The 72089-nt window shown below is 36.9% G+C and overlaps 1 protein-coding gene across 1 annotated transcript; it reads left to right on the forward strand.

The window, feature by feature from the left end:
* The first annotated feature begins 32555 nt into the window (after positions 1-32555).
* ZSWIM2 (zinc finger SWIM-type containing 2) lies at positions 32556-54826 on the forward strand. Its single transcript, XM_010370300.2, has 9 exons — positions 32556-32776; positions 33949-34025; positions 37278-37318; positions 43616-43826; positions 45016-45264; positions 48854-48938; positions 49981-50093; positions 52779-52932; positions 53864-54826. The coding sequence occupies exons 1-9, from the start codon at positions 32612-32614 to the stop codon at positions 54668-54670; spliced, it is 1902 nt and encodes a 633-aa protein (XP_010368602.1). The 5' UTR covers positions 32556-32611; the 3' UTR covers positions 54671-54826.
* The last annotated feature ends 17263 nt before the right edge of the window (positions 54827-72089 follow it).

Raw genomic sequence — 72089 nt, forward strand, 5'->3', positions numbered from 1 at the left:
GAAATTTTAAACAAGTAGAAGAAAGATCATGAAGCATTTATTTGAAGAATTGTATTGGGAGACAAAACACGGCTTTACCAGTATTATCCTGAAGACAAAGCACAATCACAGCAATGGCTACCAAAAGATGGAAGTGTTCCAGTCAAAGCACAAGGGGAATGGTCAAGAGCAAAGATCATAGCAACAGTTTTAGAGATGCTTAAGGCATTTTCCTTGTTGACTTCCTGAAAGGCCACAAAATGATAACATCTGCTTATTACGAGAGGGTTTCGAGAAAGTTAGCCATACTTTAACCAAAGAATGCCCAGGTGATCTTCACCAGAGAGTCCTTCTCTACCATAACAATGTTCCTGCTCATTCCACTCATTCGTTATTCACCTTACAGTGTTGATTTGGCTTTTTTGGCTTTTTTTTCCCCTAGTCTTAAAAAAATCTTTAAACTACACTCATTTTTCATCAGTTAATGTAAAAAAAGACTGCATTGATACAGTTAAATTCCCAGGACTCTCAGTTCTGATGGGATGGACTAAATGGCTGGTATCATTGCTACAAAAGTGTCTTAAACTTGATAGAACTTATATTGAGAAATAAAGTTTTTTTTTATTTTTATCTTTTGATTTCATTCTTCACAAACTCTTTGAAGTCCCCTCATATTGTATTCTTAAAATTTGTAAAGTGATTAGATTTTAAGTGTTCTCACCACAAAAACAAGGATACGAGGTAATGCATATATCGATTAGCTCAATTTAGCCATTCCACAATATATACCTATTTCAGAACATGTTTCACGTGATAATATGTGTAATTTTTATTTCTCAATTAAAAATATATAAATTTATTAAAATATGGTTTATATATATATACAATGAAATATTTTTCAGCCATTTAAAAAAGGAAAATCTGTCAGATGCAACATGGATGAAACTTGAGGACATTATGCCAAGGGAAATAAGCCAGTCACAGAAGGACAAATATTGCAAGATACTCCACTTCTATGAGGTAAGTAAAGTAGTCAAACTCATAAGAGCAGAAAGTAGAATGATGTTTTTCAGGAACTTGGAGGAGAGGAAAATGGAGAAATGCTTTTTAATGGGCATAAAGCTTCAGTTATGCAATATGAAAATTTCTAGAGATCTACTCTACAGCAATGTGCTTATAGTTAACTATTACTATACTGTGTACTTAATAGTTTAGATAGTTAAAAAAGAGTACTATAGTTTCATAGCACACAAATCACTTTGCTTGATGATATAATTGCAACTCAATGATGAAATTCAAAGAGTCCAGGTATGGTGGATCATGTCTGTAATTCCAGCACTTTTGGAGACTGAGGTGGGCAAACCACGAGGTCAGGAGATCGAGACCATCCTGGCTAACATGGTGAAACCCCCATCTCTACTAAAAATACAAAAAAATTAGCCAGGCGTGGTGGTGGGGGCCTGTAGTCCCAGCTACTCCGGAGGCTTAGGCAGAAGGATGGCGTGAACCTGGGAGGTGGAGCTTGCAGTGAGCTGAGATTGCGCCACTGCACTCCAGTCTGGGCGACAGAATGAGACTCTGTCTCAAAAAAAAAAAAAAAAAAAAAAAAAAAAAAAAAAAAAGAATTCAAAGAATAGTCATTGGGACAACATTTGTATCAACTTGTCCATTTTTCCTCAAATGAAACTACTCAGGTAAATTACAAATCTAGTTCATGGAATGTGCAACACTCAACATATTTTGACCATCTTACAAGCGTTAAATAACAGCGCAGATTTTTTTGGAAACCTTCTAAAACTGACATTTCACTCCACTCCTAGCTCTTGAGACTCTAGAACAGTGTTAAAATTCGGAGTCTAAATTTGGCACATAGAAATTCTCAGAATTTCTAGGATTTCAATATAATCATTACTTGTAAATCCCACTGTCTCCATCTTTGCATTATTTCTGTAATCCATATCTCTTACATCCAGTTGGAGATGTCTTTGCTAAAATGCTACCCTGTCTGGTATTTCATACACCATAAATACCTCCAGTAGCTTGTTTCTGCAGTTTTCTACTCTCAGCACCTAATTTCCCAACATTTAACACAGGCTCTTTTTGTTTAAGGAACAAACTTAGCTCATATAAAAATGTGAAAAGATAGTATAGGGTAAATCTCAAAGAACACAAAAAATGAAGAAAACATAGCCTTTAAGAAAACCAGACCTGAAAACTGAAAAGTTTTTAGTATCAGGCTGCTCATCACATCTCAGCTTCTCTCACTGCCCAAGAATATGGGTATTGAGTTAGACTACCTGAGTCCAAAATCTTGTTCTACTGTTTACTAACTATATGACTTTAGATAAACTATTTAATAGTTTAAATAAGTTTTATTTTCCTCATCTGAAAAATGGGGATCAAAATAGAAGCTTCCTAATAAAGCTGTTGGGACATTAGAGATGTAAAGTGCTTAAAATGATGCTTATAGTATGTAGTAAGTGTTCCATATATGACTATCTCTTCTTATTTATGTGTCTATACTGAATCGTTTTCACTCATTGGGTCTGCCACCTTAAACTCTCTAAACTCTACAACCACCTGATCTTTCTCTCTGATTGGCTCATCATCCTATTTGAGTCATGCAGCACAAACAATTATATGGTTAATATTGATTAACACTCCTCCAATGACTAAAATAATGTTGGCTGCAGTCAGGATTCTGAGAGAGAAGATGTGACCATGGCAAATTCATACAGGGAATGGGACGTTTGTTGGACACAGTGTCCCAAATCTATAAATTACATACATTTGGTAAGTCATTGGTCATAGTTACAGTCATTTTTCTACTGCCATGTCAAGCAAGTTAATGGCACATATAGGAACAGGTCCAAAGTGTACTTATTTCTACTTGAGGATATTTTTTCCTAGGTCTCTGAATAGCTTTTTTATATTAAGCAGGTTATTTATTTCACCTCTCTGACCACTAGTTTTCTCAAATATATAGTGTAATTTAAGTAGATCTGTTGTTTCTCAAACTCTATCTCCATGTACCCATGGCAGATGGTGGCTCTCAAGTGCAACACTCTCCCGTGGACTGTAGCACAGATGAAATACGGCAATAGATTATGGGCAATTGTAGCTACTTTCTCTGTAACTTCACCTCTTTTCCTCCAACTCGGAAAAAAAAAAGTATGCACATCATTGGGTAAATCAGAGTCCTTGAAACAACAAAAATAGATGTCTCTAAGGACCTTTTTGATTCTGAATTATAAATCAAGACAAGCTCAAGACAAATTCAAAGATCCTTTAGATAATCTACTTTCTTATTCTTAACACTATTTCAAGAAATATTTCATAATATGTCTTAAATATAGAAGATTATTTTTTTAAAATATCTTTCTAGTTTATTTTTGGATTAAAAAACTAGTTGCATATGGGCACTTGCTTTAGTCAATGACACTGGCCCTCCTTGAAAAAGAGTTTGATATAAAACAGACTTAAACCTGAAATTATCTTCTTTCCTCTAAATTATTAGCATAAATGTATTTCATTTAAAAAATCTTACAGTTTTTTATAGTTTTATATTATCTTATTCCAATATTTCTGTAGGGTCAATTACTCTCTCAGGCTATTCCCAATAGGCACATCCCTACATTAATGCCAAAGAGAACAATTCTTTAAGCACAGGATTTCCTGTTCAGTTGCTGAAAAATTACAAGGACCTTGGTTGGAATAACTTGGAGCCAAGTACTTAATAGTAAGTAATAATAGCATATATTGGATGGACTCCAAATAAAAATGTGGGTCTACCTAAAGAAATTATTTTTATTCACTTTCTATTTTGTTTTAAAGGTATTAACATGTTTCCCCAGTTCCACAAAGTAAAGGATATATCCTGTTATTTAAGGTTATATATTATACCTAACTTAACGTAAGAAAATGTATTATTTGAGTAACTGTCTATGAACTATTGGGAGACTCTAACGATAGCATTGCTAACACATTGTGATCTAGACTCCTTAAATTTTCTAGTTAATTCTCTCCTCTTTTCTAGATAATAGTATAAAAATCATGCTAAATTTGACTACAGAAGATAACTGCAATATCTTAATCAGTGAATAATATAGTTTTCAGAGATCTAAAACCAGTACAGAAAATATTGGAGCAAGTACAGTAAGTGAATACCAAGACAAATCCCAAAGAGGTAGAACTGCAGTCATTCAAGTGGATGAGTAGGTTGGAAATTCTCAGGAAAATGATTAGGTTCTAACTCATTTCAAGTACAATATGAAGTTACTGTAGAAAGTGGTGGCATAGGTTTTCTAACTATGGTAATAAAAATTCTGTAATTGTGTGCTGCAATTGCAACTCGAACTGGCTTCTAGACTGAATGGCAATTTTCTCAGCAAGGAAAGCCATTTACTGCAAATAACATAATAAAGTGACCAAAATAATAAACACTTTCAGTTATCTCATATAATCAATAATCTGAAGGTGAGCAGTTTCAAGGTTTGTTGCTGAGCTAATGATGACAAAGTTCTGGGGCTTTCTACAGTTCTCCTGGCCTTTCCTTTAGACTTGCAAGATATAATTTGTCTAGAAGCGGGAATCTGGAAGGGGGAGGGAGAAACCAGTGGGATTGGAGTATGACAAGTTTGTGTTTGGTCCTTCTTTTTATATGAGAGAGAGAGATCTTTCCAAAATGTTCTGCAGCAGATTTCCCCTTACTTCTCCTTTGTCTGAACAGTCACATGGTGATTCCTAGGTGAAAAGAATTTTGAGAAATGGACTCCTTGACTAAGGAAAATAGGATTGCCATGATTGGCTAAGACCACTTCTTTTTGTTTTGTTTTGTTGAGACAGAGTCTCGCTTTGTCGCCATGCTGGAGTGCAGTGGCGCCATCTCGGCTCACTGCAACCTCCGCCTCCCGGGTTCAAGCGATTCTCCTGCCTCAGCCTCCTGAGTAGCTGGGATTACAGACTCTTGCCACCACGCCCGGCTAACTTTTTGTATTTTTAGTAGAGACGGGGTTTCTCCGTGTTTGCCAGGATGGCCTCGATATCTCCTGACCTCATGATCCGCCCGCCACAGCCTCCCAAAGTGCTGGGATTACAGGCGTGAGCCACCGCGACCAGCCGACTCAGACTGCTTCTAAGTTTGCCCAAACGCATCTTCCATTCCCTTAGCATTCAGATGGGGTGGGTCTCCAGAAAAGAAGAAAGAACAAACAAGCGGGGGGCTGGGGGGGAGGCGGCGGGGAGGAGAAGGAGGAGGAGGAGGAAGAAAGAAGACAGAAGAGAAACTAGTGATACACATAATAACATGGATGAATCTCAGAAGCATCATGCTAAGTGAAAGAAGCCAGGCTCAAAAGCTACACACTATGTGATTCAATCGATGACATTCTTTAAAAAGTCAGAACTAGAGGGATAGAAATAAGATCAGTGGTTTTCAGAGACTCCGGATTGGGGAAGTGGATTGATGACAGAAGCATGAAGGAGATTGTTCCAATAATAGAAAAGTTCTGTATCTTGATTGTGATAATAGTTATACAACTGTAAAAATTTCCCAAAATTCATAGAACTGTACATCCAAAAGGGGTTACTTTTACTACATGTATATTATATTTAAATTTAAAAAAATAGTTGGGCGATTTATCTGGCAAAGGCAACTACTAGTGTATATTACAACTTCCTACATTAATATTTCTCCTCAAGACCCTCAATATAGTCTGAAACTCCATCTGGGGAACTAGAATTAAATTGTGTTTTAAAGACCCTATCCCTAAAGTAGCCTAAGCCTAGAAAATCATTTCGGTAGAGACTAATTAAAAAAAAAAAAAAAATCCAGGTGTTCCAGAAAGTTCCTGAAATATTCTTAGCATTTGTTTTTACCAAAATCTGTTTCCCATGGTCAGTGGCAACGTGTGGAGCCAGATTTAGCCGGTAAATGTTCTTCTGGCTGTGTTCTCTGTATACATCATTCAGAATCTCATGTGCCTTTAGAAGGTGGCTAATTAATACAAATTGATTATATAAAACACATCATAGCAGTCATTTCAATTTAAAAATTTTTCAGAAAATGTTAATCTTACAAAATTTCTTTGTGTAGAAATTATTTACATAGAAAACCTTATTTTAATGTTAAGGCATTAGCCTCTTTATACTGCTTCAACTATATCATTAATATTCTGGTTCAAAAAAGTAAAATATAAATTAGTAAGTATTTTCTTACAATAGTTATGCTCTAGTGTTTAATTTTGTTAAAAGAAACATTTTAGCCTCTCATTTTGGGTTAGATGATGCCTCTGAATTAACACCTAAGGCCATATTGAAAAAAATTTTAGACATATTTCTTAAATGAGTATCAGCCATTGGCCTAATGCTTAAATGGAAGCAGTGTTGGCACAATGAGAATGAACAGAACAATCACTAAAACTACTCAACAGGCCAAAAAGGCTTATAAATTTCTTTCCCTATGACATTATTTCTTTTGATTTAGTTCACATGGTTGTTTTTTATAATACAAAGAACAGTTACTAATCAGTTACATCAATGACTAATGTACTAAGTATATACAATAACAAGTTTAAATAAAATTAAAAATTCAATTATTTCTGATTTTAAACATCTAGATGTTTTTAATCATATAGACCAAACATTCAAATATTTAACAATTCTTCCCTCCACCTAGATGTTTTGTAATTTTAGAGAAATGCTAAAGGTGAAAAATAAAGGGACCAAAATGAACTAAGTAGAATTTTTACTTTGAATACGTTTTGAGAAATAGTTACTAGACATTGGAATAATATCTTTGCCTTTTGAAACAATGGAGAATCTCCAGTATCAATTCTGAAACTTGAATTGTGATTTGCTACTACCTTGCATCCATTCTCTGATCTTGAAAAGTCATTTCGAGATGAAGCATACCCTATCAGTTTAACTTTATATTTAAAATGTGCAGCATCTCCCACCAACTTTCCCAGGCTTCCCCAGTTGAAGATTCAAACACAATACCTTTACAAACACAGCAGTTTTGCTGAGTAACCAAACTTAACCTCCCAAAACAAAGCATTCTATTAAAATAACTTGTTTGGCACATCATTAGGATTGTGCTATTATTAGTCCCAGGCAAACAGATGTCTTCCTGGATAAAATCCAAGCCAGGCATCTTTTATTTTTTTGGCAAGCGAGTAACATACTAAATTATACTTTTTCCAGTTCAGTAACTTTTTAGCATTAGAAAGAGATAAAATCTTGCAATTCTAGTAGACCTGAATTTTTAGTCCACCCTTTTACAGTAGAACGATTTGGTTCTTTGTAAAATCAAGATAGTTAATTTTGTTTTCTAAAAATATTGATATACTAGCCAATGACATTAAAAGTACAAAACCAAAATATTTATAATTATTTTGAGAGTATCAATATCCGTTCTTTCAAAAGTAAAAATATATGTTAATATTCTTTCTGAAATGCACATAATTATGTCAAAAATTAAAGCATCTCTCAATTGTACAGCCATATGTGAAGGACTTTAAAATATACTAACCATTTACACTGCAACTGATTCTTTTAATATGGAACAGAAATTTCATTTTCCATTTTCCCATATTAAGACACATTTTTAGCTATGTCCTCCTCTTTGAATGTTTGTATATCTGAAAGTTAAAAGACGTAAATGGTATAGAGACAACTACTTGTCCTATTATACATCCTGACCTTCCTCCTTTTAGTAACAGAACTCTATTTTTCCTGGCTTCTTCTGCCATCAGGCATGGTTATATGATATGAAAAGAACTAATGTGAACAACTTCCAGATCATTTCCTTAAATAGAAGTTACCTTCCTCTTTTTCTTTCCTCTACTTCCTCCTTCCCCTTTCTTATGGGCTGGTGCCAATGAGATAGCTTCAGCATTAAGGAACAGAGAAACAACAAAATGGAAGAAACTTCAAATCCCGATTGATCTTAAGGAGAAGAGCTACTTACATTCCCTGAACTGCTTACCTTCCTTTGGAATTCTTCTACAGAGACAATCTATTTGGGGGAGGTGGGCGGGAGTGGGATTTTTAATCCAAGTGGTTCAGATAGGGATGCCTCCATCACCAACTCCTATGGCTTGAATGATGGTGTCCCCTCCAAAATTCATGTTGAAACTTAATCCCCAATGCAACAGTATTAAGAGGTGTGTCCTCTGGGAGGTGATTAAGTCATGAAGGCTCTGGCTTCAAGAATGAGCTTAGCACCCTTATAAAAGGGTTTAAGGTTTAAGGTTAAAGGGGGCACTTTCTTGCCTTTCCCTCCTTTGTGCCATGTGAGGACAGCATTCCTCAACTCTAAAGGATGGAGCAACAAGCCACCACCTTGGAAGCAGAGAGAGTAGCCCTCACCATACACCAAACCTGCTGGAACCTTGATCTTTGACTTCCTGGCTTCCAGAAACAAGAGAAACAAATCTCTATTGTTTATCAGTTACCCAGTCTGTGGTATTTTGTTTTAGCAGCACCAACAGGTGAAGACACCAACCTTTTCCCCAGGGACACAAAGAGACCAGTTCTGGTCACACAGAGGACTACATTGTACTGACCCCCATAAATCTTTCATGCTAGATATATGGCCCACACCAAGCCCACAGAAGCCCTCCCAGCTGTTTTGGTTAAAATTATCAGGAAAAAATGTGTTTTCCCTCAGAGTTTCAGGTACCATACAAGCTTGGACTCTTGAGGCTCTTGTAGTAGGGAAAGTCTACCTAGAAATAAATGCAACACAAAAGAAAACAAGACCAAGAAAAAAAGAAAGAGGATTGTCTTAATGATACCATTTAACCCCCTGCATCCAGCTGTGCTAAAGCTAGGTGTACCCTGGGCTTCCTGGATGCAGTTTTTGGGGGCCAATAAATCCCCGCTTTTGGTTAAACTAATTAAAATAGGATTTCTATACATTACAACTAAACAATTCTTGACGACAACAGCTGTCAATTATAGCCATTTTAATTGGCAGAAAATATCATTAAGACTGTTATTCTAAAAACCGTTTTTAACTTCAAAATCATTCCCATGTTTCCAGGAATGTCAGTTTAAGATTGTTGCTTGTTTAATTTTACATGATCGTTCTGGCCTATTAAAAACTAAGTCTCTGACAACATCACCTCATGACTCATGTCACCAAGTTTAAGTGACACTTTTAGCCTTTTTTTGTCTGCTGTCACCCACTTTTTTTATGTATATTGCCATAGCAAATAATTTAATGCTAGTATATATAATTTATTTTAATTAATAAATTACAATTTGAGTTATGATTTATTTTCTTTGGGGGGATTACATGTAACACTTCTCTTATTTCAGCTAATGAAAGACATGTGAGACTTATTTGAAAGAGAACTTTCAAACTGAATTATATGAACATAAATATGTATTTCGGCCTATTTTTGTTCCTTTCTATATAGCGTGAACACATAATGTATAAATGCAAATAGGCTCTGTTAAAAGGCCACTCTAGTTCCACTAAGTGAAGACTCAGGAGTCTTAGCTGTTGCCAGTCATTGCTAATTCATTTAACAGAAAATATCTGAGTGCCCTGTGCCAGGCAGAGTTCTAAGCTTTGAAAATACTTTATTGAAGAAAGCAGTCAAGCTCTTACTCCTCAAGAGATGAGTTTTCTCAGATACATTGAATCTCCTCCCACCATCTGATGAGAGTGTTCTCTTCAGGATTCATCCCATCACAGTCATTGTCCTGAGTGCCTTTCTAAAATCATGAATCCTGAGGGAAAACTAGAGTCACAGATAGTTGGCCTCGTTGGACATCACCTGAGACTTCAGTTCACCTCTACTGGGAACTCTCAAACCTAGAATCATTGATTCCATTACGTCCCTGTCTACCCAGCCCAGCACAGAATTCAAGCCCCTTACTGACCTTACCTCTCGTATGTTCTCATTCCCATTCTATTCAATCCTCCTTCAGTTCTGAGTACCAATGCTCTTCTCTTTCCCACCAATTTTCTTTGTACCCTGTGAGATTATTTTTCTTTTTTTGTTTCATTTCTAATTAGTTTATGTGCAATGACTAAATATTACTTATGATGAAGGACAGTGTTCAGCATAAACTTAATTCCTAATTTTGTTGTTTTTATAAATATGAGAAAAATTTTTCGTGTAACAACGCGGGATAGGACAGATGGAAATGGAAGTTTTGGTATTAGCAATGTAAATCAATGATTGAAATCTTTTCATGTTATATGTATATAAAAGTCACACAGGGATGTATTATCAAAAATTATATTTTAATGACATATCAGTTCCTTCCATTGTTTTGAAAGCAAAGAATTAGAAACTCCCTGACGTTCAAAAAAATTTTGTTTCTGAATCATTGAGGAAATTCACTTTCTTATCATCAATACAAATTTTTCTTTTGTTTGAGGTCTCCATGATTTTATACCTTGGGATGATCAACATCAGATTAGATAATATGTGATTTTGTTTGACAAAGCAAGAGAAGTGTAGTTGCAAAAGGAAACTAGGAAAAGAAAACAAGTGTGATATTTTAACTAAAGCTCTAAGGCCAATTAATATTAGCAAAGAGTGTATGTAGAAGTGGAGGATCCAGACATTAATCTCTAAATTATTTCAAGCCGATGTACTTGGTTAAGTCTTTGTGGATCTCAAAAAGTTTACATATCTCAGTTTGAAGACTGCTGATTAAGTATTCCATAAAATCTCAACCTCGAGGCAGCTGGTGTTAGCAAACCTTGAACTGCCAAGTTCTTTATTCTCTTTCTTTGAATAGTCATATTCCATTGAAATAGAGTCTACAGTCTGTATTCACTATCTTCACTCTTTCATGTCCTATGTCATCCTCAATCATACTGTAAATAGTAATCTCTTCTCATAACTCCACAGAACCAGCTCATGTCAGAATCACTAACAATTTCCTAATTCATAAATACGTGGCTTTTACTGCTTATATAGCTGGACTACTTTGCAGCATTTGACCCTGGTAACCATTCTATTTTTCTTGAAATTCACTAATTTGTTGTTGTTGTTGTTTGGGTTTTGTTTTGTGTGTGTGTGTGTTTTGTTTGTTTGTTTTTTGAGACGGAGTCTCGCTCTGTCGCCAGGCTGGAGTGCAGTGGCGTAGTCTCGGTTCACTGCAACCTCTGCATCCTGGGTTCGAGTGATTCTCCTGCCTCAGCCTCCCCAGTAGCTGGGACTACAGGCATGTGCCAACACACTCAGCTAATTTTTTAATTTTTAGTAGAGACGGGGTCAATCTCTTGACCTCATGATCTGCCTGCCTCAGCCTCCCAAAGTGCTGGGATTACAGGCATGAGCCACTGCACCCAGCCAAAATTCACTACTTTGTATGCTTAATACTTTATTCTTTCCTTTCCAGCTTGTTTTTCAGGATTCCCTTTCATTGTACAATACTCCTAAAATGTTATTCTGCAAGGTTTCTGCCCTTGGCCTTTTTCTCTCCTCATTGAACAAACCCTGCCTAAGTAAACTTATCTACTCTCTGACCCATTCTACATCATGATAATTATTGTATCTCCAGCTCAAATATTTTTACAAAATGTATGTGCTTTATAGCCAATGCCTATCAGAGAGCTTCAGTTTGCTGTCCACTCCAGTGCCTCAAAATGGCAGAATCTGAACTCATTATCTATTTGCTGAACTTACAACTCTTCCTGGAGTCCCACATAGTTGTGAATGCCACCACCAAGACTTCTAAATTAGAAACCCCAAGGGATTTTCTCTTTTCCTAATTATCTGCATCCATAAGTGACCAAGTCTTAATAATTAAATCTCTTACACATGTATATTATCGAATTGTGTCTTTAAATAATTCATTTGTCTAACAAATATTTATTGCATACCTATGTTTCAGCCACTTTTCTAATTATAATAAACAGAGGATAGACACGCTCCTTGTATTTGTAGATGTTTATATGTGTGTGTATGTGAGTTTATATGTGCGTATATATATAAATCCACGTATATACATAAAGGTATATGTGTAGCTGATGTTGAGATGAGTCAAGGTCAAGTCAACACAAAGCCAAAGCCAATGATGCTACAGTGATTAGTCAGAGGGGGAATAAAAAGGTTAAAAATATCTAACAATAAATACCCAGCACGCCCTCTTAACAAGAACACTTATCAGTCGCCATGGCACTAAACTAGTCAATTATTGCTCATATCCTTTAAAGCATATTTATAAACTAGATAACAGATGGTGGAAATGTTATACTTTTGATCTTCCCAGTCAGTCAAACGTCTCTCTTAACATACTAAAAAAAAAGAAAAAGAAAAAGAAAACACTGACTGAAAACCCAAAGTTCAGATGCAGGAAACACATTCGTTGCTGTCATTTCTGTCAGCAATTGTTTTCTTTTTCTATTCCCTTGATGTAGATTAGCACCAAAGGTTAACTAATTTAAGCAGCTCATACTAATCTGAATAGGTATGGGAAAAAGGAACATTTGAGTAGAGAATAATGATTACAATGCAAAAGATGATTACATTATTAAATCTAAGTTCCACATCATCATTTTTGAAATGATAAATAAAAACATGTTTATGAACAGGCAATGATTTAATGATTGCTAACCCAACAGCATTCAGGTTCATGGTACTATGCTGACACCTAGTGGAATGAAAATAGGATCCCAATGCTTCCAAGAAATCTATTTTTAAGCTTTTCACCCTTAAGCTGTAGAATAAATAACACACAAATACACACAGACTCAGATGATACACATATCATAAATATGCCAAAAGGCAAGATGGCCTAGGTGCCAATTTAGTGAAAAATTACCTGAAATGATTGAAAGCAGATGCTGTTGGTTTTCAAATAATATCTCACCAAATTTTGTAAAAATTTGGTTTTTAAAAGTAATCAGCAGCTTTTTCTTCATTTTTATTTCAATCAAAGTTGGTTTTTTAAATGTAGCTAAAATAATCAGTGTTTGTTGAGACAAAAATGGTCCCCTCTTCTCTACATCCCATTTCCTCTTCCCCAAACTTACCATTATGCAGATAAGAAACATTTTCAGAACATGTAAGATTTTATTTTATTATGCTCTTGCTTTTTTAAAACCTTTATTTTAGTTTCAAGGGTACATATACATGTTTGTTATATAGGTAAACTGCATGTCATGAGGGTTTGGTGTACAGATAATTTTGTTACCTAGGTAATAAGTATAGTACTTGGCTAGGTATAGAACTCTAAGAAATTACTTTACCTTAGAATTTTGAAGGCATTACTCTTTATCTTATGGTTTCATTGCTGTTGATGAGAAGTAAAAGTCAATTCTGATTCTAGATCCTTTAGTTTCTTTCTCTTTCTCCCCTTCCCTTCCTCACTCCCTCCCTCTCCTTCCCTCCTCTCTCTCTCCCCCTCCCGCTTCTTTCATCTTTCTCATTCTCTCCCTCTCTCCCTATCTTCCTTTCTCTCTCTCTCTCTCTCTCTCTCTCTCTCTCTCTCTCTCTCTCTCTCACACACACACACACACACACCCCACACACAGTGTAGGATCTTCTGTCATTTCCCAGAATTATGAAATTTCATATCCATTGGTCTTGGTACTGAGGACACAGAGCCACCACTTGCAGGTGTGAACCTCATGACTTCACTTATGCATACAGACTGCTTCCTTGGAGTCGTTCCATGCCCAACCTATACATCTGCACTCAGCAAACGTGTTATACTTAAGGAGCCCTCGAATCAATTCCAGGAATTGTAAAATTATTTTTAACATTTTCTTCCCATTTCTTTTATCTGGTCTCTTTCTGGAATTTCTGTTAATTGGGTAGTGAAACTGTTGTGCTCTCTTCCAATATTTCCTCACTTGAATTCTTATTCTGTTTTTTGTTGTTGATGGTGATGGTGATGGTGAATTAGTTTTTGTTGTCTTTTTGCTGTTGTTGTTGTTTGATTATTTGGGGGTGAATTTTCTCAGCTCTTACAATCATCTTGAGTTTTCTTTGTAATAACTTAAATTACTAAAATCTCTTTTTTATTATCTTAATATATCTTTATTGTAGCATTCTGTTCGTTTGTTTCTATAGACATTTCTCTAAAAAGATTATTCAAATTTTATGATTTTCTCTCTGCAGAATCTCTGTTTCTTCCTATAGTTTTTTACTTTTAGCTGTTTGATCTGCATCTTTCATGTTAAAGGTCACCCTTAGATTTCTAAGCCTTGATTGTCAGCTCATATTTTAGAGTGGGCGATGAAAAACCCCAGTTTGAAACACTGAGTGGGCAGGTGGGGCTTTCTGACTGTAAACATTACTGCAGGTAATCTGGCCGGACCAAGGAATCAGGGAGCCCCTCTAATTAATATTTACATTTTTCGTCAGATCCTCTAGAGAAGACTCTTACTATTTTCGTCTTGGAAGGCAAATTTCTGATAACCAGTAATCTAGTTATAGGGTAGAATATGGAGGGGCTAGGATTCAGCCTCCAGTATGCATGTTAACTTAATACCACTTTTTTGGTAAGATATCACTAATTATGCTTGATATCCCTCAATGCCCTTTTGTTTGACCTCCTCCAGAGAACAAATCTCTGCTGAGTTACTTGGATGGAGGCAACTACCTAAAATTTTCAGACTGAGAAAGGAGAACTGGGAATGTAACTCCTTCCTAAGCAGCTTTCAATCAGTTTTCCTTTTTATAAAATACATCCCACTGGACCCTCCAACTGCCAGAGGTAGCTAATCACATAAATCCTTGGCTCTTTTAAAATTCTTCAAAGTAAACTGAACTGGTTCTTACCTTTTGCAACATAAGTTTAGTATAGCGCTTTCACAAGTTTGCTACAATGCCTACCACTTATCCACTATTTCATTTTCCAAAATTACGTTGCTGTTGTCTCCACGCTGATTATTTTGACTTGTGGGTTCACGTCTTTCACAATATTCCTTTACTATAGCTTCAGTGGGGTTTTGGAAAATAGATTATTTAGATTCATATGTTTAATTTACCAAGAAGCAACCTTATGTGTTTATTTAGCTAATAGATCTTTTTGCCACTTGGGTCACTGAGAAGAAAGCCAAAATACACTAAAGATACCGGATTATAAGCGTTCCAATGCAATAGAACCAAAGATGATATTTAGAGACTAGCTGTGCACTTCCACACCTAAATTACCTTAGAGACATCATAAATTCATGACTAATTCTTCAAAATTTGTGCCTCCAAAACCAGGTTATTTTAAAGGAATGAAACATCATTAATAGCATGATGTTATATTAGTTTGATGCAGTGTATGTCAATTTACCAGTTAAACCTTCAATTGTCAAAATCTTTAATTATAACTAATTGAATATAAGATTTTTATATCAACTAAACCTTCTTTCCTGGAAAAGAAAAGAGTAGTGCATGAAGCTGAGTCCACACTTACATATCCAACTTTTTAATATGCATCTCCATTAAAAAATCTCACAGTTGGCCGGGCACAGTGACTCATGCCTATAATCCCAGCACTTTGGGAGGCCAAGGTGGACTGATCACAAGGTCAGGAGATTGAGACCATCCTGGCCAACATGTTGAAACCCCGTCTCTACTAAAATACAAAAAATATTAGCCAGTCATGGTGGTGCGAGCCAGTAGTCCCAGCTATGCCAGAAGCTGAGGTAGGGGAATCACTTGAGCCTGGGAGGCGGAGGTTGCAGTGAGCCGAGATCACGCCACTGCACTCCAGCCTGGAGACAGAGCAAGACCCTGTCTCAAAAAAGAAACAAAAACAAAAACAAAAAAACTCACAGGCACCACAATCTTAACATGTCTAACCTGGACCTCAATATGTTTCTTCCAATCCCTGTTCTGTCTTCTGTGTTATCTATTGGCAAGGGTTTGGGAGTCATCTCTGACTCTTCCTTATCCCTATCATCCATATCTTATGGATTTCTAAGGCATTTTGATTCTACACCTTAAACCCATTCTTTCTTTTACATCTCTGCAACCATTAAGTTAATGCAGAGACTCATTTTCGTTACTCATTTGATCACAAAAAACAGAGACTCACTTAAACTAGTTCAAACAAGCAGGTTAATTGTAGTAAATAACTGAGAAATCACATAATAATCTGGGAGGAGGGACTATAATAGAAATAAACTTCAGTGAGATTAGGACTAGAGAGTGTTATACATTCATGGTAGCTCTGGTGACTTCAGCAGCAGGAGTCCAAAAAGCTTTACTTTATTGCTTTTTCATTAGTGTGACCATGCAGCACTTCACATGCTGCTTGTTACTATACTCTCATGACAACACTCCCCACCAGAAAAGAAAACAACCCTTCTCAAATCTTAGTTCCATTTCTAACAAAGGAAGCCTAGATCATCTTCATGAGCTAGGACACTGAAGTCAGACTAGTCTGTGAACTCTCATTAAATATAGGGTCCACTCTTGTCCAAGTAGCTGTAAATAGAAGTAAAATGATGCATACTACCTCCTATGCACCAGAGATTCTAGAACGAAAGAGTTACTGAGAGATGCATAGGTGTGCAGTTGAATCCTCTTTCTTTTTTTTTTTTTTTTTTCTTACTTATGCCAACATTGCACAGACCAATGTAGAACCACATCATTGGAGCTCAGGAAATAACTTTTGGAAATCAAAAGATGGGATAATATTCACATGGATATTTGCTCTGGGGCATCATGTCTCTTTAAGATTTCTCCCAAGGAGACTTCTCAAAGAACTAAAAACAAAACTACCATTTGACCCAGCAATCCCATTACTGGGTATATATGCAAAGAAAAATAAACTATTCTACAAAAAAGACACATGCATTTATATGTTCATTGCAGCACTATTCACAATAGGAAATACACGAAATCAACCTAGGTGCCCATCAATGGTGGATTGGACAAAGAAAATATAGTATATATACACAGTGGAATACCATGCAGACATGAAAAAGAATCAAATTATATCCTTTGCAGCAACATAGATGCACCTTGAGGCCATCACCCTAAGCAAATTAGCACAGGAACAGAAAACCAAACACCACATGTTCTCACTTATTAGTGGAAGCTGAACCTTAGGTACTTATAGATATTTAAAGATGAGAACAATAGAAACTGGAGAATACTAGAGGGAGGAGACAGAGTAAGTGGGGAGGGCTGAAAACCTACCTATTAAGTACTACTGCTATCTGCCTGGATGACAGAATTATTTCTACTCCAAACCTTAGTGTCATGCAATATACCCATATAATAAACTTGCATATGTCCCACCAGCATCCAAATTAGAAGTTGAACTTAGTTTTTCAAAAAAAAACCACATTTCTCCCATGTCAAAGTACAATGTATTCTTGCTGACTCTGAACACACACACACACACACAGTTTCTATGGCAAGTAAACAATGAGCGGTAACTAGTTTAAGCTTTAAAACAACATTTAAAGCTTTGTCATATAATTTAAAACAAAATAATCATAGACTCTTAAAGCTGAAATGTCTTTTAGATAGGATATTATAGGACACTTTACCATCTGGGCAAGAAAACCTTCCACAGTATACCTGAATATGGGCATTCAGAATGCCATGAAATGTTTTCTGTGATAGGAATCGCCAAGCAGTGTAAGAGAGCCAGTTCATTTGTGGAAAGCTGAAATTGTTCGAAAGTTCCTTTTCATAATGAGCCAAAGTCTGTGTCTCCAAAACATCAAGCCCTCTTGAATGACATAGATCAAAACTGTATTCTTTCATATGTGTGCCTTTTTAAAAAGCATGCCCTTTTAAGTGTTCTAAGAACCCCTCATAAAATGTAGTGCCCAAGCCAGGTGCTGTGGCTCATGCCTGTAATCCCAGCACTTTGGGAGGTCAAGGTTGGGAGGTCATTTTGAGCTCAGGAGTTCCAGACTAGCCTGGGTAACATGGCAAAATCCCATCTCCACCTAAGAAATACAAAATATTAGCCAGGTGTGGTGATGTGGGCCTGTGGTCCCAGCTACTCAGGAGGCTATGGTGGGAGGATCTCTTGAGTCCAAGAGTCAGGGTTGCTGTGAGCCAAGATGGTGCCACTGCACTCTAGCCTGGGTGACAGAGTGAGACCCCTGTCTCAATTTAAAAAAAACAAAAAACAGGGGGCGGAGCAAGATGGCCGAATAGGAACAGCTCCAGTCTCCAACTCCCAGCGCGAGCGACACAGAAGACCGGTGATTTCTGCATTTTCAACTGAGGTACTGGGGTCATCTCACTAGGGAGTGCCGGACAATCGGTGCTGGTCAGCTGCTGCAGCCTGACCAGCGAGAGCTGAAGCAGGGCGAGGCATCGCCTCACCTGGGAAGTGCAAGGGGGAAGGGAATCCCTTTTCCTAGCCAGGGGAACTGAGACACACAACACCTGGAAAATCAGGTAACTCCCACTCCAATACCGCGCTTTAAGCAAACGGGCACACCAGAAGAATATATCCCTCACCTGGCCGGGAGGGTCCCACACCCACGGAGCCTCCCTCATTGCTAACACAGCAGTCTGCGGCGATCTAACCGCAAGGCAGCAGCGAGGCTGGGGGAGGGGCGACCACCATTCCTGAGGCTTAAGTAGGTAAACAAAGCCGCTGGGAAGCTCGAACTGGGTGGAGCTCACAGCAGCTCAAGGAAACCTGCCTGTCTCTATAGACTCCACCTCTGGGGTCAGCTAAAAAAACAACAGGGGAAGCAGCAGAGGCCTGAGCAGACGCGAACGACTCTGTCTGACAGCTTTGAAGAGAGCAGTGGATCTCCCAACACGGAGGTTGAGATCTGAGAATGGACAGACTGCCTGCTCAAGTGGGTCACTGACCACTGAGTAGCCTCACTGGGAGACATCCCCCACTAGGGGCAGTCTGACACCCCACACCTCACAGGGTGGAGTACACCCTTGAGAGGAAGCTTCCAAAGTAAGAATCAGACAGATACACTCGCTGTTCAGCAATATTCTATCTTCTGCAACCTCTGCTGCTGATACCCAGGCAAACAGAGTCTGGAGTGGACCTCAAGCAATCTCCAACAGACCTATAGCTGAGGGTCCTGACTGTCAGAAGGAAAACTATCAAACAGGAAGGACACCTATACCAAAACCCCATCAGTACGTCACCATCATCAAAGACCAGAGACAGATAAAACCACAAAGATGGGGAAAAAGCAGGGCAGAAAAGCTGGAAATTCAAAAAATAAGAGCGCATCTCCCCCTGGAAAGGAGTGCAGCCCATCGCCAGCAACAGATCGAAGCTGGTCAGAGAATGACTTTGACGAGATGAGAGAAGAAGGCTTCAGTCCATCAAACTTCTCAGAGCTAAAGGAGGAATTACGTACCCAGCACAAAGAAACTAAAAATCTTGAAAAAAGAGTGGAAGAATTGACAGCTAGACTAATTAATGCAGAGAAGGTCATAAACGAAATGACAGAGATGAAAACCATGACACGAGAAATACGTGACAAATGCACAAGCTTCAGTAACCGACTCGATCAACTGGAAGAAAGAGTATCAGCGATTGAGGATCAAATGAATGAAATGAAGCGAGAAGAGAAACCTAAAGAAAAAAGAAGAAAAAGAAATGAACAAAGCCTGCAAGAAGTATGGGATTATGTAAAAAGACCAAATCTACGTCTGATTGGGGTGCCTGAAAGTGAGGGGGAAAATGGAACCAAGTTGGAAAACACTCTTCAGGATATCATCCAGGAGAACTTCCCCAACCTAGTAGGGCAGGCCAACATTCAAATTCAGGAAATACAGAGAACACCACAAAGATACTCCTCCAGAAGAGCAACTCCAAGACACATAATTGCCAGATTCACCAAAGTTGAAATGAAGGAAAAAATCTTAAGGGCAGCCAGAGAGAAAGGTCGGGTTACCCACAAAGGGAAGCCCATCAGACTAACAGCAGATCTCTCGGCAGAAACTCTACAAGCCAGAAGAGAGTGGGGGCCAATATTCAACATTCTTAAAGAAAAGAATTTTAAACCCAGAATTTCATATCCAGCCAAACTAAGTTTCATAAGTGAAGGAGAAATAAAATCCTTTACAGATAAGCAAATGCTTAGAGATTTTGTCACCACCAGGCCTGCCTTACAAGAGACCCTGAAGGAAGCCCCAAACATGGAAAGGAACAACCAGTACCAGCCATTGCAAAAACATGCCAAAAAGTAAAGACCATCAAGGCTAGGAAGAAACTGCATCAACTAACGAGCAAAATAACCAGTTAATATCATAATGGCAGGATCAAGTTCACACATAACAATATTAACCTTAAATGTTAATGGACTAAATGCTCCAATTAAAAGACACAGACTGGCAAACTGGATAAAGAGTCAAGACCCATCAGTCTGCTGTATTCAGGAGACCCATCTCACATGCAGAGACATACATAGGCTCAAAATAAAGGGATGAAGCTCTACCAAGCAAATGGAGAACAAAAAAAGCAGGGGTTGCAATCCTAGTCTCTGATAAAACAGACTTTAAACCAACAAAGATCAAAAGAGACAAAGAAGGCCATTACATAATGGTAAAGGGATCAATTCAACAGGAAGAGCTAACTATCCTAAATATATATGCACCCAATACAGGAGCACCCACATTCATAAAGCAAGTCCTTAGAGACTTACAAAGAGACTTAGACTCCCATACAATAATAATGGGAGACTTCAACACTCCACTGTCAACATTAGACAGATCAACGAGACAGAAAGTTAACAAGGATATCCAGGAATTGAACTCATCTCTGCACCAAGCGGACCGAATAGACATCTATAGAACTCTCCACCCCAAATCAACAGAATATACATTCTTCTCAGCACCACATCGCACTTATTCCAAAATTGACCACATAATTGGAAGTAAAGCACTCCTCAGCAAATGTAAAAGAACAGAAATTATAACAAACTGTCTCTCAGACCACAGTGCAATCAAACTAGAACTCAGGACTAAGAAACTCAATCAAAACTGCTCAACTACATGGAAACTAAATAACCTGCTCCTGAATGACTACAGGGGACATAATGAAATGAAGGCAGAAATAAAGATGTTCTTTGAAACCAATGAGAACAAAGATACAACATACCAGAATCTCTGGGACACATTTAAAGAAGTGTATAGAGGGAAATGTATAGCACTAAATGCCCACAAGAGAAAGCAGGAAAGATCTAAAATTGACACCCTAACATCACAATTAAAAGAACTAGAGAGGCAAGAGCAAACACATTCAAAAGCTAGCAGAAGGCAAGAAATAACTAAGATCAGAGCAGAACTGAAGGAGATAGAGACACAAAAAACCCTCCAAAAAATCAATGAATCCAGGAGTTGGTTTTTTGAAAAGATCAACAAAATTGACAGACCGCTAGCAAGACTAATAAAGAAGAAAAGAGAGAAGAATCAAATAGATGCAATAAAAAATGATAAAGGGGATATCACCACCGACCCCACAGAAATACAAACTACCATCAGAGAATACTATAAACACCCCTACGCAAAACAACTAGAAAATCTAGAAGAAATGGATAATTTCCTGGACACTTACACTCTCCCAAGACTAAACCAGGAAGTTGAATCCCTGAGTAGACCAATAGCAGGCTCTGAAATTGAGACAATAATTAATAGCCTACCCACCAAAAAAAGTCCTGGACCAGATGGATTCACAGCTGAATTCTACCAGAGGTACAAGCAGGAGCTGGTACCATTCCTTCTGAAACTATTCCAATCAATAGAAAAAGAGGGAATCCTCCCTAACTCATTTTATGAGGCCAACATCATCCTGATACCAAAGCCTGACAGAGACACAACAAAAAAAGAGAATTTTAGACCAATATCCCTGATGAACATCGACGCCAAAATCCTCAATAAAATACTGACAAACCGGATTCAGCAGCACATCAAAAAGCTTATCCACCATGATCAAGTGGGCTTCATCCCTGGGATGCAAGGCTGGTTCAACATTCGCAAATCAATAAACGTAATCCAGCATATAAACAGAACCAAAGTCAAGAACCACATGATTATCTCAATAGATGCAGAAAAGGCTTTTGACAAAATTCAACAGCCCTTCATGCTAAAAACGCTCAATAAATTCGGTATTGATGGAACGTACCTCAAAATAATAAGAGCTATTTATGACAAACCCACAGCCAATATCATACTGAATGGGCAAAAACTGGAAAAATTCCCTTTGAAAACTGGCACAAGACAGGGATGCCCTCTCTCACCACTCCTATTCAACATAGTGTTGGAAGTTCTGGCTAGGGCAATCAGGCAAGAGAAAGAAATCAAGGGTATTCAGTTAGGAAAAGAAGAAGTCAAATTGTCCCTGTTTGCAGATGACATGATTGTATATTTAGAAAACCCCATTGTCTCAGCCCAAAAGCTCCTTAAGCTGATAAGCAACTTCAGCAAAGTCTCAGGATACAAAATTAATGTGCAAAAATCACAAGCATTATTATACACCAGTAACAGACAAACAGAGAGCCAAATCAGGAATGAACTTCCATTCACAATTGCTTCAAAGAGAAGAAAATACCTAGGAATCCAACTTACAAGGGATGTAAAGGACCTCTTCAAGGAGAACTACAAACCACTGCTCAGTGAAATCAAAGAGGACACTAACAAATGGAAGAACATACCATGCTCATGGATAGGAAGAATCAATATCGTGAAAATGGCCATACTGCCCAAGGTTATTTATAGATTCAATGCCATCCCCATCAAGCTACCAATGAGTTTCTTCACAGAATTGGAAAAAACTGCTTTAAAGTTCATATGGAACCAAAAAAGAGCCCGCATTGCCAAGACAATCCTAAGTCAAAAGGACAAAGCTGGAGGCGTCACGCTACCTGACTTCAAACTATACTACAAGGCTACAGTAACCAAAACAGCATGGAACTGGTACCAAAACAGAGCTATAGACCAATGGAACAGAACAGAGTCCTCAGAAATAATACCACACATCTACAGTCATCTGATCTTTGACAAACCTGAGAGAAACAAGAAATGGGGAAAGGATTCCCTATTTAATAAATGGTGCTGGGAAAATTGGCTAGCCATAAGTAGAAAGCTAAAACTGGATCCTTTCCTTACTCCTTATACAAAGATTAATTCAAGATGGATTAGAGACTTAAATGTTAGACCTAATACCATAAAAACTCTAGAAGAAAACCTAGGTGGTACCATTCAGGACATAGGCATGGGCAAGAACTTCATGTCTAAAACACCAAAAGCAACGGCAGCAAAAGCCAAAACTGACAAATGGGATCTAATTAAACTAAAGAGCTTCTGCACAGCAAAAGAAACTACCATCAGAGTGAACAGGCAACCTACAGAATGGGAGAAAATTTTTGCAATCTACTCATCTGACAAAGGGCTAATATCCAGAATCTACAAAGAACTCAAACAAATATACAAGAAAAAAACAACCCCATCAAAAAGTGGGGAAAGGATATGAACAGACATTTCTCAAAAGAAGACATTCATACAGCCAACAGACACATGAAAAAATGCTCATCAACACTCGCCATCAGAGAAATGCAAATCAAAACCACAATGAGATACCATCTCACACCAGTTAGAATGGCAATCATTAAAAAATCAGGAAACAACAGTTGTTGGAGAGGATGTGGAGAAATAGGAACACTTTTACACTGTTGGTGGGATTGTAAACCAGTTCAACCATTATGGAAAACAGTATGGCAATTCCTCAAGGATCTAGAACTAGATGTACCATATGACCCAGCCATCCCACTACTGGGTATATACCCAAAGGATTATAAATTATTCTACTACAAAGACACATGCACACGTATGTTTATTGCAGCACTATTCACAATAGCAAAGACTTGGAATCAACCCAAATGTCCATCTGTGACAGACTGGATTAAGAAAATGTGGCACATATACACCATGGAATACTATGCAGCCATAAAAAGGATGAGTTTGCGTCCTTTGTAGGGACATGGATGCAGCTGGAAACCATCATTCTTAGCAAACTGTCACAAGAAGAGAAAACCAAACACCGCATGTTCTCACTCATAGGTGGGAACTGAACAATGACATCACTTGGACTCGGGAAGGGGAACATCACACACTGGGGCCTATCATGGGGAGGGGGAAGGGGGGAGGGATTGCATTGGGGAGTTATACATGATATAAATGATGAATTGATGGGTGCTGACGAGTTAATGGGTGCAGCACACCAACATGGCACAAATATACATATGTAACAAACCTGCACGTTATGCACATGTACCCTAGAACTTAAAGTATAATAATAAAAAAAAAAAAGTGGTTCCCAGAATCCAGTTGGCACCTAAAACCAAACCATCTGACCCTACTTGACTTCCTTATGACATAAAGGTGAACTATATGCAAAGTATAGAAGAAAACCTGGAACACTGATCTACATTATTTATTATTTCAAGAGAATTGTGCAAGAGGAACCAGGAAGATACACCATCCAAGCTTGTCCAACCCATGGCCTATGGGCCACATGCAGCCCAGGTGGGCTTTGAATGAGACCCAACACAAATTCATAAACTTTCTTAAAACATCAGGTTTTATTGCAATATTTTTAGCTCATCAGCTATCATTAGTGTTAGTGTATTTCATGCGTGGCCCAAGACAATGCTTCTTCTTCAAATATGGCCCAGGAAAGCCAAAGGATTGGACACCCCTAATGGAGACTTTGTAGTAATCAAGGAGCTTGTCTACAAAAAACAATGACTTGAACACTGACTATTTGAAATGTAGTAGCAACAGGGACAGCAAGGTGAATTTAAGAACCTAAAGATCAAGAAAGCCACACAAAATAAAATACTAGTGTCATCAGTAAGGAGTTTTGCCCTTTAACTTCAGACCTCTTTTTGATGCTGTGGGCAACAGATTTAGAAAGGAGCTTGGACCACAGTCGGTAAAGCCACTGAAAAAATTGTTTCACAAAACACAGGAAGAAACCTCACAGAGACAAGTTCCCCAAGTGGTACTGACCACAGCCCTAGCTTCTTCCTATTCCCAGATCACTGAACTATGAACAATTCTACATGTCTAAAATGCTACAAGAGGATTCTAATAATCCCAAGTAGAAACTGAGGCAAAACAAGAAGACTCCATCTGTCCTCTTTTAGGGGAAAATACCAAACTCAGAAGGAATTAACCCTATTAAAAATGAATAAAAAGAAAAATGCAACTAGGAAAAATTCTGTAACAATAACAAAGAGGCATACCACTTAAGAGGTAGAGAAAGCATGTGCTTTTAAAAAAGATGTTATTAATAATTAATAACATCTCTGTTTTATATGATTAGTAAAATTAGCTAAAACAAAGCCTCTATAAAAAAGTTAAAAAGGTTATGTAATAACTATCTGCAGTTAAACAAGCAGCTGAGATTTTTTTAAACTGCATGAGCGGCAGGCAAAGATAGCAAAAGAACAATAATTTTTAAAGTATTCTAAAATAAATATGCCAATGACATAATTTTCAATGCATCAGGATAAAGAAGAAAAACATGAAAAGCTCTCCCAGAGTGCAGAAGATTGAGAAAAAAAAATGAGGAAGAATAAAATAATAGACAAGACTAACTAAAAACAAGCAAATAAAATAGGAACAAAGTACAGATAATTTGGGTTCCTTAAAAAGAATCTGCAGCAGTAGAACAGAAGCAATAATCAATAACATCATAGACTAAAACATTCGGTTGATGACATATCAGAAAAAATCAGTGAAAGACAGCTTATGAAATTATCTTGGTTGAAGTCTTAAAAATGAAGAATTAAAAATCTTCCAGGAAAAAACATGCTATCAATACATAAAGGTTAAAAAATTTGGCCGGTGTCAGATTTATACCCTATATATTATGGTTCACTTGTAAAAATATAGCAATATCTTTACAGTTGTAGGAGAAAGATTTTAATCCAAGTATTGCATAACCAGCCAAATTCTCATTTATATGTGAAAGCAATTTTAAGACATTTTAGGTTATTCAAGACAAAAAGTATACTACTCATGCTTTCTCTGCAAAAAATTATTCAAGAAGTCATTCAAATCAACCAAGAAATGAATCTGCTAAATAAAGAGAATGGAGAAGCTCTGATATAAAAAGGAGAGCTGGTGATAATAAGAACCATTTAAACATAAAATTATACATTCCTGGTTTTTCTCACATATATCCCTGTGCTTTATTCATTATTCATGAATGGGGGATAAGCTTTCCGAATCTTACACGTCTGAAAATGACTTGATCTTGTCCTTACATTTGTTTGATAACATAGCTAGACATAAAATTCTAGTGTCAGTATCATTTTCCCTCAGAACTTTTCCAAGTCATTTAGGATCCCTGATGCAAATAAAAACTCTAATTCTTATCTTGTTCTTGCCCATTTGTATCTTTTTTTCATTTTGTAAATGGCTAGGTTTTTCTCTTTATTTTCAACGTTTCAAAATTTCTCAGCCACATATCTAGGTATGAATCATTATTCATTTGTACTGCTCAGCATTTGATAAGCCTTTTATATTTGAAGATATAGTTCTCCCAATTATCCTAGGAATTTTTTTCTGTTGTCATCTTTCATAATTTCCTTCCCTTCACTCTGCCTTTTGAAAATCATAATGGTCTAAATTTGTACATTTTAGCTTAGCCCTCTTTCTTTCTTTTAATATTTTTCAACTTTTTTTCTTTTTGCTCTACATCTGGATAATTGGCTTTATCTTTCAAAATCTCTGTTGAATTTCTTTATTGAAAAATCATTTCTAGAACAACAACAACAAAAAAAACCTTCTTATTCTGATTGTCTTTTTAATATCTTGGTCTTTTGGCTTGTCAAATTGTTTTAATTCTCCTGCCCCCTTACCCATTTTGGTAACTCTCCAATTTTTTTCTACCACCTTTCCATATTCCACAGATTTTTATTTTTATTTATTTATTTATTTATTTATTTATTTATTTATTTATTCATTTTGAGACAGAGTCTCACTCTGTCGCCCAGGCTGGAGTGCAGTGGCGCAATCTTGGTTCACTGCAAGCTCCGCCTCCTGGGTTCACACCATTCTCCTGCCTCAGCCTCCCGAATGACTGGGACTACAGGCACCCACCACCATGCCCGGCTAATTTTTTTTGTATTTTTAGTAGAGACGGGATTTCACCGTGTTAGCCAGGATGGTCTCGATCTCCTGACCTCGTGATCTGCCCGCCTCAGCCTCCCAAAGTGCTGGGATTACAGGCGTGAGCCACAGCGCCCAACCCAGATTTTTTTTTTAGCTTTTAGATTGTAAATACCTGACTGTATTCTGCCAGGACTTAAAAGGCAATAATAAAGTTCTTGAGACCACACAGCCCAACTAGCAATCACAGTTATGAAGTCCTTTGTTTTCACTGCAACAATGAAAATAAAGGTATAATGTTTAGTCCCTAGCTTTTTTAATGACTCAGAGGAATGTCCACTGGCAAAATCTCATGGTATAATTGTACAAGTTTCCCGAATGCCTCACTTTAGGGTGGAATTAAAGCTTGATTCTGGGTCCTTCTAGTCAGCCTATAGCCTAACATATATCCTATAGTAAATTCCTTTGTAAGTAAAACTAGCTAAAGTGATTCTATTGTCCAACCCAGTGCTGGCAGATGAGATGCAAACTGTTCCATGTTTTTGCCATCAATTACTCCCCATTTCATCAGTTAGCATTCTTCCATCCATATTTGTTCTTCTAGTAGGTTGTTGAAATTATTGATTTGCCAATGACCCCATATTCTTTTTCTATTGCTGCAAAAGAAATTATCACAAATTTAGTGACTTAAAACAATATCCATTTACCAGTTTACAGATATATAGGTCAGAAGTACAGGCAGTCTCAGCTAGGCTCTCTGCTCACTGTCTCACGAGGTTGAAATCAATGTGTTATCCAGACTGTGCTCTTCTCTGGAAGCTCTGTAGAAGAATCTACTTTCAAGCCCGTTCAAGTTGCTGCCAAGAATCCAGTCCTTTGCTGCTCAAGGTCTAAGGACCCCCGTTCCTTACTGGTGGTCAGCCAGAGGCCACTTTCTTCTTCCATCTTTTTTTCTTCTTTTCTTCTTATAATTTTTTTTCTTCTTATAATTTTTTTCTTCTTTTCTTCTTTTCTTCTTCCATCTTCTTTTCTTCTTATAATTCCTTGTCATATGGCCCCCTCCATCTTCAAAGCTAGCCCCCAAAAATGTGCTTCTATTCTGACTTCTCCTTCTGTCACCAGCCAGAGAAAACTGCTTTTAAAGAGTTCATAAGATCAGATTAGACCAACCAAATGTATCTCCCTTTTAATTAACTCAAAGTCAACTGATTACTAACCACAATTACATCTGCAAAATCTCTTTTGCCACATAACACTACATATTCACAGAGGAAGAAATTATACAAGGGTAAGTGTTGTTGGGGTCACTGGGGTGATTCTGAAAATTCTGCCTACCTCACCCCTCTTCAGTTCTCTTCATTATCAGAGGTTGAAACCTGATTTTTTTTTAGGCTAGTTAATGGGGGAGAAACTAACATTATCTACTTAGTCTGGCATCTTAAAGTCCCAATCACACTCATAGTGGGTTATATATTTATTCATATTACACTTATAGGTGCAAAAAGTTTAAAAATATTTTCTCTATAAATGTTCCAGTCACTTTTGATAGACTTCACTCTCTTTGTTCACAAGAAAAAAACTTAGCAAAATATAATTTAGCCTGATTTAATTACCAAATAGTCTTTTAGAGGAATGGTGTTCACTGTCAAAGAAAAACTGCACTGGATGGAGTTAAACAGGTAAGGAAGACTTTATTAAAGTCTACTGCAATATGGGAGTGAGATTAAACATGACTACTGAAACAAAAGGTGGCAGTTTTATTATTATTATTATTATTATACTTTAAGTTCTGGGGCACATATGCAGAACGTGCAGTTTTGTTACATAGGTGTACACGTGCCATGGTGGTTTGCTGCACCCAGAGGTAAACTAGTGGAAAAGTACTGGAGGACTTTAGGGTGAAGGTTAGCCAATGTGATTAGGCCACCTGTATTTACTAATTGGCACTTATCTAAATTAGGCTTCTATGCTGCTGCAAAGACTAGGATACAACAACACTATTTTTATTGATGATTCTATTTCAAAGAATGCCTCCCAGGTCCTTGAGAAAGACATGACTGGTTGTCGTATCTGCAAGAGGCTGCAAGAATATTTACATCTTAAAGGGGTAGAGAAATAATTTATAATTCCAAGTTTTCTGAAGTAAATACTCTAAGAAAAGGGAGGTCAAGAATCTACACTCAGGAAAAAATCTGTCTAAAGTTTAGTCAAGCTAAGTAGAATGTTAGGACCATCATTAACACTATTAAGGATAAAATGCCTAGATTTTTAGATTTCCACTCATTCCCTATTTCATCTCAAAAAGATATATGAGTGTATGAGGAAATAAAAGCTCTGTAAATGCATGTCTGATAACAAAAGATGACGATCTTAACTTCACGCAGTGTCCCCTAGACTCTTGCTGGTCACTTCTGCAGTATGGGCAGTCGGAATTGTTCCACTAGTGAACACTGAGTTGCGAGTTTTTACTTTTTTTAAGGTGGTTGTGCTGGTGCCTCCCTCTGGAATCCTTAGTTCTATTTGCTTCCAGTCTTGAAGTCAATTAAATCTGTATCTTCTTTGTCAGATACCAGTATTCTGCCTTTCTTTTGTGCCTAATCTCTAGAAATAAACACAAACTCTTGTATCCATTTCATGTTTGTAATCCTTGAGAACCAGATCATTTACCCGTCTTCCACAGCACCTCTGAATATTGCTTGCCATGTGTTAGACATAGCAAAAAGCTGAAGTTTCCTAGTACCTTAAATTCTCTAACACCATTACAGAAGTATGCTATACACACACACTTGCCCCAGGTATTCAGTCATCCTAAACTCATCTCAATGTTTCAATCCGTTACTCCATATATTCTACCCTCAACCCAACACACACATGCCCATTTGGAGACGGGCAAGCTGACTTCTACTGCTTTCTGTCACTCTTCTTCCTACCTCATAGAGCATTCTTGTCCATATAATTCCAAGGTCTAATACTCTAGGTTCAGCTTTTTCTGTCTTAACAGGAGCCATTATAACTTTTTAATACCTGCCTTTCATGACAATTGTATTGCTAAAGAGGCTAAAATTTAATCCAAGAAACTCAGGTTTATCAATCCATGAAACTCAAGCATCATTTTTTTTTTTTTTTTTTTTTTTTTTTTTTTTTTTTTTTTTTTTTTTTTTTTTTTGAGACAGGGTCTTACTCTGTCACCCAGGCTGGAGTTCAGTGGCACAATCTCTGCTCACTGCAACCTCCACCTCTCAGGCTCAAGGGATCTGCATACCTCAGCCTCCCAAGTAGCTGGGACTACAGCCATACATCACTAAGTCCAGCTAATTTTTGTATTTTTTGTAGAGACAGGGTTTTGCCATATTGCCCAGACGGGTCTCAAACTCCTGAGCTCAAGCGATTCCCCAGCCTTGACCTCCCAAAGTGCTGAGATTACAGGTGTGAGTCACCACGCCTGGCCCACTGCTTTGTTTTTTGCAGTAACCACCTCCCTCTCACCTGGGGCAATATGCCACAAAATACACCTTAAGGAGGATATTTAATTCTCCATTTTAATATTTTCAAAATACTACACCTATCACACACTCTTAAGAGATGAAGCAAACATATGGGATAGTCACCTGACTATAAAAATGTTTTTAAAGTCATAACTGACAGATGTCAAAACAAGTGTCTTACAAATAGACTGAAGTACTGTCTAGCAATCTGCTTTCACTTTTTAACTTCTATGAAAGCATAAACACTGTTATTTTTACCATCTCCCAAAGTGGAATTTATGAACCTATATTCCATTGATATAATGACTATTGTGTCTTAAACATATGACCCTTAGAAAATGTTTATCACTTATACACGGAGCAAGTAAACAAGTATCACCATCTTGCTATAACTAAAACACAACAGCTTTAACAATTTTTGCTGTTTGTTTTTAAAAATTCTATAATAACTTTATTTTATAAGTATACACACATATATAAGGAGAGAGAAAAAAATTGATGGTTGAATAAAATGTCTTCACTCTGAAGCCCAACTCATCATATTATATAGCAAATATAGATTGTCATTAATTTATTGAGTTTTTAAAATTATACATATCAATATGTAAAATAATTTAATCCAATTTATAATTTCTTTTGCTCTTGATATGTGAGTTTTTTTCTAATGTTATATAATGTATTTAACATCTAGTACCATTAAATTGATTCTAAAGTTGGGAGTATGGTAGTATGAATGTGAGTTGTTATTAGTCAGAATAAGAGATTAAAAATAAAATTTAGTAAATTAAAACCTTAGACTTCAGACCTAAGATTTTAAGGGTTGGATGATGTTTAGCTGTTGTCTCACATGTGAAAGCTGCCATTACCATCATCTTCTTTCATCTTTTGCCTTTGCCATTTTCTGAGAACTTTCCTGCTGTTTACATAATCTAGTTATGATTTCTGCCCATGATAAAATAGGACAAAAATCCTCTATCTTTGGCCACCAAGGCAAAGGTTACTGGGCCTCCAAGTAGTGCTATCTCCCGCTTTTAATTTCCTATAGAGATTCTAGTAATATGGCTTCATTTTTCAGTAATTATGACTCAAAATGTTGACCCATACTTTATTACAGTTTTCCCCCTAAAACGTGGTAAACAAAGCTCAGAGACAATTTAAATTATTAGAGGTACAAATACTGCATACCTTGAAACTCTTATTCCTTAGTATACAGATTTGTAAGTTTCATGTACCCATAGTCAACGGATTCTGTGCCACCATTCAGGATGTACCACCATCCACCATTCTGGCTGTACCATCCCCAACACCCACCCCTACCCAAATATGCAATTTAAAAATGTTCCCTCACTTGGAAGACCATTTCCCCTCCAACACACACACACACCCAGAGAGAGAGAAAGAGAGAGAGAGAGAAGGCAGAGAGAGAGAGAAGGGGAGAGAGAGAGAGAGAGACAGAGAGACAGAGAGAGAGAGAAATGGCTTAAGGATCTAGCTTCCTCCCAGGTAGTTGGGACTACAGCCGGCCCACTACGGATGATGCACTTCCTAGGGTTTAGAACTCCTGTCTTCTACATCTACCCCCAGAGACTCGGTCAATCTATGCACATAGTGAGCAATCAGAAAACGTTTGTGGGATATTGTTGACCGTCAAAAATCACTCTGGGCTCCGTAACCTTGGCTTTTTGTTAAAGATGATGAATCATCACAGGATAATTTTAGCATCCAGAGCCCAGACTGCAATTGGGTTAGAAACTGTCCTAACACATAGATTTTACCATCTCTGCCCCGAGGAAGCAGAAGGAACCCAAGAAAACGGACAACTATGCCTTCGGCTGCCAGCTTCCAAATCGGCCAGATGATTATTAAAGACACGCCTCAGTCAAGGGCGTCGCTTCAAAATGCAGGGGAGCCTGGGGCGAGTTGCGAAATCCACGCCATCCCGCACCTTTGTCGCCCGCTTTTCTTCTGCGCAAGGCACGCCGGGACAGCGCGGAGCCCAACCACCGTCACCAAGGCAACCAGCGCGCACGCCGTTGTCTTGGAGACCGGCTGGCACCTTAGTGAGCCCAGCAGAGGGGCCGCCTCCGCCTGCACCTAGCCAGGATGCTTCGTCGAGGCTATAAGGCCTCTGAAAGGCGAAGACACTTGAGCGAGAGGCTCAGCTGGCACCAAGACCAGGCACTGAGTAGCAGCATATACCTCCTACGAGAGATGGGTCCCACTGGCTTCCTGCTGAGGGAGGAAGAGCCGGAATACATGGATTTCCGAGTAACTACCGCCTCTACCGCCCCTACTTCGCCACCATCCCCGCCCACCGTGTTCCCCTCCTGGCATACCCAATGTGCATAGCCACCATCACAATCCCTGCTGATACTTGCTGCCTCACCCCCGAAAGCGTCTCCCCGCGAGTGTTCCAGACCCTAAAAGACGTGCAAATTACAGAAGGAAATAGTATTTATTGGAAGTTTCTTTTTTGGAGGTTAAGCCTTCAAACTGCAACTCTTGTAAAAGATGATGGCTCTTGATCTTTAGGCTTGAAAATGTCAGAGGCTTTATATGAATATCTGGTTTGCATTACATGTGTTCTTGGATCCGTTGTTAGTGGTCTTTAGTCATGTAAATCAAACGAAATGAAAATTCTACAATCTGCTAGCATACTGGAAATATTTTCTAAATAAATAAATAGGTTTCCCTTTACTCTTTGCTCACTCTGAAATCATATGAAGGCTCTATTAAAGGATGGTTTAAATGGCAATACCTTGGAAAGGTATTAATGAATAAAAATTCAAGTTTGCTGAAAGACCACAGATGTTTCATATTTGCATATTCCACCCTTAACCACTCAAAAATCAGCCACTGCACTACCTCCTAGGAGTTGACTTATAAAATTTTAAGTTAATGTCATGCAGTTTAAGAGTTGAATGCAATTTACTAGTCTGTGCTTATTTAAAGCATATTTTTTACTTTGTTGCTTCAATACTTACTGTATTTGATTGTTTTAGCCACACTAGTCTTGGTGAATAAATTTTGTCCTCTTGAATAAATAAATTCACCGACTCAAATGCACCGAACAAAAATCCAAAATGAGCTGCCTTACAAAAGTGCTTAGCTCCACCCCAAAGGACAATTTTTTTACAGTAAGGAATTTATGGGTTGATTTTTGCTTTTTTTCCTCTTTTGACTTTGGAAATTAGATTTATTTTCACCTGCTTAATGGCAGGTCACTTTAAAACCATCTTAATTTGTTAATTTGCTAACAAAGACAAATAATGAAATGAAAAATCAGCCTAGAGCCTGGTATCAAGAGTTAAGATTCTCCCATAGAATCTATTCAACCTTTTTGAATCACCTAAACTAAATTACCTCTTCAAATCTCTTTTATTAACTCAGTTTTGCTCTCTCAAATTTTACTGATCTTTTTATGCATTTTTCTTTTAAAGGTTTTTCTAGGAAATCCTCATGTTTGTAACTGTTCCACATTTCTGAAAGGAGGGGAACTTTGTAAGCATATCTGCTGGTAAGTGATTTTTCAATGAAGATCTTCCACAAAAGAGCATATTGGTGTGTTACATATTTTGCCTTTTTCATGGTTTGAATAACAACAAAATTAAAGAAATTTGGTGCTTGGGGAATATAAAGTTAAAATGGTCATAGCTTACCAATAAAATTTTCAGTATTTCATTTTATTCTGAAAACTGAATAACGTTTAAATTGGGAAACATTTTATAATGTTAATACTTTTAAATAGAAAAAATCAATTTTAGATTCTCATGTACGAACGTGAAATCTAACTATAAAACAGGGGGGAAAATCCTGATCTTATCACTGATGATAATTATGTGGTTCATTTGAGATATTGCTGTGCTTCAACAAATTGTGTTTCCAAAATCACATTTTCTTGAATAGCAAATGTTCCATTTTCTACATGTATACATAGGTTGAAAGTATTCACCTTTTCCGTATTGGCCTATGGCAGTCAAGTTGCAAAATATTTTCCTTTTCAATTAACATTTGACTATGAAGCACTTTTAAATTTTTCATTTATTTTTATATATTTAGGGGGTACAAGTTCAGGTTTCTTACATGGATATATTGCATAATGGTGAAGTCTGGACTTTTAGTGTACTAATCACCCCAATACTGAACATTGTACCTATTAAGTGATTTTTCAGCCTCTACTCCCTTCCCACCCTCCCAGTTTTTATAGTCTCTGATGTCTTATTTCACTCTATATGTCCATATGACCCATTGTTTAGCTTTCACTTACAACTGAGAACATACAGTATTTGACTTTCTATTTCTGAATTGTTTAACTTAGGATAATGGCCTCTAGTCCCATCCATGCAGCTACAAAAGACATGATTTCATTAATTTTTATGGCTGAGTTGTATTATATTTATATACATACACACACACACACATTTTATTAATGTGGTATATTTATATACCACGTTTTATGTATCCAGCCCACTATTATGGATACTTATGTTGACTCCACATCTTTGCTGTTGTGAATAGTGCTGTGATAAACATATGAGTTCAGGTATCTTTTCAATATAATTATTTCTTGCCCTGTAGACGTATACCCAGGAATAGGATTGCTGAGTCATGGTAGTTCTATTTTTAGTTTTTTGAGGAATCTCCATACTGTTTTTCGTAAAGGTTGAACTAATTTACATTCCTAGCAACAGTATATAAGCATTCCCCTTTCTCCAGGTCCTTATCGACATTTGTTGTTTTTGGATTTTTTAATAATAGTCATTATGACATGTATAAGATGCTATCTCATTGTGGTTATAATTTCCATTTCTCTGATGATTAGTGATGTTGAGCATTTTATTATATGTTTGTTGGCCACTTGTATATCTTCTTTTGAAAAATGTCTATTCATGTCCTTTGCCCACTTTTTAATGAGGTTATTAGGTTTTATCTTGTTGAGTTATTTCAGTTCTTATAAATTCAGGATGTTAGCCTTTTGTCAAATACATAGTTTGTAAATGTTTCTTACCATTCTTTAGGTTGTCTGTTTACTCTGTTGATTGTTTCATTTGCTGTGCAGAAGCTTTATAGTTTAAGTCCATCAAACTATTTTTCTTTTTGTTGTGTTTGCTTATGAAGACTTGATCATAAATTCTTTGCCCAGGCCAATGTCTGGAAGAGTTTCCTAGTTTTTCTTCAATTTTCCAAGTTTTTTTGTAGTTTACAGTCTCACATTTAGGTCTTTAATCCATCTTGAGTTAATTTTTGTATATGGTGAAAGCTATGAGTCCACTTTCCTTCTTCTGCATATGGCTAGCCAATTTTCCCAGCACCATTTATTGAATAGGATGTCATTTCGCTAGTGTCTAATTTCGTTGACTTTAACTATAAATCTTTGAAGATAGAAGTAGAACTCCATTGAAGATTATGTCTATTAAATCTGAAATTTTTCCTCTAGTGTCAGAATCTATTTGTAGGGTAATTAACCTCTAGAAAAGAAAAAAAAAACTTTAATTTAAATACAAATCAACTCCTTTTGTTTTGCCTACCTATACTCATACTAATAAATTATTAATATTATTTTAATTTATTTGATAGTTAACATGAAAAAATAAGAAATTAAGAAAAGATTATGACTTTCACATTTCTAGCGCTTGTCTTTACAAGTAAAAAACGTTATATAATTATTTCTAATGTTTTGACTTATTTTGCTCTTTTATTTTGATCAGTTTTTATTAAGCATCTAGTAACACAAGTTATTTACTCTAGTTGACATAAAGATAAAATATGGCCGGGCGCGGTGGCTCAAGCCTGTAATCCCAGCACTTTGGGAGGCCGAGACGGGCGGATCACGAGGTCAGGAGATCGAGACCATCCTGGCTAACACGGTGAAACCCCGTCTCTACTAAAAAAATACAAAAAACCAGCCGGGCGACGAGGCGGGCGCCTGTAGTCCCAGCTACTCAGGAGGCTGAGACAGGAGAACGGCGTCAACCCGGGAGGCGGAGCTTGCAGTGAGCTGAGATCCGGCCACTGCACTCCAGCCTGGGCGGCAGAGCAAGACTCCGTCTCAAAAAAAAAAAAAAAAAAAAAAAAAAGATAAAATATGGTCCTTTCACAACTTACAATTTGGTATCATGATTATATTTAAAATAGGGTTTTTTTCCATTTTCATTTTATGTCAGGGGAAGGGTATTCTCTTTTATTATATAACTCATGTTGTACAATATTGTAACCATCAAGTAAATGGAAATACAATCAGTGTTTCACATACTAAAGTATATATAGTATCATTGAATAATAATTTAATAGGTATTTCCCACTTTTTAAAAAAAGTTGCATTCCATTTTAATTGGTAAAATTTTTAAATATTTTTTTCTATCATGTGTTAAAGAGGTGTATGTAGGAAAACAGCCATTTGGTACACTATCCAGAAAATTATTCCATTTCCAGAGAAATTTAAGGCAGTATCATAAATACCTAAATCCCCTCTTTATCCTTTCCCTGTGAATAACTGTATGTCATAAGAAATAAGTGGACTCTGTCTGACAAATCTCTTGACACCAACTGTCATTTGTTTTCACTAATCATACTTTTTTCACATATGCTTATTTTAAAATATAAGCTTAGCAACTATTATAAGAGAAAATTGATGAGTTTTAAGTTTATTCATAACACTTCCCATAATATAAATCTTATAATTCAGTTTCTATTCTAAATATTTTTAAATGTCTTTTGAGTTTATGTCAAAAATAAATGTCTCAATTTTTTTTCTACTTGTGAATGTTAGGGTCTTGTTGAAAAAATTCAGGCTTCCAAGGAACCATGAATGTAAGTTTTGGGGTTTGGGTTTTTTGTTTTTATTTTACTAATTTAAAGTTAAAAAATATAAGAATTTTTTTATTTAACATTTTCTAAATTTAGGTGGTTATTCTTCTAGGGAATCTGGTAACTATCAGTAGCTCAGCTTCTTAAACTTAAGACACTTGGAACATTTTTCATCTTAAAAAAATGTAACTTTACATGTCATTTTCAAACTCATAGGCACTTAATAAAAACAAGTATGAAACAATGGCCAGTTATTAAGTTGAAAAACATTTATGTATTCTAAGAAAAGGTTACAGTGGTTTCTGTGTCTAAAATTATTTTAATTGTGAGAAAAACAGCGAATGTGATTTTTTAAGATCCCAGAAATAGACTGTTGGTATGGCACATTGTTTTATTCAAAAATGTTTGCTGAATGAAATTTTTTTGGAAAACAAAAGCAGAGTAAAATGTAGTTTTTAAGTGAGTTCTTAAATTGAGTTTAGAGTCAGTTATATATTTATATAAGTTTAAATTACAGAGTTCTCAAAAATAAGAGAGAAAGAAAAATAATTGCAATACAGGTTACTTAAATTTGTACATTTTATAATAAAGATACTGTCATTGTGAAAGGGTTAACTGCAGTTAAGGAATTGTTTGACCTATACTAGACCCATCTGAGAACTGCATTTCTAAAAGTATTAATAAATTTTCTGATATTAATGAATAATTAAAGTGATAATTAGTTTTTTATTTTTTTTTCTATTCAAAAAGGATTTGTTTTATTTAGGCAAGTTTATTTTCCCCTAGCTATTATAGAATTACAATCACAGTAGACATATTTTTAAAATTATCCCAGATAATAAATTACCATTAGTGTTTCACAGGGATTTTTCTCTTTTCACTCTACATATTTTTTTAGAAATGTCCCCCATTTTCCATGCCTCCAACTGTTAACTCTGTACGGTGATTCCCAATCTTACCAGCAGACCAATATTTCCAGTTGCCTTCTGGGGCAGCTGAATTTGGAGGTCCCATGGGCATCTTAAATACTGACTTCTCCATCTGTGCTCCGCTCTTAGATTCCCTACCTCACATAGTGGCTTTCCTTGTTGTTTTCTCTTCAAAGCTATAAACCTTGATATTCTCTCTGATTTTTTCTCTCTCATTCTCTTCTGCCATATATCTACCCATACCACAAATCCTGCTTGTTTTACATCCTACATATTTCTCAAGTGTTTCTATTTCTCCATACTCATTCTTACCTTTGTTCCACTTTCCTCAGCCCTTAGTACCATTCTAAGTAGCCTCCTTGTTTCCAATGCCTGCACTTTGCACTTTGTCTTTCACCCTCCAGATAAACAGATTCTTTCTAAAATGTCAGCCTCTTCTTAATCCTCTCTCTCAGTCCCTTCATGCATGATGACTAGGTTGTATGATTTTATATATATTGTTTTCTTTTTGACTTCTCCATTGTATTTACTGAAGTTAAATGTTGACCTTTCTCCAAAGTCTTATTCTCTACACTATTCTTCCATATCATTTTCACAAACTCCGATACTGAGGCTGTCCAATAGAAATATAACATACATATGTAATTTTCTTTTTCTTTTCTTTCTTTTTTTTTTTTTTGAGACGGGGTCTCGCTCTGTCGCCCAGGCTGGAGTGCAGTGGCCGGATCTCAGCTCACTGCAAGCTCCGCCTCCCAGGTTTACGCCATTCTCCTGCCTCAGTCTCCCGAGTAGCTGGGACTACAGGCGCCCGCCACCTCGCCCGGCTAGCTTTTTTTTTTTTTTTTTTTTTTTTTTTTTTTTGTATTTTTTAGTAGAGACGGGGTTTCACTGTGTCAGCCAGGGTGGTCTCGATCTCCTGACCTCGTGATCCGCCCGTCTCGGCCTCCCAAAGTGCTGGGATTACAGGCTTGAGCCACCGCGCCCGGCCCCATATGTAATTTTCTAGTAGCCATATTAAAAGAAGTAAAAAGAAACAGGGAAGTAATTTTAATATGTATTTTAACTTAACCCAGTACATCAAAATATTATTGTATCAACATGTAATCAATATAAAAGTTATCAGCTATTTTACTTTTTTTATATTAAGTCTTCAAAATCTAGCGTGTTTGTTATACTTACAGTAGATCTCAACTCTGACACTATATTTTCAATGGAAATATTTGATCTGTATATAGACTTCATCAAACTTTTCAGTTGAAAAATAGATTCACATATCCAAATTGTTACATACTTATACATTTTTCTTTAACTATAGATTATCAGCTTTAAGTTAAAAACTAAATTTTTAATTTAACAAAATTTAAAATTTGTCAGTCACACTCGTCAAATTTCAAGTACACAATAGCTACCTATGGCTAATGGCTACAATATTCAACAGTGTAGTTCTACCCAATTAAATTCAACAAATATTTATTGTACCACATATTAGCCAGGAGCTCTGCTGGATGCTTTTTATAAATTGAAAAATATGTATTGCTAGTATATGAATGTCTTTCATCTGCAAACACAGCAATTTTGTATTGATCAATTTAATATTTTACATTGTATTATTATTCTTTGCACTTATTGAAGACAGCAACCATTCAGTCTACAGTAGGGAATTTTTTAATGTTTAAAATTAATCCTATATAATTTGAGAATTTATACTTCCTTCTGAAATAAAGATTTTTTATATCTTTTGTATTTAAAACAAATTTTAATTAGTAAACATTGAGAAAATCCCATGTGTACAAAATAATACTAGAGAGTGTAATAATATTCAAAGAAAGGAAGTCTTAGTGATCTTAGAATTTATCATTTAAATTAAAGCTAGAATAAACATATATGAAAAATAAAGAAAACTATAAATAACTACTCCTTAGGATTATGTGTAGTATTTAAATAAGTGTGGAGGGAATGTTACTTGTAATGGAAGAGGAATGTTTTGAACATCGTTCAGAGATTCTTTTCTAAAAGGAATCTGGAAGCAATTATCTACATTCCAGTGTTGCATATAAGAAACCTGAGACTCTCTTTTCTTTTCAAAGGCCGACAAAAAATGATTATGTGGGAATTTTATTATGAAAAATGTTAATTTTTGAATGCTGAACATTCTTTTTTTCACAAACATTTTCCCAACAAAAGCTAGATATACCACCTGATAGTTCCTTTTAAATATAATAACTAGTGAATACTATCTGTTCTTTTTGGAATTAAATATTTATGAATAAAATTAAAACTTCATTAAAGGAAATCTTTCTAAATTCTCACCAGAAAGATGTAAACTTTTTATTTTCTATTTTCCGTTTATGATTTTATATATATCATAAAACAGCCTAATATTCTGTCAGAATGATGTTTTCTGCTTTTATCAGACATTGTTACTTTATTTATTTATTTTTTATGTTTTATTTTTTTTTTGAGATGGAGTCTCGCTCTGTCGCCCAGGCTGGAGTGCAGTGGCAAGATCTTGGCTCACTTCAAGCTCCGCCTCCCGGGTTCATGCCATTCTCCTACCTCAGCCTTCTGAGTAGCTGGGACTACAGGCGCCTGCCACCACACCTGGCTAATTTTTTTGTATTTTTTTTTTTTTCTTAGTAGAAACGGGGTTTCACCGTGTTAGCCAGGATGGTCTCAATCTCCTGACGACCTCGTAATCCGCCCTCCTCGGCCTCCCAAAGTGCTGGGGTTACAGGCGTGAGCCACCGCGCCCGGCTACTTTGTATTTTCAATGCTATATAATCTCTGCTATATAATGACTTTCATTAAAAGTCATCAAAGGCTAGCTAATATTTCACTAAATATGGTATATTATAAGCAATTTAACTTTCTTCCACTATTAAGCATTTATTTCTAACTACTTGTTATATTCTTTGTATATGAAGCTTTTTGTTCTTTTCAACTATTTCCTTAGCCTAAAATCTTATTGTGTTTTGGAGTAGAAGTGTTAATATTTTTATGTCTTCTCCTCATATGTACTGCCAAATATGTTGTCAGAATACTTTTGCTGATTTACAGTGATTTCAGCAATATGTCAATTTCTTTAAGTTTTATTTGTTTTTTGGATTCCTGTTTTTGGCACATTTTAACTGTAGTACTTAAGCATACAAAGAAAGATATTAACAGCATATTTAAGAAATATGAAAATAGAGACACATAGAAATATTTTTCCATGTTAGTAATATTTCTATAATTTTGGAAAGAAAGACAGCCACACAAAGGAGGAAAATACCAGATACAAGGTTCATAGTAATCTATCCATGCCTGGTAAATGAAATAAGAAAAGAGTTTCTATTCTCTGGTATATTTATTTATACCAGAGGATAAATAAATTTTAGGAAGATCTAAAATGTCTTCAAATACCTTTTTTTATTATACTTTAAGTTCTAGGGTAAGAAATAACATAAGACAAACAAATCACAACATTTATGATAGTGTTTATTCAGTCAGTTTTATTTAGTGTCTGTGCTTTATTCTTATTTCAACTCATTTGCCTTTGATGCAAATGAAATTGAACATCTTCCACTGCCTTGTTTACTATTTGTGTTTTATGTGAATTGTATTTTGGCTATTTATTAGGATAAAACTGCAAACATTTCTTAATTATTATAAGCATTACTTTTTTCAAATGTTTTTCTAATCTGCTATAAATTTTTCTCTATGACTTTATTCAATTTTGTTACACATATGAATTTTTGTGTTATTAAATCAGATCATCTGTTCTTTTCATGTTTATTGTTTTGACCCTTTAAAAATTGTCTTTCTTCCATAGTATCAATAGTTCTTTGGAGTTTTTTTTTTTTCTGCTCTTTTTTATCATTTTTGTTCTTCATTATATAATAGCATCAGTGTGCAGTTGTTTTGGTATAAGTTGGAGGTTGGTATTTGGTTTGAGTTAATTTTCTCCATATTGCCACCCAGTTATCTCAGTAACAGTTATTAGATAATACTTCTTTTGCTCTTTGTTTAACAATGTTTATTATTTAGAGCATCTCATATATTATTACATTTATTACTTGTACAACACATTGTGATGTCAGTTTAGATTAGCTGCCTTGCTCTTCTCTTTCAAAATATTCCGTATAATCTTATGCATTAATTTTTCCAAATTCACTTTAGAAGAGTTTGTTTCTTCCTTTTATTTTCTAGTTCACATTTTACCGCGCAGAACAGTTTGTTGCCAGCTTCTTTTATGAAATTTTATTCTTCAGTATTTCTGGTGACCCTGTGCATCTTTATTCCCCAAAGCACAATATTTTGTTATTTATTTTTCTCTCCTTTTTTAGGGAGCAGATGTTGCTGTGTCTCTGTGACAAATAGCCCTTCTTCCCCAAAGTAATGGTTAATCAATGTATGATGCCCTTCCACAGTCCACTTGCCATTCCACCTCAGACAGGGAGCCGCGATTTCTGTATTGAAATGTAACTGTGATGTTTTCAGTGTTTTTAGTGTTTAGTTGGGGAGTCTTTCCAGAAAAACAGAGCATTTTATTATCTTGGAAATAATTTTTAATTCATATATAGTAAAAAGATACATAAAATGAATAGAAAGCAGGGGACCGATAACAACTAGCATTTAAATTATGACATGTTCAGGAGTAGGAGAGGGAAGGGGGAAGCAGCAAAGAGATGGGCCAAGGAATAAAGAATCTAGGATTCCCTGATCAAAACTATAGGCACTTAGAATATCATTCCCTTAAGGATTGCAGAATGGAGAAAATTCAGAATTCAAAACGTGCACATGCTAATGGTGCAGGCAATATAGTAACTAATAGATTGTCCTGAGAACCGCTGACCAAATCTGTTGAGGACGAGGCTGAGACACTCTTTTGTAGGTATGCAAAACAGAAACAGAAAATATTTACAATTAGTTAAGTCTTGCTCTTCCATTATTTTTTAATTCACTTATTCATCCAACAAATAATTACAGTAGCTACTCAGATATCAGTTTCCTCCTTATGTATTCATGTCCCATTTATTTTAATATTCTTATATGTTCATAAAATATTTGTTTATGGACAAGTGAACAGCTCAAAGTATAAGACATGATTGTAACACCAATCCAAGGATGAACACTATCATATTCAAGTGCACTGTTTGCATTGACTCTTTTTTAGTAACAGGAAAAAAATTTTTATATTTTTTCATATGACTCTCTTGTGACATTTTGGCTGTGAAAAAAATGTAAAGAAGTGGTCAATGTCAGTGTGATAATTCAGTCAAAACTGTCTCTCTGATATTTGAAAGAAAATTCTAACTTTCAGCATAAGTTGTTACCTCTCTGTAGCTCCAATTTTGTGACTGAATTTTAATACTTTGGAATTTTTCACTAGCTGCTTTACAATTGGGTCTTGGAGAAAGAGAGATAAGTGACTTGCTTCAGGGGATACATCGAGTTCAAACTCCCCAACCAGGAACAAATGACCACAATGAACATGTTGAAGAAGATGGGTACATTAAACAGAAGGAAATTGATTCCGAGGATATCTGCTCTATTTGTCAAGAGCTACTTTTAGAGAAAAAGCTTCCTGTCACCTTTTGCAGGTGATGTAATTTTTCTTTGGATTCTTAAAACTAATTAAAAATTATAAAACATATTTGTAATTTATTACCTTAGAAAACTTGATAGTGAAAAAATAGACAACTTTACCTACCGCTAATTTATACTTAATTAAATTCCTTTGTTTCCTAACACACACACACATATATTATATATTTTTATATATAGTATATATATTTACATATAATACATATTATATATGTTAGGAAACAATATATATATGTGTGTATATATGTTGTGAGCTAAATATATGCTCTTACTCTAAATCTTTCTGAGCTACACTACGAGGGTAAAAATTGAAGCATAATTCCACAATTATTCCTCCTCCTACCTTAAGTAACAAGAGTAGAGTAATTTCTGTGTTTTTATTTTATACACATGAATAAATGTTATGGCTTATTATAGTTATAAAGACTTCTCTGGAAGTAAAGATTATTTTATTTTGAAATTACAAAAATTATTTTCAGTTTTTCAAAATTCTATCTTCAAACCTAAATAATTCAATTTTCACATGTCCACAAATGTTTACTGAGAGTCTAATGTTCATACTTTTCTTCACAGCACTATAAGGTTGGACTTGAAAAATTTGGACAGCCATTTGCCATTGCTATCTTTTTCTCCTGATCATTCTTTTTTCTTCTGATAATTTAACAAAACTTTTGTACACACTGTAGTTGTTCATGTCTGCTTCTATTGCATATTGTAAAATTATTAACTACTTTCCAAAATAGTATTTCTCTCAGCAGCTATTTCTTTGGTACCACCATGTACTATGTGACTTCTGGAAAAGTATGGTGGCACCCCTGCTCTCAGTGAACCATTTTATTAAAATAATAATTATTATTTTCCTTTGTGTTAAGCCTATATTCATTCTCACTTTACAAATGAAAATATTTTAATGTTGCAAAATCTTTCACCATTTCATTGCAATGAAGGAAAATTTAAGTTTGGAATTCTGATGTATTAAAGATGATAGATTACTAGAGTGAGTGAGTGTGTGTGTGTATGTAATCAAGCTATAGCTGAAAATCAGTTCAGAATTTATTTTTATGTGGAATAAAGATGGTAGCACAGGAAATTTTACTTATATAAATATATATGTAAAATATATATACAATGGATATATAAAACTGCTCTATACAAATGATAAACTTGAATTTTTATCTCTCATAGGTTTGGCTGTGGCAATAGTATTCATATAAAATGCATGAAAATCTTAGCTAATTATCAGAGTACATCAAACACTTCCATGTTGAAATGTCCTCTGTGCAGGAAAGAGTTTGCACCATTAAAACTTATTTTGGAGGAGTTCAAAAACTCTAGCAAACTTGTAACTGCAGCAGAGAAAGAGAGACTGGACAAACACCTTGGAATTCCCTGTAATAACTGCAAACAATTTCCAATTGAGGGGAAGTGTTATAAGTAAGTGTTCTCTGTAAACTATAAGCATGTGTTCTTTTTATTTTTTTACATCAGGAAACTTTGAGCATTAGAGCACCCATTCTATAGCCTCTCTCTTGCTGCATATACTGTTTGACTTGTGTGACAACTGCTTATTTAGGACTTACAGACTGACCTCTATCTCAGTCCAGTATCTCAGGAACTCCAATCATTTTATTTTCTTCTGTGCAAGGGTATTGTTTTGCGCTCTGGTCTAGATCGGGTCTGAAGTAGCACCCCATCCCAGAAGCTCTGGACACACGATAGGTGGCTTTAGCCTAGATGAGTTTCCAAGCTCAGAGCCTTGCTGGATCTCTCACCGTCTGTAACTTTATTTGAACTACCTTTGAGGTCAGTTCCAAAAATTCCAAAGATTGGGCCAGAGGGACATTGACTAGATTGACTGAATATTTAATCCAGTCCTCCCTACTCCAAATTGCAATGAGTACAGGTTTTACTTTCTTTCATATCTTATACTTAAACAACAACTACAAAAACATAGTAATTATTAGAGAAAACAATTTTCACTGTGAGTAACCCTCAAACTTTCCCACAATTCTCACGATAAAACATAAATTAATTGCTATGCCTAGGAAATTGTGTTTTCTTAATTAAAATTTTAAGTTAACAGTACATTAATAAGAAAACATTATTTCAATCTTTGTTACATTTTTTTGAAATGCATCAGTTTATTTTTCAGCCTTCTTGAATTACATTATGATGAGCCCAATTTAAATTATATATATATTAAAACTCATAAAGCCATAAAACATTATCACATCCAACAGCAAATTATACCTATCTCCTTTGAATTTAGTTTTGTTTTCTGTATGTGTTACACAGAAGAAAGTTAATTATTCACAAAGTGTTTGCTGGAAAATGGCTGGCCTCAGAAGGTTCCTAGGGAGGACTCTAACTTGGGGAGGAAGTACAGAATGTTTACAAACTTTTAGCAAGAGGTATTTAGCTAGGTTCAGGAATGTTGTTTAAAGAGGATTCCAGGAAAAGGAAGGACTTGATCTTTGGTATTAGCAGCCGTCATATGGGCAATTTAAATTTTCTCAAGAGGGGTGGATAGCACCAGTGAGGGAGGGGCTAATGTCACATGTGAAAGAGGGGGCTGGGACATGTGGGGGAACAAGGACATGTGAGGGCCACAGTATAAAATTCTCAGTGCTTACAATCAATATTCCCCAAATGGTTTACATACAACTTTAGTATAAATCTTGCTTTTAGGTATGTTGTTGATGACAGTACACTCCTGTCACTCAGAGCTTTCTGACTGCTTTTTCTGTCCTTGGGCATTATTCTTCCTACTAAGTAAACACATGACCCACTATCCTGCTGCCTGCCCACTAGTGACCCTACACTCTCCTTTGAGAATCTTTTCTTGTCTCATAACTTCTCCTCTAGGGATCTTGCTAACAATTACTCATCTCTGTCTCCATTCTCTTTTACAAATTAAAGAATGCATTTTCAATGTTTGTGACTCCATCCATTTTTCATTCCCTCGAGTACTGACATTTCAGTCATCAGTCTGAAAAAGTATTTCCATTTTTTTAGGAACACGTTGAGTAGGAGACAAGATTAACTAGAAAGTTTCTTCATTCCTTCTTCATTAGAATTTCAGAATTTAACTACTTCATCTTTTAAGAGGTTAATTCCAAGGCCGGGCGCGGTGGCTCAAGCCTGTAATCCCAGCACTTTGGGAGGCCGAGACGGGCGGATCACGAGGTCAGGAGATCGAGACCATCCTGGCTAACATGGTGAAACCCCGTCTCTACTAAAAATACAAAAAACTAGCCGGGCGACCTGGCGGGCGCCTGTAGTCCCAGCTACTCGGGAGGCTGAGGCAGGAGAATGGCGTCAACCCGGGAGGCGGAGCTTGCAGTGAGCTGAGATCCGGCCACTGCACTCCAGCCTGGGCAGCAGAGCGAGACTCCGTCTCAAAAAAAAAAAAAAAAAAAAAAAAAAAAAAAAAAAAGAGGTTAATTCCAAAATTACTAGATATATGTTAAAATACAGAGATGCTTAACTTTTTTTAGCCCAACATATTTTGATGTATTGAATAAATGGCACCATTTCTTCAACCCATTGCTGTTAATTATTAAAATCTTCCCTGTATGTACAAAGAGTAATAATGAATAAATTAGCATTTGCTTCTTTTAAGATGTCTGAGGAACATATTTTCTTAAATTTCTCATGGCGATAATCTTCTAAATATTTGATAACTTGAATAATAAGTTTACTTGATTACTGCTCAGAATATTTTCAGTTTGGTAAATTATGCTGCAAGTAATTTAAAATCCTCTGCTTGTGACAAAATTTTTATAAACAATATAACTTTTAGATTGGGCTTTTATGGAAAGTGGTTTTTTTTTTGACTTGTCAATAGTTTTCACTGAGATCTTTTATGTTTACCTTTTTCTATTCTGTGGGAAAGAAAGAATATAATTTTTATTTTCAAGAAGTATGCTGCCAACTCTAACTCTGGCACTCATGAAACAACTGGAAAGCAGCACTGGATAATCAAATGACAGAGTATCTAATAGACTGTAGATCCTATAAGAATGTAGAGAAAGAGGTAAATGAAAGCTAAGGTAGTCTGAGAAGGCATCATGGAAGGCGCATGTGGTGGACAAAATAGTAGACTTCCTAAAATGTCCACATCCTTATGCCCAGAACTTATATGTCATAGAGGAATTAAGGTTACAGAGGAAATTAAGGTTCCTAATCACTGACCTTGAAATAAAGAGGTTATCCTGGATTGCTTGAATAAGCCTTGTGTAATCATATAGGTTCTTAAAAGTAGAAGAGGGAGGCAAGAAAGTCAGAGGGAAATGTGATTGTGGAAGAAAGGCAGAGAGATGCTACTTTCTTTGTTTTGAAATGGTCACGAGCTAATAAATGTAGGCAGCTTCTAGAACAGCAGTCCTCAAACATTTTGGCACCAGCGACCAGTTTTGTGGAAGACAATTTTTCTACAGGGGTTATTGGGGGATGGTTTCAGGATGAGACTGTTCCACCTCAGACCATCAGGTACTAGATTTTCATAAGGAGCACGCAACCTAGATCTCTCATGTGCGCAGTTCACAATAGGGTTCACACTCCTATGAGAATCTGATGCCACCGCTGATCTGACAGAAGGTGGAGATTTGCTCTCCCACAATTCACCTCCTGCTGTATGTCCCGGTTCCAAACAGGTCACAGACCAGGTCAGCGCCTGGGGTTGGGGACCCCTGCTCTAGAAGATGGAAAGAGCAAGGAAATAGATTCTCCCCTAGAGCCCCCTAAAAGTAACACAGCCCTGCCAACCCGTCGGTTTTAGCACACAGAAACTCATCTCAGACTTCTATCCTATGGAAGAGTAAGATAATACATTTGTGCAGTTTAAGCTAAGTTTGTAGCAAATTTTTATAGCAGCGACAGGAAACTAATACACAGTGTGACTTGAGATGATCCTTGTCATGTTTGAATTGTTCCCAGGAAGTTTTGGTCTGAATTTTTCACCCAAAACCATCACAATAATAGGATGTTTTATCTTGCATGTTTTGATGTTTTGTATTTTTAGGTGTACCGAGTGCATAGAATATCACTTATGCCAGGAATGTTTTGATAGCTGCTGCCATCTTTCCCACACGCTTACATTTCGTGAGGTACAGTATCCATCTTGAATCTAAAACAGTGTTTCTATTTGTCCTGTTGTAGAGCTAAGTCAGTCTAAGAGTAAGAAGAATAACAACACTGTGGAACAGAGCTGATTGGTTTTTAATACAAACCTAAAGCTATATTTTTAGGAGAACTGTTTTTCATAAGGATGCACAAAGCAACCAGTTCTTACACTGGTAATTTATAAAATCTGACATGATAAGAAACATCTGATGACATTATGAATAAATTTTTGGAACAGAAAATATAGCCATCAAACTTGAATATTAGTTTTTAAAAAGCTGTCAACATTACAAATTGTCTTATAATGAAAAGTCAAAACATTTATGATTTTCTCTTAAATTTTCTTACATAAACAATAACGAAACATGGAATTTTACTGGGATAATTTAAATCGTACACTTTAAAAGTATCTCCTGATGTTGAATAATACTACTACTTTCTGCTTACCAGACAAGATAAAATAAAACATACACAATTATTGTTATTTTTTACCTTAACAAGTAATGCCATTAGAGTAGCTGTGCAATAGCATGAGACTCACTAACAATTTGTAAATAACGTGTTGAAAAATAATATATATGCTTTAAAATATTGTGTATTGGCCGGGCGCAGTGGCTCACACCTGTAATCCCAGCACCTTGGGAGGCCGAGGTGGGCGGATCATGAGGTCAGGAGATAGAGACCATCCTGGCTAACACAGTGAAACCTCATTCTCTACTAAAAATACAAAAAATTAGCCAGGCGTGGTGGCGGGCGCTTGTAGTCCCAGCTACTCGGGAGGCTGAGGCAGGAATGGCATGAACCCGGGGGGTAGAGCTTGCAGTGAGCCGAGAATGTGCCACTGCACTCCAGCCTGGGTGACAGAGTAAGACTCCGTCTCAAAAAAAAAAAAAAAAAAAAAAAAAAAAAAAAAAAAAAAAAATTGTGTATTATTCACATTATTGATATGCAACCTACTAATTTTTATCCACAAAATGAAAATATCCATGACTTTGCAAAGTAACATCTACTTTTCACCTATTACAGAAAAGAAACCAAAAATGGAGATCACTAGAAAAAAGAACAGATGAAGCCGTAAAATACATAGACACTAAAAATGAGATAGAAGAAAAGATGTCACATTTTCAAGAAAAGCAAGAGTGAGATTCCCAGTAAAATTTATATTTCTTGTATGACCGAATCTTTGAATAACTTTTCAATTTGAATAAGTTGTATTTATTCTCTTATTTATTATTTAATTATTATTAAGCATTTAGATACTAGGTGGCATTGTACCATCCAGTTGAAGAGTAAGGCTGTAGAGTCAGACTGCTTGAATCCAATCATAGTTCAACCACACATTGTCTATGTGACTTGTGGACTAGTTACTTCACTTCTATCTGCCACATTTTCCTCATCTTTAAAATGGGAGTAATTGTTAAAACCAATCTTGTAGGAATTTTGTGAGTATGAAATGAGTTAATACAACAATAAATATTCAAATAATTTCATCTCTTATTTTTAATTTGACCAGAAACTATACTAGATACTAGGGACACAGTGGTTTCCTCAGTAATCAAATAATGATCGACATAAATGTAAAATTGAAACTGACATCAGTTATGTTTAAATAAAAGCAGATTCAAATATATTTGAAATTTGCCTTTGAAATAATTGGCCTCTGGGGGAAGAGGCCAATTTTTTTGCTTCATTCTCCCTCTTTCTACCCTCTACTTCACCCTGTTGGAAGAAGAGTGCTGAGCAGATTGGTTTTATTTCAGAACATTGATTCAGAACATTATTAGTGGAGAAGTCTCCAGACCTTTTGCAGTAGTCCTGTTCAATTACAGAAAATTTAGGCTGGGCGCCGTGGCTCAAGCCTGTAATCCTAGCACTTTGGTAGACCAAAGCAGGTGGATCACCTGAGGTCAGGAGTTCAAGACTACCCTGGACAACATGGTGAAACCATGTCTCTACTAAAAAAATACAAAAAAAAAAAAAAAAATTAGTGGAGAGTTGTGGCACATACCTGTAATCCCAGCTACTCGGGAGGCTGAGGCAGGAGAATTGCTTGAACCTGGGAGCCAGAGGTTGCAGTGAGACGAAATGGCAATACTGTACTCCAACCTAGGCAACAGAGTGAGACTCTATCTCAAAAATAGAAAGAAAGAAAGAAAATGTAGCCTGTCATATAATATTAAGAGATTGTGTACATTATGAAACACATAGAAAAGAGACAACTTTTAAAGGATGGGATTAAATAGAAACCAAAAATACTTTCAGTGAATCAACTAAACAAAAAGTGTGCTTGTTCTTACTAAATATATATATATATATACACACACACACACACATACATATAATACACCCATACCCCCCCACACGTGCACATACACACTATCCAAACTTCAACTGATATATAGCCCATGCCCATGGGTACTGCACACACGTTGGAGACCAGAGCTCTTGTGGGGCATCAAATGAGCCTACACAAAGGCTTTGCAACTCCATTTTCCCTGCACAGATATCATACTTCATCCTGTTAGAATGCTAAGTTGTATAACTAATGGTTGGACTTAGGAGATATTGGGGGACAGGGAGTTCAGAAGGAGAACATTAGGGGAAGAAGGACATTTTAGGCAGAGAAAATGGAATAAATAAAGAGAATTTGAGGATAAGAAACAGTAGGTAACAACCTTAAAAGAGTACTAAAAATATACATTTTCATTGAAATTAGATGACCCTGGTAAGAGCAATTTCTTTAATATGATGGGGATATATCTGCAGAGTAATGAGAAGTACAAACTTTTCTGAAGAATATATTTGAACTTTGTTCTGAATGACTCTTGAATGATAGGGACATATCTGACCTTTTAACCAAACTTTTTTTTTCTCTTAAAGATTTGTTGTATCTGTTTTACCAGTTGCAATGGCATCAAATAGCAGTTAATTCATAGTATATCATCTTAGTTATGTCAGTCAGTATTTTTGGTACAAAAAATGGAGTTGTTACTTTTAGAGTTACATTAATATAGTCTAACAATATGGAAGTGATAAGAATATACCCCAAACGAAAACAAATTTCCTTATCTCTTATGATCTACCAATTTACTATAGTAGCCTGGAATATTTACTATACACTTCACTTCCTACCAGAAGACAGAGTGAATTGGGTTGTATTTTTCTAAACAGTTGCCTAAGTGTTGACTCAGACTAAAATATTATAATTTGAGTATTTGGTCTGATTTTATTGACCTTAAAGTGCAACTCAAACTCAAAAATTTTGGGTTAGCATTTCTATTTGATATGACTACTTAAAACTTTTTTTTTTTTTTTTTTTTTTTTTTTTTTTTTAAGGTGAAGTCTCACTATGTCGTCCAGGCTGGAGTATAGTGGCGTGATCTTGGCTCACTGCAACCTCCACCTCCTGGGTCCAAGGGATACTCTTGCCACAGCCTCTTGAGTAGCTGGGATTACAGGCACCCACTACCATGCCTGGCTAATTTTTCTGTATTTTTATTAGAGATGGGGTTTCGCCATGTTGGCCAGGCTGGTCTCAAACTCCTGACCTCAGGTAATGCACCCACCTCAGTCTCCCAAAGTGCTGGGATTACAGGTGTGAGCCACTACACCTGGCCAAAAACTTTGTTCTTTGTGAAGTTGGATCCATATTGTTCAGGATCAATAAAATAGATTTTTTAACTTTATAATATATGAGATTATCTTTAGTTCAAGAAAACCTAGGGTTCATTGCATTATTTATATAGAGACTACTTACCTGTGCTATTGATCACTTCCTGATCTATAATAACATGTAAACACTCATGTCTCTTCTTCTCATTCAGCCAAGTTTACACACCAAAACACGTTGTAAGATCATTGCCTCTCCAACTGATTACTAAGAATAGTAAGCTTCTTGCTCCAGGCTACCAGTGTCTACTTTGTTTGAAGGCATTTCATCTTGGTCAACATACAAGATTGTTACCATGTACTCACAAGGTAAAAGTCACATCATTTTAGTTTTACTTTCCCTGTAGGGTCAATTTTCACAAATGAAGTGACAATTTAAGTCTGTCCTTTTACTTTTGAGTTGTACTCTGTACAGAGGTGTTCGCATTGCACAGCACATATAGAAAGAACTGCCACAGAGACTATTGAGAAGGCAGCTTTCTCCCTGAGGATGTGTTTATACTGATTAGTACTCATTTCTGTATATACTATCTAGGAAAGATAAAATGGTACTTTAAGTTAGATTCCTTTATCTACTTTAGTTATCTGTAGAAAGAAAAAGGTTATAGAATACTAATATTTTGCTATGTATTTTTATGAGTCTTAAGATGAAACAGAAATGCCTAAGTTGACAATTATTATTTCATATGAACTCACTAGAATCAGGATAATACTACTTGATCACTATATAATTGATAAGCAACTACATAGTGGTTGATAACCAACTTTTTCTGAAATAAAGTTGCTTCAGTAAATAAACAAAGCTTCAGTAATAAAGTTTTAGAGTCATCCTTACTTAAAATGGCTAATTGTTTTATTTCCAAAAATTTAATTTGTTATTTTATATTTTACTGTTATCAGATCCATTTTCAACCCCTGTTGGTTATGACTTTTAAAATAATTTTCATTAGAAATAATTAGCAGTGAAATTAATAGCTTTAAGTAGAGAAATTTTAACAAAATTATGAGTGCTATCCATAAAAGGCTTTGCATTTTAATATAGAAAATGGAAATCAGTCCCTACATCAGTTATATTTAGAAATGAATTCCTTCAAAATATTTTCATGAAACTTGATAAATAATTATTTTTCAATTTTGCTAAATATTTTAAATCATACAATTCTGAAACTGGGGGAAATTTACTTGAATAATATTATAAACAAGATTAGTATAGTTCTGATTAGCTTATCTTTTTTTAAAGTTTCACAGGAAATGTATTGACAATTGGTTATTCCACAAGTGCAATTCGTGCCCTATTGATGGACAAGTTATATATAACCCTTTAACTTGGAAAAATTCAGCAGTGAATGGACAAGCACATCAATCTGTTTCAAACAGAGACATCATTCATCTATCAAAGCAGAAGGAGCCAGATCTTTTTATTCCTGGTACTGGATTAGTCTTAAAACAAAATAGACTTGGAATTTTACCTAGCATACCTCAGTGTAATTTTGATAAATTGAATACACCTCAAAGCCCAAAAGATGCCTGTGAAAATATACCAATAGACAATCTATGCTCTATCCAATTAGATAATTCAAATTCAAGAAAATTAACCTATGAATATAAAATTAGCCAACATTTTCCCAGATATCTTCAAGATTTACCCATGGTATCATTTGGGAAAATACCATCTCAAACATTTCTTCCCCCTATTGTTCATAAGAATATTGTATGTCCCACTGCAATGGAAAGTCCATGCATCAGTGGAAAATACCACACTAGTCAAAGCCGGATGACCAAAGGCTGTACATGTAATAACCACAACCTAAAGAAGACTCCTGGCACTAAAATAAGAGAGGACAATAAGAGATCAACTTTACTTCCAGAGGATTTCAATCTTATTGCCAATTGGAGCACAGCTAAACTTAGTTTGTCTAAAAGGTATAATAACTGTATGGGGGAAATTACACGAAAATGTAGTCATCTGTCAAGACAGCCTGTGTCTCACTCTGTAAATACAAAAGGTACTGAGCTATCTTTAATAATAGAAGGAGTTCAATTGTGAAAAAGTATTTTTATTTACTATTAGAAAATATTTGAATGTTGAGCATAAAAAATGTTTTATATAGAACATAAAAAGCACATATAGTCTTGACAAATATATATAAAATTCTCTCTTGGAATTTGCCTACTTACCTATAAACAGCTCACTACACTTAAAGGAAATGATTCTATTACTTATATGACTTATAGCATCAGGTGTCTTCATGAGTATATTCAGGATGTTATAAATAATGAATAACTTTAGAGCCTTTATCTTATTTTATTCTGATGTTAGCAAACATCAGAATAAAATAACTTTATAATATATAGATTGATTATCTTACATTTTTACTTTAAGGAAATAGATTTTTACTTAAATTAAGGAAATAGATTTTTGCTACTTTGAGTCACTGTTTTCAAATATTTTTTATGGTAGCACATAACATGGAGGGATTACTTCCCGGTACTTCTGTATTTTTTGCATTTTTCTTGCACTAGTAATTACCACAAACCGATAAAAAAAAAAAAAAAAAAAAAAAAAAAAAAAAAAAAAAAAAAAAAAAAAAAACTTAAAAAACCCCATAAAGGAGTTTTCTTATACATGAAATGAAAATAAAATGAAATACTATCAGCTATGTCACATTTATAATGGTCTTACTGTTTTATTTTCAAGAAACTTATATAAGTACTTCCAAATTTCTTAATACAATCACTATTGTTGAAGGATCTGTAATTTAAAATCTGCTCTATTTTCAAAGTAACCATTGTTTCAAAATGTTCATTTGAAAAAATATAACCCTTAGATTTTGATTTTAAATTATACGGCTCAGTTTCTTTTCAAATGTTTTTAAAATTATTGATGCTATATTGATTTGTATTATCTGTCACAAGGAAAAAATATCACATGATAATTTTTATCATGGTAATAATGTAATACATAGGTCTATGAAACAAATCTTGAAGATATCAAGCAAAATTCTCTGAAAAGAGTATTTGCATTTAAAGAAGTGATTAAATTGAGGTTAATCATAAACAAAGTAGTTAATAAAATGTAGTTCAGAAACAGTAACTGAGAATTAATTATAATATGAGCTGCATTTGAAAACTGAATGAAAGTTTGTCTTGCTTCTGACATACAAATGGATGGCCAAATATATTTGTCAGCAATTCAGAATTTTATCAGCCTATTTGTCTTGAAAGAGAGAGCTAAGGAAACTGCAAAATAATTTTCCAGTTAATAAAATATTATTTATGTTCCCATAGATATTTCACCTTTCTTATTTATTTTATAAGTTTTTTCATGAACTTATATTTTAAGTATCAGGGTACATGTGCAGGATGTGCAGGTTTGTTACATAGGTAAATATGTGCTGTGGTGGTTTGCTGCACAGATCAACCCATCACCTAGGTATTAAGCCCAGCATCCATTAGCTATTCTTTCTGATGCTCTCTTTCCCTCTGCCGCCAAGACAGGCCCCATTGTGTGTTGTTCCCCACCAGGTGTCCATGTGTTCTCATCATTCAGCTCTCACTTATGAATGAGAACATGCAGTGTTTGGTTTTCTGTTCCTGTGTTAATTTCCTGAGGATAATGGCTTCTGGCTTCATTCATGTCCCTGCAAAGGACATGATCTCATTCCTTTTTATGGCTGCATAGTATTCTATGATGTATAGGTACCACATTTTCTTTATCCAGCCTATCATTGATGGGCATTTGAGTTGACTCTGAAATCAACCAATTGCGGTTGTGAATAGTGCGCAATGAACATTCATGTGCATGTATCTTTATAATAGAATGATTTATATTCCTTTGCATATATACCCAGTAATGGAATTGCTGAGTCAAATGGTATTTTTGCTTCTAGATCTTTGAGGAATCGCCACAATATCTTCCACAATGGTTGAACTAATTTACACTCCTACCAACAGTGTAAAAGCATTTCCTTTTCTCCACAATCTCACCAGCATCTGTTGTTTCCTGACCTTTTAATAATCATCATTCTGACTGGCATGAGATGGTATCTCATCGTGGTTATGATTTGCATTTCTCTAATGATCAGTGATGTTGAGCTTTCTTTTATATGTATTGGCCACATGAATGTCTTCTTTTGAGAAGTGTCCGTGTCCTTTGCCGACTTTTTAATGGGATTGTTTTTTCTTATAAATTTGTTTAAGTTCCTTGTAGACTCTAGATATTAGACCTTTGTCAGATAGATTGCAAAAATTTTCTCCCATTCTATAGGTTGTCTGTTTACTCTGATGATAGTTGTTTTTGCTGTACAGAAGCTCTTTAGTTTAATTACATCCCATTTGTCAATTTTTGCTTTTGTTGCAGTTGCTTTCAGTGTTTTCATTATTAAATCGCTGCCCGTGCCTATGTCCTGAATGGTATTGCCTAGGGTTTCTTCTAGGGTTTTTATGGTTTTAGGTTTTATGTTTAAGTATTTAATCCATCTTGAGTTAACTTTTGTAGAAGGTGTAAGGAAAGGGTCCAGCTTCAATTTTTTGCATATTGCTATCTAGTTCTCCCAACCCCACTTATTAGCAGGGAATCCTTTCCCCATTGCTTGTTTTTCACTCTTCTTTTTAAAAGAACCCTTCAAAAAAGATAGACAATCTTTTAGGAAAAAAATAGATATAGGACTATCAACAGTAAAAAAAGTTGGAATGCTAGTTGAGATAATGCCATAAAATTCATGTTTTAGTTATGAGAAAGATATAATATGGATACTATTCTTGCACTAGTCAAACTGGTTAATGAATATTTAGCAATTTTAATTTTATTGTTGCAGTAATATACAATATACCAAATATTCATGATTATAAAAGGAGAGTAGAAATTAGCTAATACAGTAATGATTCCTTGACCACATAAGCAAGCTTTGCTCAGAGTTGGGGCTGTAAATTAGGTGACTCAACAAGGAGAAGTTAAATAATTTTTCAATTTTCTAATTAGGCAAAATAAATTGCACAAAACTTGTCTGGTTTCTAAGAATAAAATTTATCTTATTTGTGAGGAAGAGGAAATGGACTGAGATCAGCATAAAACATACTTCTGGGCAGTGGTGAATAATATGACAGGCTGGTTTAGAGCCTAGAAGAGGAGAAATTGAAATATTGTAGGCAAGTTAGTCTAGGGTAAAGCCATGTGGATGAACATATGGGAGAAGGCACTGCCAAAAGCTGTCCTTTGGAAAAATTTTTTCTCGCCACTGTCTTTTCAGGTCAGTCTGGGCAATGCGTCTCCCATCTACCATAAGGAGAGATAGAGAATATTTGACAAATTAAAGAAACATTTAGAAGGTGATCAGTAAGGAAAAGAAGAAAAGCAAGTCTAAAAATGCTTTCTGTGTTAGGTGTTACTTGTGCTCACCAATAATGTCTGACTCTTTTCCAGGCATTTGAGAAACTACAATTTCCAGCATCATTGGAGTTAGGCAGATTTGGGGACTAACTCTGACCAATGGCAGTTGCCATCCATTTTCAGATTGCACCCACATACCCAGATGACCCATCCAGAAACCAAGCCCAAGTCTTTTCCTTCTGTGTAAGCTTGTTGTAGATATGAGCCAAAGAAGGGGCAGTGTCCAACACTGGTGGATTACATGGGAGTCTGGGCTCTCTGCTCAAGCATCTTAACTTCTGATATTGTTCATGCTCACATCTGGACTTACCAATTCTGTATTATGATGGATTGCTGCCAGCTCTGTGAGGCAATGGATCTATCTGACAGACCCCAGTTGCTGATGGGCATTTGCAGATAATCAATCAATTGGTATCCCATGGTCAGGTGCCCCATCTCCACCACGGCATGCCATGAGTTGTTTTTCAAAGGTATATTGCATGGCCTTGTTCCAAAACTTCAGGTACATACATGTGATTCTCCATATTGGGCTTTCCAGAAGCTCCAAAGGTCATCTTTACCTACCACCAATACCTCTAATACCATAGAGTCTACCAGGTTGCATGGCCCAGGCAGTAGAACTGCTTATACCACTGTCTAGACTTGCAGCCCAGCCAAGTTTTTCCTGCTCTGGGTCCCCCCAAATCTGACAGCCATTGGTATTATCCATCATATGGGCCACAGCAGTAATCCCATGTGTAGAATAATGCAATATGCCACCCATATAACTCAAAGATGTTGAACTTCTTTTTTTTTGTGGTGAGAAGTAAAAGATGTGATCAGTTGTCTTTTATTTGAGAATGAATATCCTGGTATGTCCCCGTTCATAGGAACCCTATAATTTTAATAATGTGAAGGCCCCTGAATCTTTGTAGGGTTTATCTTCCATTCTGTAGAGCACTTGTGTCTTTTTTTTTTTTTTTTTTTTTTTTTTTTTTTTTTTTTTTTTTTATTATACTTTAAGTTCTAGGGTACATGTGCATAACGTGCAGGTTTGTTACATATGTATACTTATGCCATGTTGGTGTGCTGCACCCATCAACTCATCAGCACCCATCAATTCATCATTTATATCATGTATAACTCCCCAATGCAATCCCTCCCTCCTCCCCCCTCCCCATGATAGACCCCAGTGTGTGATGTTCCCCTTCCCGAGTCCAAGTGATCTCATTGTTCAGTTCCCACCTATGAGTGAGAACATGCGGTGTTTGGTTTTCTCTTCTTGTGATAGTTTGCTAAGAATGATGGTTTCCAGCTGCATCCATGTCCCTACAAAGGACGCAAACTCATCCTTTTTTATGGCTGCATAGTATTCCATGGTGTATATGTGCCACATTTTCTTAATCCAGTCTGTCACAGATGGACATTTGGGTTGATTCCAAGTCTTTGCTATTGTGAATAGTGCCGCAATAAACATACGTGTGCATGTGTCTTTGTAGTAGACTAATTTATAATCCTTTGGGTATATACCCAGTAGTGGGATGGCTGGGTCATATGGTACATCTAGTTCTAGATCCTTGAGGAATTGCCATACTGTTTTCCATAATGGTTGAACTAGTTTACAATCCCACCAACAGTGTAAAAGTGTTCCTATTTCTCCACATCCTCTCCAACACCTGTTGTTTCCTGACTTCTTAATGATTGCCATTCTAACTGGTGTGAGATGGTATCTCATTGTGGTTTTGATTTGCATTTCTCTGATGGCCAGTGATGATGAGCATTTTTTCATGTGTCTGTTGGCTGTATGAATATCTTCTTTTGAGAAATGTCTGTTCATATCCTTTCCCCACTTTTTGATGGGGTTGTTTGTTTTTTTCTCGTATATTTGTTTGAGTTCTTTGTAGATTCTGGATATTAGCCCTTTGTCAGATGAGTAGGTTGCAAAAATTTTCTCCCATTCTGTAGGTTGCCTGTTCACTCTGATGGTAGTTTCTTTTGCTGTGCAAAAGCTCTTTAGTTTAATTAGATCCCATTTGTCAATTTTGGCTTTTGCTGCCGTTGCTTTTGGTGTTTTAGACATGAAGTCCTTGCCCATGCCTATGTCCTGAATGGTACTACCTAGATTTTCTTCTAGGGTTTTTATGGTATTAGGTCTAACATTTAAGTCTCTAATCCATCTTGAATTAATCTTCGTATAAGGGGTAAGGAAAGGATCCAGTTTCAGCTTTCTACTTATGGCTAGCCAATTTTCCCAGCACCATTTATTAAATAGGGAATCCTTTCCCCATTTCTTGTTTCTCTCAGGTTTGTCAAAGATCAGATGGCTGTAGATGTGCGGTATTATTTCTGAGGACTCTGTTCTGTTCCATTGGTCTATATCTCTGTTTTGGTACCAGTACCATGCTGTTTTGGTTACTGTAGCCTTGTAGTATAGTTTGAAGTCAGGTAGCGTGACGCCTCCAGCTTTGTCCTTTTGACTTAGGATTGTCTTGGCAATGCGGGCTCTTTTTTGGTTCCATATGAACTTTAAAGCAGTTTTTTCCAATTCTGTGAAGAAACTCATTGGTAGCTTGATGGGGATGGCATTGAATCTATAAATAACCTTGGGGAGTATGGCCATTTTCACGATATTGATTCTTCCTATCCATGAGCATGGTATGTTCTTCCATTTGTTTGTGTCCTCTTTGATTTCACTGAGCAGTGGTTTGTAGTTCTCCTTGAAGAGGTCCTTTACATCCCTTGTAAGCTGGATTCCTAGGTATTTTATTCTCTTTGAGGCAATTGTGAATGGAAGTTCATTCCTGATTTGGCTCTCTGCTTGTCTGTTGCTGGTGTATAAGAATGCTTGTGATTTTTGCACATTAATTTTGTATCCTGAGACTTTGCTGAAGTTGCTTATCAGCTTAAGGAGATTTTGGGCTGAGACGATGGGGTTTTCTAAATATACAATCATGTCATCTGCAAACAGGGACAATTTGACTTCTTCTTTTCCTAACTGGATACCCTTGATTTCTTTCTCTTGCCTGATTGCCCTAGCCAGAACTTCCAACACTATGTTGAATAGGAGTGGTGAGAGAGGGCATCCCTGTCTTGTGCCAGTTTTCAAAGGGAATTTTTCCAGTTTTTGCCCATTCAGTATGATATTAGCTGTGGGTTTGTCATAAATAGCTCTTATTATTTTGAGGTACGTTCCATCAATACCGAATTTATTGAGCGTTTTTAGCATGAAGGGCTGTTGAATTTTGTCAAAAGCCTTTTCTGCATCTATTGAGACAATCATGTGGTTCTTGTCTTTGGTTCTGTTTATATGCTGGATTACGTTTATTGATTTGCGAATGTTGAACCAGCCTTGCATCCCAGGGATGAAGCCCACTTGATCATGGTGGATAAGCTTTTTGATGTGCTGCTGAATCCGGTTTGCCAGTATTTTATTGAGGATTTTTGCATCAATGTTCATCAGGGATATTGGTCTAAAATTCTCTTTTTTTGTTGTGTCTCTGCCAGGCTTTGGTATGAGGATGATGTTGGCCTCATAAAATGAGTTAGGGAGGATTCCCTCTTTTTCTATTGATTGGAATAGTTTCAGAAGGAATGGTACCAGCTCCTCCTTGTACCTCTGGTAGAATTCAGCTGTGAATCCATCTGGTCCTGGACTTTTTTTGGTGGGTAGGCTATTAATTGTTGCCTCAATTTCAGAGCCTGCTATTGGTCTATTCAGGGATTCAACTTCTTCCTGGTTTAGCCTTGGGAGAGTGTAAGTGTCCAGGAAATTATCCATTTCTTCTAGATTTTCTAGTTGATTTGCGTAGAGGCGTTTATAGTATTCTCTGATGGTAGTTTGTATTTCTGTGGGGTCAGTGGTGATATCCCCTTTATCATTTTTTATTGCATCTATTTGATTCCTCTCTCTTTTTTTCTTTATTAGCCTTGCTAGCGGTCTGTCAATTTTGTTGATCTTTTCAAAAAACCAACTCCTGGATTCATTGATTTTTTGGAGGGTTTTTTGTGTCTCTATCTCCTTCAGTTCTGCTCTGATCTTAGTTATTTCTTGCCTTCTGCTAGCTTTTGAATGTGATTGCTCTTGCCTCTCTAGTTCTTTTAATTGTGATGTTAGAGTGTCAATTTTAGATCTTTCCTGCTTTCTCTTGTGGGCATTTAGTGCTATAAATTTCCCTCTACACACTGCTTTAAATGTGTCCCAGAGATTCTGGTATGTTGTATCTTTGTTCTCATTGGTTTCAAAGAACATCTTTATTTCCGCTTTCATTTCGTTATGTACCCAGTAGTCATTCAGGAGCAGGTTGTTCAGTTTCCATGTAGTTGAGCGGTTTTGATTGAGTTTCTTAGTCCTGAGTTCTAGTTTGATTGCACTGTGGTCTGAGAGACAGTTTGTTATAATTTCTGTTCTTTTACATTTGCTGAGGAGTACTTTACTTCCAATTATGTGGTCAATTTTGGAATAAGTGCGATGTGGTGCTGAGAAGAATGTATATTCTGTTGATTTGGGGTGGAGAGTTCTATAGATGTCTATTAGGTCCGCTTGGTGCAGAGATGAGTTCAATTCCTGGATATCCTTGTTAACTTTCTGTCTCGTTGATCTGTCTAATGTTGACAGCGGAGTGTTGAAGTCTCCCATTATTATTGTATGGGAGTCTAAGTCTCTTTGTAAGTCTCTAAGGACTTGCTTTATGAATCTGGGTGCTCCTGTATTGGGTGCATATATATTTAGGAGAGTTAGCTCTTCCTGTTGAATTGATCCCTTTACCATTATGTAATGGCCTTCTTTGTCTCTTTTGATCTTTGATGGTTTAAAGTCTGTTTTATCAGAGACTAGGATTGCAACCCCTGCTTTTTTTTGTTCTCCATTTGCTTGGTAGATCTTCCTCCATCCCTTTATTTTGAGCCTATGTATGTCTCTGCATGTGAGATGGGTCTCCTGAATACAGCAGACTGATGGGTCTTGACTCTTTATCCAGTTTGCCAGTCTGTGTCTTTTAATTGGAGCATTTAGTCCATTAACATTTAAGGTTAATATTGTTATGTGTGAACTTGATCCTGCCATTATGATATTAACTGGTTATTTTGCTCGTTAGTTGATGCAGTTTCTTCCTAGCCTCGATGGTCTTTACATTTTGCCAAGTTTTTGCGATGGCTGGTACCGGTTGTTCCTTTCCATGTTTAGGGCTTCCTTCAGGGTCTCTTGTAAGGCAGGCCTGGTGGTGACAAAATCTCTAAGCATTTGCTTATCTGTAAAGGATTTTATTTCTCCTTCACTTATGAAACTTAGTTTGGCTGGATATGAAATTCTGGGTTTAAAATTCTTTTCTTTAAGAACGTTGAATATTGGCCCCCACTCTCTTCTGGCTTGTAGAGTTTCTGCCGAGAGATCTGCTGTTAGTCTGATGGGCTTCCCTTTGTGGGTGACCCGACCTTTCTCTCTGGCTGCCCTTAAGATTTTTTCCTTCATTTCAACTTTGGTGAATCTGGCAATTATGTGTCTTGGAGTTGCTCTTCTGGAGGAGTATCTTTGTGGCGTTCTCTGTATTTCCTGAATTTGAATGTTGGCCTGCCCTACTAGGTTGGGGAAGTTCTCCTGGATGATATCCTGAAGAGTGTTTTCCAACTTGGTTCCATTTTCCCCCTCACTTTCAGGCACCCCAATCAGACGTAGATTTGGTCTTTTTACGTAATCCCATACTTCTTGCAGGCTTTGCTCATTTCTTTTTCTTCTTTTTTCTTTTGGTTTCTCTTCTCGCTTCATTTCATTCATTTGATCTTCAATCGCTGATACTCTTTCTTCCAGTTGATCGAGTCGGTTACTGAAGCTTGTGCATTTGTCACGTATTTCTCGTGTCATGGTTTTCATCTCTGTCATTTCGTTTATGATCTTCTCTGCATTAATGAGTCTAGCTGTCAATTCTTCCACTCTTTTTTCAAGATTTTTAGTTTCTTTGCGCTGGGTACGTAATTCCTCCTTTAGCTCTGATAAGTTTGATGGACTGAAGCCTTCTTCTCTCCTCTCGTCCAAGTCATTCTCTGACCAGCTTTGATCCGTTGCTGGTGATGGGCTGCGCTCCTTTGCAGGGGGAGATACGCTCTTATTTTTTGAATTTCCAGCTTTTCTGCCCTGCTTCTTCCCCATCTTTGTGGTTTTATCTGTCTCTGGTCTTTGATGGTGGTGACGTACTGATGGGGTTTTGGTATAGGTGTCCTTCCTGTTTGATAGTTTTCCTTCTGACAGTCAGAAGGACTCTCTGTTGGTCTGTTGGAGATTGCTTAAGGTCCACTCCAGACCCTGTTTGCCTGGGTATCAGCAGCAGAGGTTGCCGAAGATAGAATATTGCTGAACAGCGAGTGTACCTGTCTGATTCTTCCTTTGGAAGTGTCCTCTCAGGGGTGTACTCCACCCTGTGAGGTGTGGGGTGTCAGACTGCCCCTAGTGGGGGATTTCTCCCAGCTAGGCTACTCAGGGGTCAGGGACACACCTGAGCAGGCAGTCTGTCCGTTCTCAGATCTCAACCTCCGCGCTGGGAGATCCGCGGCTCTCCCCAAAGCTGTCAGACAGAGTCGTTCGCGTCTGCACCGGCTCCCGCTACTTCCCCTGTTGGTCTTCAGCTGTGCGCTGTCCCCAGAGGTGGAGACTACAGAGACAGGCAGGCTTCCTTGAGCTGCTGTGAGCTCCACCCAGTTCGAGCTTCCCAGCGGCTTTGTTTACCTACTTAAGCCTCAGCAATGGCGGGCGCCCCTCCCCCAGCCTCGCTGCTGCCTTGCGGATAGATCGCGGCAGACTGCTGTGTTAGCAGTGAGGGAGGCTTCGTGGGCGTGGGACCCTCCCGGCCAGGTGTGGGATATATTCTCCTGGAATGCCTGTATGCTTACAGCGCAGTATTGGGGTGGGAGTTACCCGATTTTCCAGGTGTTGTGTGTCTCAGTTCCCCTGGCTAGGAAAACGGATCCCCTTCCCCCTTGCGCTTCCAGGTGAGGCGATGCCTCGCCCTGCTTCAGCTCTCGCTGGTCAGGCTGCAGCAGCTGACCAGCACCGATTGTCAGGCACTCCCTAGTGAGATGACCCCAGTACCTCAGTTGAAAATGCAGAAATCACCGGTCTTCTGTGTCGCTCGCGCTGGGAGTTGGAGACTGGAGTTGTTCCTATTCGGCCATCTTGCTCCGCCCCCGTGAGCACTTGTGTCTTAACGAGGATTATGATAACAACTTCTTGCCCATCTGGCCCAATTAACATAACAGCATTGATGTAGTAAATCAGTGTACTCTTCTGCAAGATGTTCAAATAATTTGGAGGACAGGAGAGTTGACATAGTCCTAGGCCAAAACTGCAAATATATAATATTGCCTATTCTGTGTGAACAAGAGCCCTTTCTGACCTTAGCAGAATAGAATACATTCACCATATTAATGGATTTACATCATGTACCTGAGAACATAATGATCTCCTATAGCAAAATACCACATCCAGTATGGCTGCTGCAATTGGGATTACAATTTCATTGAGTTTGCAGTAGTCTGCTTTTGTCTTCCAGAATCTTTCCAGTTTTTGCAAGGGCCATACGGGTGAATTGATGGAGATTTAATACGGACCAACAACTCTGCATCTTCTAGATTCTTAAGAGAGTGGCACTAATTTTCACCATCCACTTAGGGATGTGATATTGGTTTTGATTTATTATATTTGCTGAATTTGTGTAACAATTTTAAAGACTTATACTTTCCCCCTCTTCTATGATTATCTTTATGCCGCTGGCCAAGAACCCAATGTGAGGCTTGTAGCAATTATTTAGTATGTTATTCTCAATTATACTTTCAGAGACTAGGGAAATAACCACTTAAGAGATCTGAAGAAACAGTGGGCCCAAAAAAGCCAGATGTTTCCCAGGATTCCATTTACTATCTGGTCTCTATATGGCCCCACTCTAGAGGGGGCATAATGATGCTTCAAGTCTTGAGTATGACTGTCATTTCTGACTGTGTCCAACAAATCTTAAATGTTTGGCTGTCCCCCTTTTAATGCATGGCACTAGGGTGACTAACTCAACTCAGTTTGCTTGGGAGATTTCTGATTTTAAAACAAGAGTCTTATGTTCCGAGATACCCCTCAGTTCTGGGCAAATCTGGATGGCCAATTATTCAAAAAATTATCCAAGTAAATGACTTTTGTGGAAGAAGTGGGAAATGCATTTTTAAGTATATTGCTATAGTATTTCAATTTCCTTCCTGCTGGAGTCTTAGCCTCCTCAGTCAGTGGGTTCTGGGTCTGAAAATTACCTCAGGTCCAGCAACTTGGCACTAGATTATGACTCTTAATCAGTGCAGTTGCCTTTGGTCTCCTGGCCATTCATCCTTGATTTTTTCTGATAGTGCAAGCTAGAGTACCTTTGTTGTAGTCCCATCTGTTTTGCCCCTAGTGACAATTTGTTTAATAAACTATTTCCATCTCTGTGGGTCAGGCCTCCTGGCTGCTACTCTGACCCTGCCACTTATTACAATAATTGCATTCACTTAGATTTGCAGTTAAGTAGTACCACCTGGCCTTTATTAGGTGTTCAACCTACTGCTATCAGTGAACTTAGTAGTAAGAGCCTCTCCTACCATCAACCCTGGGTTATAGGAGAGAGCCACTGCTGAACTTTTACTGATGTCAGAGCCCCCTACCAGCACATTGTTTATGACCTTGGTAATTGGTGTCTTTTATAGGCCTTCCCGTAGAATATTACCATCAGGTGGGGCTCCTGGCTTTATAAAGCGTATTTACTCCAGCATGCCCACTTCCATGTGTTTTTTAATCCTTTTATCTACTGTCTGCAAATATTGTCTATATTTCAACTTCACATAGCATTGGTCATTGCTTTTTTCGTGCTTCCAGAAGCCATCTTGTATGTACCATCACCTGAAGTCCTTACCAAACCATTAAATCCTGTTTCACAAGAATGCTCCCATATCAATAAACTCTTCCCTGCCCAATTTTATTTTCGGTTCTGCTTGATTAAGTACTCTCAGGAGTCAAACCCACAGGTTCTCCTACAGTACCTGCCACTACACAATGGCTAGGTCTTGCAGCTTCTTTAAGGTACTAAGCCCTATTAGAACTAGCACATTTTTTGGCTGGGTTATGCTATGAGTTAACCCTAGTGTTAATGCCTAGTGGCCATAACAGGAGGCACCTGTTGTTTTGTGAGGGCGAGGGCTCTTCATTACCTTCAAGTAAGGTGGGTGAGCAACCCTTATGAAGAAAGGATGGCCCACTTCTGCATTTCTGGAGTTCAGAAGAGTCTGGGGTTCAAAATTTCTAGGGACATTCACAACTAGATGTTCTCTTCTCAGGTGTCAGGATCCCATTTTTCCCAGCCATGCCTTGATATTGTCATAACTGATCTGCCTCAGTGGGGCATTTAACCTTATCTGGAGCTCTCCTACACCATTCACTCCTGGTCCTCAGCTTCTCTGCTTTCTTGCAACACAAGAGGTTTTTGTAAGCTATCATAAAGGTGCATTGGATTTCATGCTTGCTGTTCAATTGCTCATCGTTTTTCATTTTTTTTTCTTAGGTTGTAATGAACTTAGCAATAGCCATCTGTTCTTGTTATCATTTTGGTAACTATTTCCCCATTGCTTCTTGAAGATCTGATACTTCACACCAGCTAGTGTGTACCCTCCCCACCCCCAATAGCATACCTTCATGACTCACTAATCTAGAGAGTTTTAATAACAGATCATCCACCCACCTTATGCCCAGAGATGTCTATATTCCACTTACCAGAGACAGGGTCCCCATCGCAGTGTGCTGAAAGTGGTCTGGCTCCTAAACCCTATCTTATCAGCCACTTTCTCAGACCCTTCTTGTTATCAACTTGCATAGGTTGTTTCTTCCAAAAACAGATGCTTAAATAGAATTTGTTATGCAGGCTCTGTGTTAAACATCAACACATGTGCAAAGAAGGGGCCTGATCTTATCTGTATTTAAAATGTGGATTTTTTTTTTCATTTCTCCTCACTCTAATCCCTTCCCTGAAGAAAGAAAACAAGATTTGACGGAGGCGGGAGAGTTGGAAAGCACCAGTCATACTCTGCCACAAATAAATCGTGAGGTGTAGGCCATCTCAAGAAGGGTGTGCACTTCAGCTAGTGCCCAAGCTGAGGCCATGCAGCTGAGGCAGACCCTCAAAAAGCAGACAGCTGCAGGCTGTCTGCTGAAAGCGTTCTCAGCAGCTGAGGCAAAAAGCCCTTTCTTGAAGGCTTTCTGAAGATCTGGGCAGTGCATCTCTCATCTGCCACAGGTAGAGACAGAGAAAATTAGACATACTAAAGAAACATTTAGGAAGTGATGGTTACAAGAAAAGGGAGAAAAAGAAGTCATATACAGTAATTTTTGTGGTAGATACTACTTGTGCTCACAAATACTATCTGGTTCCTTTCTGGGTGTCTGGGAAACTACACTTCCCAGCACTATTGGAGTTCCGCAGAGCTCTGGGACTCGCTCTGACCACGTTACTTCCAGTCAGAGATGGTGAGAAGCTGCTGCACAATCCAGCCAGTCTTCCCCAGCCACCGTAACTGGGGAGCCACATATCACAGATGGCACATCAACAAAATAATGGAGCCTGTATCAGCCTGCATCCTTGAGGTAAGCAATTGTAAGTTGGGACTCCAGAAGAGAAATTTAGGTGCAAATATAAATTTATGGGTCACAAGCATGTAGATGAAAGCTATGTTAATTGCTGATACCTACCAAGGAGTGCATACTGAGTAAATACAGGACGTTAGACAGAGCTCTGAAGACTCCAACATTTAAAACTTAGGAGAAGACACTAGCAAAGGAAAAAGAGAAATGTTCTAATTTGGGAGTGAAGAATACAGCTTCACTTTAGTAATAGGAAGGCATTAGTGATGGTAACAAGGAGAGTTTAAGTGGCAAAGGCCAGACTGGATTGGGTTGAAGAGAGAATGGCAGGTGAGGCAGGGTGTATACATAACTCAAGAAGGGGGATTATGAATGACAGGAGAGAGAAAACAATAGCTGGAAGTGGGAATGTCTCTTTTAGAGACTTTTTAAAATGTCATTAAGACACAGCTGATGTGTGTGATGATTGATATGGTAACATTCCTGAGAGGGGAAGAATCTAGGCAGAGGTACTAAGATACGTTTCAGGTGTTCCCTGAATTTCTCTTAGCCCTTCTTCAGAATCACGGGGTTTAACAGCTGAGAGCAATTTTGGAAATAATTCTGTTATCTTTATGATGAAAATGAGGTTTAAAGTGTTTTACTGTCTCATCTATGGTCACACAAAAAGTGAGGAGTCAAAACTACAGAAAAATTCATATTTCATTGCTCCTAGTCTGAAATTCAGCTTTTTAATTGATGGAATATTGTACTACCCCATTTTAAACTAATCTTTTTTGATAATTTTGGTAGAGAATGTTTTCTGAAGTTCATAAAGGCAAAACACTGTCCTTAGTATGAGGTATAGTCAACTTATAATTAATAATATACTTAGCAAATACTCCATGACTAATGTGATTAATTACAACATAATGTTTGTTGCATACACATATGATAAATTTTATTCAAAGAAACCATTAAATGAAATATTTGGAGGTACATATTTGTAGGAACATTTTCAAAAGCAATCAGAGGATTTAAAACTGATGGAATTCCTTTTTTTGTTTGTTTGTTTTTTTTAAAAGTGACTACTGTGAAACAAGTTCTACTTTTATGTGTTCTTTGAAGAAGTTGACCAATTTCTCTAAAATTAAAATGCCATTATTGGTGTCTTTCTTGAATGGAGAGAGCATTTTTCAAGCTAAAAATAGGCAACATTGATTCATATAAAAGACAATTTGGCATGACACAGGTTTAAATCACTAAAGAGGCTCAATGTTTTGAAGTTTAATTTCAGTTTAGAAATAAACTTTTCTGTTTTGTGGTCATCTATTTTATAATTAAAACACATTTCCAAGATGTATGGTTCAAACCCTTAAAATACTGAGAAAGCATAGTAAGATGTAACACTAAAGATCAACTTGAGCCTTGGATGCTCCAATAGTAGCTTTATGCTAGTGCATTCTTCTTACAGTATAAAGGAGCAAAAGGACAAAGAAAATTTAAATGTTTTGAATAGTTCCTTTTATTTGAAAACTGTCAATAATAGACTAGAGTTATGTTTCAATGATAATTTAATATCTGGGCCTGACACTGTGGCTCATGCCTGTAATCCCAGCATCTTGGGAGGCTGGGATGGGAGGATCGCTTATCGCCAGGAGTTTAAGACCAACCTGGGCAGCATAGCAAGACCCTGTCTCTGCAAACAAATACTAATATTATCTGGGCACGTGGCACATGCCTGTAGTCCTAGGGACTGGGGTGGCTGAGGTGAAAGGATCCTTGAGCCCAGGAATTCAAGGCTGCAGTGAACTATGATCACACCACTGGACTCCAGCTTGGGTAACAGAGCAAGATCCTGTCTCTAAAATATATATGACCAAGATAATCAAGATAAACAATGACAAAAATTCCTTCCTTACAATGAGTTATAACTTTAGGAGAAACATGTGCAAGCGAGGAATAATAGACTCCTTTTACACATTAAAAAGCCACTTAAAATATAATGTTCCCGAAATTTTACATACCCATGACACTAATTCTTTAAAATAATGACTGGATTCTTTATTATTACTATTATTATTATTATACTTTAAGTTCTGGGGTACATGTGCAGAGCATACAGGTTTGTTACATAGGTATACGCATGCATGGTGGCTTGCTGCACCCATCAACTCATCATCTACGTTAGGTATTTCTCCTAATGCTTTCCCTCCCCTAGCCCCTCACCCCCTGACAGGCCCCAGCGTGTGATGTTCCCCTCCCTGTGTCCATGTGTTCTCATTGTTCAACTCCCACTTATGAGTGAGAACATGCAGTTCTTTCTGTTGCTGTGTTAGTTTGCTGAGAATGATGGTTCCCAGCTTCATCCATGTCCCTGCAAAGGACATGAACTCATCCTTTTTTATGGCTGCATAGTATTCCATGGTGTATATGTGCCATATTTTCTTTATCCAGTCTATCATTAATGGACATTTGGGTTGGTTCCAAGTCTTTGCTATTGTGAATACTACTGCAATAAATATACATATGCATGTGTCTTTATAGTAGAATGATTTATAATCCTTTGGCTATATACCCAGTAATGGGATTGCTGGGTCAAATGGTATTTCTAATTCCAGATCCCTAAGGAATCACCACACTGTCTTCCACAATGGTTGAAGTAGTTTACAGTCCCACCAACAGTGTAAAAGCATTCCTATTTCTCCACATCCTCTCCAGCATCTGTAGTTTCCTGACTTTTTAATGATCACCATTCTAACTGGTGTGAGATGTTATCTCATTGTGGTTTTGATTTGCATTTTTCTAATGACCAGTGATGATTATCTTTTTTTCATATGTTTGTTGGCTGCATAAATACACACACACACACACACACACACATATACATGCCTCAGCCTCCCGAGCAGCTGGGACTACAGGCACACACCACCACGCCCAGCTAATTTTGGTATTTTTAGTAGAGATGGGATTTCATCACATTGGCCACGCTGGTCTCGAACTACTGACCTCATGATCCACCTGCCTTAGCCTCTCAAAGTGCTGGGATTACAGGTGTTATCCACCATGTCTGGCCCATAAATGTATTCTTTTGAGAAGCGCCTCGTCATATCCTTTGCCCAGTTTTTGATGGGGTTGTTTTTCTCTTGTCAATTTGTTTTTCTTTATAGATTCTGCATATTAGCCCCTTGTCACATGGATAGATTGCAAAACTTCTCTCCCATTCTGTTCACTCTGATGATAGTATCTTTTGCTGCATAGAAGTTCTTTAGTTAGATCCCATTTGTCAATTTTGGCTTTTGTTGCCACTGGTTTTGGTGTTTTAGTCATGAAGTCTTTGCCGATGCCTATGTCCTGAATGGTATTGCCTAGGATTTCTTCTAGGGTTGTTATAGTTTTATGTCTTATGTTTAAGTCTTTAATCCATATCGAGTTAATTTTTGTATAAGATGTAAGGAAAGGTCCAGTTTCAGTTTTCTGCATATG

Source organism: Rhinopithecus roxellana, chromosome 14 (genome assembly GCF_007565055.1).
Source record: "Rhinopithecus roxellana isolate Shanxi Qingling chromosome 14, ASM756505v1, whole genome shotgun sequence".
NCBI lineage: Eukaryota > Metazoa > Chordata > Mammalia > Primates > Cercopithecidae > Rhinopithecus > Rhinopithecus roxellana.

Bases quoted from the DNA above. Each gene is read 5' to 3' on its own strand.
- ZSWIM2 (XM_010370300.2), top strand. From the start codon at position 32,612: ATGCTTCGTCGAGGCTATAAGGCCTCTGAAAGGCGAAGACACTTGAGC. The intron at 32,777-33,948 runs GTAACTACCGCC...TTTCTTTTAAAG, and splicing joins CGGAATACATGGATTTCCGA to GTTTTTCTAGGAAATCCTCA. The intron at 37,319-43,615 runs GTAAGTTTTGGG...ATTTTTCACTAG, and splicing joins GCTTCCAAGGAACCATGAAT to CTGCTTTACAATTGGGTCTT.